The 72,089-nt window shown below is 36.7% G+C and overlaps 3 protein-coding genes across 4 annotated transcripts in view; 1 reads left to right on the top strand and 2 right to left on the bottom strand.

Annotated features, from left to right (window-relative positions):
* The window catches only part of CRLF3 (cytokine receptor like factor 3), a 35,073-nt gene extending 29,853 nt beyond the window's left edge, over positions 1-5,220 (bottom strand). The window contains exon 1 of the mRNA XM_074263630.1: positions 4,989-5,220. Coding sequence (XP_074119731.1) covers positions 4,989-5,123 — 135 coding nt within the window. The 5' untranslated portion in view covers positions 5,124-5,220. The remainder of the gene's footprint in view (positions 1-4,988) is intronic.
* A 9,475-nt stretch (positions 5,221-14,695) lies between these two features.
* On the top strand, positions 14,696-41,282 carry ATAD5 (ATPase family AAA domain containing 5). Of its 2 annotated transcripts, XM_074263628.1 has the most exons (23): positions 14,696-15,114; positions 16,702-18,527; positions 19,131-19,212; positions 21,545-21,709; positions 22,251-22,374; positions 22,703-22,784; positions 24,128-24,309; positions 24,712-24,869; positions 25,309-25,465; positions 25,820-26,158; positions 26,489-26,585; positions 26,794-26,873; positions 27,275-27,417; positions 27,514-27,664; positions 30,241-30,405; positions 30,669-30,793; positions 32,240-32,333; positions 33,543-33,607; positions 35,269-35,449; positions 37,647-37,819; positions 38,320-39,182; positions 39,978-40,139; positions 40,229-41,282. In XM_074263628.1, exons 1-23 carry the CDS (start codon positions 15,040-15,042, stop codon positions 40,305-40,307), a joined length of 5,568 nt encoding a protein of 1,855 aa, XP_074119729.1. In that variant the 5' UTR covers positions 14,696-15,039; the 3' UTR covers positions 40,308-41,282. The 2 variants fall into 2 exon arrangements, with proteins under 2 accessions (XP_074119729.1, XP_074119730.1); XM_074263629.1 differs by lacking the exon at positions 30,241-30,405.
* A 4,495-nt stretch (positions 41,283-45,777) lies between these two features.
* Positions 45,778-57,161, bottom strand: TEFM (transcription elongation factor, mitochondrial). Its single transcript, XM_074263627.1, has 4 exons — positions 57,060-57,161; positions 52,330-52,799; positions 50,156-50,305; positions 45,778-47,206 (listed from the first exon to the last, which is right to left on the bottom strand). The coding sequence occupies exons 1-4, from the start codon at positions 57,094-57,096 to the stop codon at positions 46,772-46,774; spliced, it is 1,092 nt and encodes a 363-aa protein (XP_074119728.1). The 5' UTR covers positions 57,097-57,161; the 3' UTR covers positions 45,778-46,771.
* Positions 57,162-72,089: the final 14,928 nt, after the last annotated feature.

The following is a 72,089-nucleotide window of genomic DNA, read 5'->3' as shown; positions in this document are numbered from 1 at the left end:
AAGACCTGAAAATATTTATAGACAAAAGAGTTGTCAATGAGGAGGAAGGATCAGAAGATAAATCTGGACAAATTGCTGGAGAATTGCTAGATCAAAAATGGTCTGTTTCCCACCTGTTCCCCTACCATCTATTATCATAAAGAATTAGAAACCATGAGTCAGAGAGGGTGACTTGGACCAAAACCACACCATGAGTAAACAGAAAAGCCGTGATTCAAATGCCAAATCCGATATTCTTCCCACTGGAGTGCAGTCTCCCTTACAAAAAGGTATGAGTAAGAATGATGCCTTTGTAAGATTCAAAGTGCCTGTTTCTAATTATAGTCTTCATTTTAACTGTGCTGACCTTGGAAGGCTACTTTAGTAATCTTCTATATATGTATTTGGAAATCCTTGTTATAGGTTTCTATCCATATTTTCAAATTTTATTTATCTACATAGCTAAGGCTGCCTGTCCTCTTCTACCATCAATTAATAAATTCATCAAGACTGTTAAATAGTAAAATACAGCCTTATCTCCATAAATATTTTCTTCAACCTGAAGATCAAAATTAGGATTATGGCCTTACTCTTACACAGTGCTTGGCAATCATCATCCTAGCTTTATTTATAATTCTTTGGAGGTAAAGGTAGAGATATTTGGGCTACAAAACTCAAGTCAAGATCCTCATTAACTCTTAACTACAGACATATATCAATTCCCAACCAAATACCTAATACTACATTTTGTTAATAATAAACTTGGAATAAGAAGACTTGAGTTGAAATCTTTCCTTAGATATTTTCTCAATTATGTGAACTTGGGCAAAACAGATCAAACCTCATCTTCCTCCTCTGTAAAATGGGAATAATAGCATTTATCTCCAAGGGTAATTGTAAGGATCAAATGAGATGTCATATATAAAGCACTTTGCAAACTTTAGTGTTAGATAAGTATTAGCTATTATTTTACATAAACACTTAAAAAAAAAACAAAAAAACACAGCCAGGATTGAAACAGAATATTTGAATGTGGCCCAAAGGAGGCACCCCTCCCCTGGCATTCTCCTGACTCCATATCCAACCTGCATAATGTCCTTTAATTTGAAAAAAAATAATTGTTGAAATCTAGTTTACAAAGATTTATTAAAGGAGATGAAAATAATTATACTAATAACTCCACAGGGTTGTTGTAAAGAAAATCACTTTATAAACCATAAAGCAATATATAAACGTGAATTACTATTGCGATTAATATTTTAAAATATCTAATATCTAAAAGAGGTCACTTTTTATGCTACTTATATATTTGTGCAAATATGGTGAACTGAAAGACAAAATAGTAATTTAATGCAAAATGAGATTGCTACTAACATTACTAGTTGAACCTATGATATATGCGCTTTGTAATCACATACTGCACACAACTAAACCTGCAGGCCTGTAGTATCAAAATGTTCAACCTTACCTTGGAATTCTCTTGTTCATGAATTGTACTGCATACACACCATAAACATCAAAGCATACTACACTGGATTTTGCATAATCTTCAAAAATGGAGTAACAGAAAGAAGGGCAATAGGAGGTAAAGGGAGCAATTGTAGCACTCTTTCCCTTGATGAGTGAATTTTTCCTGTCCCAGTTTCTCTATTATAGAATTTAGAATTCTGTAGTGCAGCTTGTCCTATGTCTGACTCAATCTTGCTATTAAGAAATGTGTTCTTCTGTCCTTTGGGAATGACTGTCCAAAGAGAACTTAGCTAAACTTGCAAGAAATTTCACAACATTAATAAGAAAAATATTTTTTAAAAGATTATGTGGTGATCTGTTGTGATGGACATGGCTGTTTTCAACAATGAGGTAATTCAGGTCAATTCCAATAGATTTGTCATGGAGAGAACCATCTGAATCCAGAAAGAAGACTATGGGGCTTGACTGTGGATGACAGCACAGTATTTTCACCTGTTTTTGTTATTTGTTTGCTTGCTTTTTTTTTTTTTCTTTTTGATCTGATTTTTCTTGTATAGCATGATAAATATGGAAATATTTATAGAAGAATCACACATTTTTAACATATATTGGATTGCTTGCTGTCTAGGGAAAGAGGGAACGGAGGAAGAAAAATTTGGAACAAGTTTTTGCAAGAGTGAATGTTAAAAACTATTTTTGCATATATTTGGGGAAATAAAAGTTATTATTATTTTTTAAAATTTGTTAAAATTGAGAGAAATTAAAGACACAGAAGTAAAAAAAAAAAAATCCATAAGTGGTAAATTTCCACATGTCAAAATGATTAAAGTGTATGTTATAACATATAATGAGCTGTAATTATACAGTTCCTTTCATATACTGATTCACTTTTTTGGATAATTATCCAATTTCAACATACATATTGATGCTTTTAATTCAAAGCATGGAAGACTTAATTAATAAGGACAGACTATATCATGAAAATTTATAGAGAAAATGTTTTGCAATTCACATAAACAGTCTTAGAAGACTAGGTCATAGTGCTTTAGATCACACACAAGTGTAAAAACCAACACTACAAGTTTAAAAATAGCTCTAAAAAACTTTAAGGAAGTAAACATTTCATGTCCTTGTATAACTGGTTAATTCTTCCTTTGAATGATCTCCAAAGAGAATAGGAGAGTTCATTTATTTTGTATTTTCATCATATCACCAAGGATTTGACCAAGCATTTCAGTAAGCTAAGAATTTCTCTTAACAATTTCAATTTCATTTAGGTAAGGAGAGTGGTAAAAATGATACAGTTTCTTGAAAACAAACTCATTTCTGGCCTTTACAGACACTCCTACTCACTACACAGAACTTCCTTTTCTCTGGGCAGGGCACCAAAGTAACCACAAGTGAAGAAGCTTATATATGTCGACAATTTTGTTTATTTTTGACAGACATGCAAAATGTTTTATTCTTTCTAAACTTTCATTTACAGAAACAACTCTACAAAAAATCACGGTCTCATACTTGAGAAATTGCATATGATTTACTAAAATGTTTTTAAAAGATGAAAGGAAAAACTTTACTAAGAAAAAATAAAATTATTTATCGAAAGAAATTATCGTCCAAGCAAATTGGAGAAGAGTTCTTTCTTTCCTTTTACCTCAAGCATAATTGTTGACAATGATGCCATAAATTTCCATTTTGGATCATTGTCATAAAAATGATTGAACCCTAAAAATGACTCAGCCATTGATAAAAAGCAATAAATACTTTCTTTGATAACATTTTTATAGTACAAACTCCCATTGAAATGAAAGTGACAGAGGGTTGATTCTTCTAAGTATAAATTACCAACATTCAAAATACACCCTTAATTTGCTTTGGGGACAGAAATTGTTTTAACTAGCACTAGTCGAACACACAGGGCTCTTTCATGAAAGGGAAAGTACAGCATTAGTCAGTCCACAAAAGAGGCCAAGTCGTCACAAATCTAACTGGAAGTATGTTCTAATTGTACAACCAAGAAGACAGGGTATTAGATCTTTATGAAATATTTCTAAATACAATACAAGGCTTGAGTTATAAAGAAAAAATTTATCGCCTCTAAATTTGGGAGCAAGATGAAAAAGCCTGTATGAAAATAACTCAATACATTTAAAAAAGAATTACATTAAATTACTTTTGAAAAGTTATATCCACATGAAATAATTACTACAATAAGTACTTTAATATTTAACTCAGTTTTTAATGGAATAAGATTGACCATACTCAGATAAAAGAAAATAACCATGATAGACTAGGTCAAAGGGCAAAAATTAAAATTTTTTAAAAAGGGACTTTCCCATGAAAACAAAAGCAAGACTGTAACCGTCATATTGTAAATACTTTGAGATTCTTGTTTCAAAGACTTTTATTATGGCGAGGATATCTATGGAGAGACACCAGAATTCCCTTTTGAGCTTGGCCATTGCTATACTTAGGTAGCAAACCCTCTTGCTGGGTCACCTTTTCTTTTCTTTCTTTCTTTCTTTCTTTTTTTTTTTTTAATAGTTTTTATTTACCAGATATATGCATGGTAATTTCACAACACTGACAATTGCCTAACTTTTTGTTCTAATTTTCCCCTCCTTCCCCCCCCCCCATCCAGGATGACAGGTTGTGGGTCACCTTTTCTAAAGTAAAAATAATACACGGCCTATGCCTGCGCTACAAAATTGGTCAAGATAAGGAAGACACAACATAGGAGAACACAACACAATATACACTACCAGTACTAAATTTACATTTCTTATAAGTGTGAGAAAGTTTATAGTTAAAAAAAAAAGTAATCTTTTATATAAACACACAAATAATCACAGTAGGTCACCAACTGCAGCGATGTTAGGAAATAAGAGATAAGTATTCATTCACTCAGAAAAAGTCCCTTCATTAAAAGCTTTGTTCACCCCGTTAAGAGGACTATCTGGCCTGAGATGTTTTCCTTGACAATTTCAGTCGGATAAATTGCATAGATTTCACGCATTCTTTGTACTCCTTCATCCATTAGCAATGAACCACAGAAAATGATTATAGAAAGTTATGTACAGAATTTCAGCCCCCGAAGGGGACTCAGAGGCCTGGCCAGTCCTTAATTAGTCCTCAACAGCGAGGAGGGCTAAGGCACGAAGGGAGTCACACGGGACCCCTACCCAACCCCCACCCTTTTCCTTACACTCTCGGCTCTTCAACCCCTCCCCTGTTTCTTCTCCCAGGTCAAACTTTGCTCCCAATTCTCCCTATTGGCCCCTCCCCCAGTCTGGGGGAGACCACGCCCCCCAGTGTTCCTAAGAGAAGTTCGGACCCTCAGCAGCTTCTCCCGGGCCCTTCCCGGGAGCATACTCACACCCCTACACAAGCCTCCGACAGGCTCCGCCCCAGCACCCCTCTACTCACACGTCCTCTTGCAGACCCCGCCCCTCGCCCCTCAGGCTCCGCCCCTCCCCTCGCGCCCCCTCACGCGCCCTCCCCCTCTCGGACCCGTCTCGGGCTCGGGTTCGGACTCGGACCTGCCTCCGCGCCGCCTGCAGCCCCTGCAGCCGCTGGCCCAGCTCGCGCCGGTAGCTCTGCGCCGCCTCGATGCTCTCCCGGGCCTCCTGAAGCAGCAGCTCCAGATCGGGCTCGGGCTCCATCCTCCCTCTCATCCAGCCGCCGCCGCTCCGGCCCCTAGCCCGGCTTCGGCCCGGCCTCTTCGGAGGCGGAAGTGTCAGACCTCCTCCCTCGCTGGGCTTTCGAGCAAACTTTATTGACAGCCGGGATTGGGTGCACGGAGCAGCCGCGAGGGGAGGCCACGCCCTACGCCCCGCTGACCAATCGGGGATGCCTGGGAAGCACCCGCTCAGCTCCGCCTCCAGAGAGGAGGGACCAGTGGTGCTCTTATCCAGCGAGAGGGAAACTGAGGCCTGGGGAGAGCCTGGGTCCCGCGCAGGACACTTTTAGGAACCTGTAGACCGGGAACTATGCAAAGCGCTCCCTAGAGCAGCCAGAGGCGAGTCCGGTTATCTTTATGTACCACAACTTATTCCTCCATTCTCCAAATGATGGACATCCACTCATTTTCCAATTCTGTGCTGCCACATTGCGGGGGGGGGGGGGGGGAGGAAAGGGGGGGAGAGAGGGGGGTCCTTTTCCCCTCTTTATGATTTCCTTGGAATACAGACCCAGTAATGGCACTGCTGGATCACAAAGGGTGTGCACAGTTTGATAACCCTTTGGGCAGAGTTCCAAATTGCTCTCCAGAATGGTTGGATCTTTTTACAACTCCACCAACAATGCATCAGTGTCCCAATTTTCCCTCCCACATTTATCATTATCATTTCCTGTCATCTTAGCCAATGTGAGAGGTGTGGAGTGAGAGGTGTGAGAATTGTAAATTCAGTACTGGTAATAACAGTGTTGTTTTAATGACTGCCTTGGATGAATAATGTAACATCTCTGAGATGTAAAACAGAGTTTGTTTTTTTTAAGCTTTTATTTTCAAAATAAATGTATAGTTTTCAATATTCACCCTTGCAAAACCTTGCGTTCCCAATTTTTTCTCCCTCCCTTCCCCCATTCCCTTTCTTAGATAGCAAGTAATCCAATATATGTTAAACATATGCAATGCTTCTATAGATATTTCCACGATTATCATGCTGCACAAGAAAAATCAGATCAAAAAGGGCCCAATAGAAATACTGCTCAAAGGCACAGTTTGATAGTCCTTCTGGCACAGTTCTATATTGCTCTCCAGAATGGCCGGATTCTATCACAGCTCCATCAACAATATATTAGTGTCCCAGTTTTCCCACATCCCCTCCAACATTCATCATTATATTTTCCTCTTATCTTAGCCAATCTGAGAGGTGTGGAGTGGTACCTAAGAGTTGTTTTAATTTGCATTTTTCTAATCAATAGTGATTTAGAGAATTTTTTCATATTACTATAGATGGCTTTAATTTCGTCATCTGAAAATTGTTCATATCCTTTGACCATTTATCAATTGGGGAATGACTTATGTTCTTATAAATTTGACACAGTTCTTTTTTTATTATTAATTTTATAATTATACATTTTTGACAGTATATATGCATGAGTAATTTTTAATAACATTATACCTTGTATTCATTTTTGCAGATTTTCCCCTCCCTCCCTTTACTCCCTCCCCTAGATGACAGTCAATCTCATACATTTTACATGTGTTATAGTATAACCTAGATACAATATATGTGTGTAAATCCAATTTTCTTGTTGCACGTTAAGGATTAGATTCCGAAGGTATAAGTAACCTGGGTGGATAGACAGTAGTGCAAATATTTTACATTCAATTCCCAATGTTCCTTCACTGGGTGTAGTTGTTTCTGTCCATCATTGATCAGCTGGAAGTGAGTTGGATCTTCTTTATGTTGAAGATATCCACTTCCATCAGGATACATCTTCATACAGTATTGTTGTTGAAGTGTATAGTGATCTTCTGGTTCTGCTCACTTCACTCAGCATCAGTTCATGTAAGTCTCTCCAAGGCTTTCTGAATTCATCCTGCTGGTCCTTTCTTACAGAACAATAATATTCCATAACCTTCATATACCATAATTTACCCAACCATTCTCCAATTGATGGACATCCATTCATCTTCCAGTTTCTAGCCACTATGAAAAGGGCTGCCACAAACATTTTGGCACATACAGGTCCCTTTCCACTCTTTAGTATTTCTTTGGGGACACAGTTCTTTATATATTTTAGAAAAGAGATGTGGTATATGATTGTGATGCAATACTATTGTGTTAAAAAGATGATTTCAGAAAAATCTAAAAAGAATTACATGAACTGAGGCAAAGTGAAGTGAGCAGTATCAGAAATTGTGCACAGTATCAAGATGTATAATGATGAACTATAAATGATTTAGCTATACACAGATCCAAAGCAATTCCAAAGGACTCCTATGAAAAATGCTATCTACCTGCAGAGAAAGAATTGGTGAAATCTGAATGCCAATTAAAGAATACTTTTTAAATTTTTCTTGTTTTTATTATTTTTGTGTTGCTTTTCACCACATAACTGATATGAAAATATGATCTGGATGACTGCACATGCATGACCTATAACAAATTGTTTGCCTTTTCAATGAGGGGGAAAGAAAGGAAATAGGGAAAGAATTTTAAAAAAAATTTTAAAAACAAATATTAAAAACTGTTTTTATATGTATTATAGGGGAAAGACATTAAGTACATTTTAAACGACCTTAAAATGACTTTACTTAATTCAATTTCTTTCCAATATTTCAATTTTTTTTCTGTACTGATTCTCATTATCTTAAAAGGTAATACTATTTATCATCTTCTATCTACATAATATTTTTCATACAAGTTTATGTTCTTTAAGTGGTATTAATGTTGCCTTCCATTTCTTTCCATTCGGTAAAAAGAGCAAAGGTTTTAACTGCCTAGATATTTTCTATTCTCTTGGTTTCTCTATTGTGGTGTTTGATTTACATTGTTTAAGCTTCTCTAGGAAATTCTATAATGTCTATTATTTTATCTATTTGTCTTTTAATCACATCAATAGCTTATTTAAAAGGATCAAATTGGAGTTAACCTAACTATAGCCCTATATCTCTTCTGCTTTTTGTAGCTAAACACCTCAAAAAGGCTGTCTACAATAAATGCCTCCACTTTCTCTTTTCACTTTCTTAACTCCTTACAATTCAGCTTTCAACTTTATCATTCCCCTAAAAGTGTTCTTTCCAAAGTTATTAATGATTTCTTAGTTGCCCAAACCAACAACTTTCTCCGTCCTCAATCTGCTTAACTCCTCTGCTGCCTTTGAAATGGGTGATCACCCTTTTTGTCTCAATCTTTCAGCTGCAACCTTTCTTGCATCTCCAACTGTTTTTTAAACATCCCAAATTAGAGGTCTAGTAGACATCTTAAACTCTACCTGTCCAAAACAGAACTCATTACCTTTCCCCTTAACACCTTTCCCCACCATCTTTATTACAGTGTTGAACAATACCATTCTCCCAGTCCCTCAAGCTCATAAGGTAGGAGTCATCTTCAACTTATTATCTCACTCCCAAGGTAGTGCCAAGACCAGTTGATTTCATCTTTGAAACATCTCTTATATATACTGATTACTCTCTTCTTATATAGCTATCACTCTAGTACAAGCCCTCATCACCTCACTCCAAGAATTATTTCAATAGCCTGCCGATGCTTTCTCTACTTTCTCCCCACTACAACCCATCCTCCATTCAACCACTGTAATGATTTCCCTTAATCTAAGGTCAGATCATGTCATTCCCCTACTCAATAAAGTTGAGTGGCTCCAAGATGGAATACAAAAATTTCTACTATTACTTCCCAACAGATATTCTTAGATCCAATGACACTGTTCCACAAACAAGACTCCTAATTCTTGGTTCCAGGCATTATCTCTGACTTTACCCCATGCCTGAAATGCTCTCCTTTCTCTACTCTGGCTACCTACTATCTGGGTTTTTTTTAGGTCCTATCTAAAACTCCATCTTTTAATAGAAATCTTTCCTAATTACTCTTAATCTAGTGCCTCCCTTCTGTTAATTATTTATTAGATATCCTGTGTATATTAGTTTCTTTGCATACGTTTTCATGTATTTTCTCCTATGGAGTAGGGATTCATCCTGCTGGTCATTTCTTACAGAATAATAATATTCCATAATCTTCATTATACCATAATTTACCCAACCATTCTCCAATTGATGGACATCCATTCATCTTCCAATTTCTAGCCACTACGAAAAGGGCTGCTACAAGCATTTTGGCACACACCAGTCCCTTTCCCCTCTTTAGTATTTCTTTGGGGATTGTCTTTTCTCTTTTTGGATCCCCAGTTTTTATAATAGCTCTTGGAATATAACAGTTACTTGATAAATGTTTAATGATTAGTTGATTTAAATACCCACATCTTCTGAGTTCTTTATTCTAAATTGGCATTGCTTTTTATCACTATACTAACAATTCAGAAATAATTTCCACACTGGCAACTGGTCATCTGTAATCATTGTAATTTTCTTTGTCTATTGTCTGATTTTTATCTTTTATGAGAGAAATAGAAGGTAGAAAGATTTGAGTAGGCTGGAAAAGTAGGAGAGAAAATGGCTGAAAAGCCAAGAAGCTGCCCTGAAGCTACACTTAATTCCAAACTAGGAGTTTTATTTCTTCTATACCAAAAAGCAATAGCAGCACATATTCTCCCTTTTCCCAATCCCTGCAATTTGATTTGCAATTCCAGTCCTGAGAAACTACATTTGTAAGACTTCTATACTTCCCAAATCTAGTACCGCAATGTGGTATCATTCAAATATGGAGGTTCCTGGATTTGATCATCTGGCAAATTTGTAATGCCCTTTAATCTTCCTTTAGGTGACTGAAATGTGCTGATATAGCAGCATGGTTAGGGCTGATCAAGTAGAGTCTCAAACTTCTTTTTCTTGTTTTGCTAACTTATAAGACTATACTGATAAGCTGCCTCAGGAAACAATCATAAGAACTCACAACCTTTACTTTCAAAACTTTGGGAAGATGTAGTTTGGGAAATGAGTGATAAGAGTACTGTTCTTGATTCTTATCTCTTAGTTATCTCGAATTCAATTTTGAGTATATGTACTTTTGTGTTGCTGTGAGAACATATAATTAATTTTGACTGTTTAGAGGTAAGAAGAAAAATTCTATCACTCTTCCAGAGTGATATAACAGCTAATGAATTCAGTTTCAAAGAACCTGGGCATGATAGTTGGGTACTGGGGGGAGGGGGTAGGCAAGCATTCCCTTCTGAGGCAATCCACTACATGTTTGGATAATTGTTAGTGTAATATAGATTGTGAAGAGCTTACGGCCTGCTTAGGGCCAGCCACATGTGTGACTCAGCATTTGGGTGTGTTAAGGTTACAAAATGATGAATGAACTTGGAATTTTGGTATGACATGGTAAAACCTGAAGAATCCCTTAGTCTTCTCTCTGCCCCATAATAATAGCACAGACAGAGTACTTCATGAGTTAAAAGAAGAGAAAGCTTCCAGTTCAATCCTCTGCTTTAATTATGCCATATAGCAAATAGAGTACTGTTTCTAAACACCCCAAGAATAGTTTGGAGGGACAAGATGTTCTCTTTTCTCACATCTCCTGAACATTTTCCTATGGAATATGATCTCATCTAGGCCAGTTTGTATCTGGGCCCTAGCTAACTTTTCTTTCATTTTTTTTAGACAAGGGGATTAAATGACTCATCTAGGATCACACAGCCAATAAATATCTGCTTGCCTGCCTTTTCTAATTTATGTTTACTTTCCTGAGTAGCATCTAGTTTTCTAGGTTTGGAGGAGACCTTGTGGAATCGAATTTACTCAGGAGCAAGAAAAGTTTCTAATTAGTTTCAGAAAAGTCAGTCATTGACAAATTGGAGAACCCAAGTCCCCTGAGCAGCTTGCTTAAAGACATGAGCTTTGAAGGAGATGATGTAGAACTAAGGTGAATATAATATGCTACACAGCAGTTCTGCAAAGTTCATATTTAGATGGCTTTAATGAGTCTAAGTCTCTTAGCCAAGAATAACAGTAATCATTGTGGCTTGTTTATTTTTATGTAATTTTTGGTTTAGTCAATTAGCAAATATTAATTTTCTCTTCTGCCTATTTTCTTCCCTGCTAATGAAAACAGAACTCTTCTAACTCATAAGCATAGTTAAGCAAAACAAATGATCATATGGGCCTTATGCAAAATTGATCAGTTATTAACTTACTTCATCTCAAGCATAATATATTTTGTCCAACACTTTAACTGTTGGAATATTGGTTTCAAATATATTTCTTGTAAACAACATATTATTATATTCTGCTTTCTAATCCATTTTTCTATTCTCTTCTACTTTATGAGTGAATTCATCTCATTCACATTGACAATTAGAATTATTAATTGTGTATTTTCTTCTATCCTATTCTTTTATACATTTCTAATTGTTTCCCATACACCCTACTCCTATGGAGAAGGTGAAAAGAAAGGAGTATGTTCAGCAGAATAACCTAGGTTTAGGAGTGTGCTTCTGTTCTCCTGCTCCAATTCTCTTTCCTTCACATAGGTCACAATCAAAAGTTCTTATTATTTTTTTTCTTTTCTTTTTCTTTTTGCTGAGGCAATTGGGGTTAAGTGATTTTTCCAGGATTACACAGTTAGGAAGTGTTAAGTATCTGAGACCAGATTTGAACTCAGGTTGCCCTGACTTCAGGGACGGTGCTCTATCCACTGCACCACTTAGCTGCCCCTCTTTTTTTCTTTTCAATCCTACTTACCCATCCTAGTTTTTGTTTTATTTAGGATTAATCCTTTCCTTAAAACTCTCTTTATTCTTCCTTTTCTTTTCTCTCCTTTCTCTCCTGTTATCCTGTTGAGTGAAAAGTATTTCTGTATTCAACTGTGTGTATTCTTCCCTCTTTTAACTAGTTCAGATAAGAGTGAGGGTCAAGTGTTACTCTCTTCCTCCAAACATTCCCTCCTTATTTGTATAGTCTTCTTCTCTGGCATCCTGATTATAAAATAATTTTCCTTTTCTGTTTTCTCTCTGCCCTCCCCTCCTTGCTCTGCCTCTACCATATATTTCTTATCCTTTCACTTTCTTCTAAGGTCATCAAAATATAACAAAATCTCTTCCAGGCTACCTCTCTTCTAACAATCCATGATCCTTAATGATAATAGAGTTCTGATGGGACACATGAATCATCTTCTTACAGTAAAGTGTTTAGTGATTGTTAACTCATGTTTATCTTTCTATATTTTTCTTGACTTCTGTATTTGTATTTTTCCTATACAATTTGATTATTTCATCAAGAATGCTTAGAAAGGCCTCTATTTCATTTTCATCCCCATAGCATTGTTTTGTTAGGTAAGTTAGTCTTGTTTGTAAATCTTTACCTTTTCCCTTCTAGAACAACAAATTCCAAGCTCTTCACTCTCTTATAGTGGTAGCTACAAAATTATCCACAATCTTATATGGCTCCTCCATAGTTGAATTATTTCTTTCTGATTGCTTGCAGTAAATTTTTTTAATATGGAAATTCTAGCTTTTGCATATAATGTTCCTTACATTTTTCATTTTTGGTGTTTTTTTCATAAGGTGACCAGAGATTCCATTTTCACTTTGTCCTCTTCATCAAAGAGATCCTGAAATTTGATCTCTAGGCTCTTTTCTTTTTCTTTAGGGTTTCAGGTTTCAATGACTCTTAAATTATCTCTCATCAATCTGTTTTCCTTTGAGCTGAGAGGTCTTACATTTTTCCTGTTTTTTCAATCTTTTGACTTTGTTTTGGCATTTCTTGTTTCATGGTGTTGTAAATTTCTAATTGGTCATTCTAATTTTCATTTATTGCTTAAGATTTTGCACCTCTTGTGTGAAGTTGTTCATTCCCCTTTCCAATCTTTGTTTTTTTTTCCTCCTCATACTCCCTCATTCTTATTCCACTTATAAAAACATTTAAAAAACTTAATATATTTGTTTCATATTCCTCATGAATGATAGTTGAACTTGTGCCTAACTGTGTTTTCCTTTGAGGCTTTTCTTGTAGATGTTCTAGAGTCATTATCTTCTTTTGGATTTATGCCATGAGCCTTTTGGCCAGCATATCTTTTTATGGTAAGATTCTTTTATTGTTCAATCATTCTTTCAGCTACTTTCTTACTTCAGACTTTGTTAGGACCAATCTCGTAATTCTAGAAGAAATTTCTGGGCTGAGTTTGTGAGCTCTTGCGGGCTGACTTTTTTGGAGTATTGAGTTTGGGTTGCTCTAGTATGTCAGGGGCAGCTCAGGCTGGGGATCTGAATGCTCTGGAGTGCTCCTCTTCCCCGGTAAGAACTTGGCAAGTTTCATTACCTGTGTTTAGGATTTGTTTTGTGAAGGAACTGTTACGCAGCTCACTGAGCTTTCTGCTGTTTTTCCATTTTCTCTTTTTTCATTGTGGGGAATAAAGTCAGGGTCAGTAATATTATGGTCCCCTTAAGATCATAGAAAATTTTTTTTTTTTAATGCAGAGATGAAAACAAGAAAGTGCTCTTCAGATGGAAGTCCAAGCAGGACAGTTCTGAAAATAACTTGTGGAATTTATTATATATCCAAAAAAAAAAAAAAAAAAAAAGCAAATTTATGGAATGGAGATTTGTTTCATGAAGAATCTTTTTTCTTTTTTCCCCAGAGAAAGAACTATGAAGAGTGAATGTGGATAGTATACTCTTTTCACTTTTTTGCCTTGCTCATGGATTTTTCTTTCACAACATGACAAAGATGGACATATGTTTAAAACGATTGTACCTATATAACCTACATCGGATTGTTTGAGCTCTTGGGGAGAGAACAGGTAACGGAGGGAGGTGAAAATTTGGAACTCAAAATTTTACAAAAATGAATGTTGAAAATGATCTTATATGTAAGCAGGAAGTTTAAATACTATTAAGTGAATATTTTAAAAAACTTTTAAAAGAGATTCTTTTTTCGGTTCTCTTCATGCATAAAGGAAAATGCCCTATTTTTTGTTGCGTATATTCAGAATTTTAAAGAGTAATGATTTGACCGCTTTCAGGGGGATCGTGAGCTGACTTTCCCAGAAGGCAGTCGCCTCCCCGCTTTAGAGCAGCTCTCCCAGGTCTTTCGCTCTGAGCACCCGCAGCTTCAGACATGGAGCGTTCCCCCAATTCAGTCTTGATCTTAGGGGAGAGAAAAAGAAAATGACGTGGGGCTCAGAGACGGGAACCTGACAGACGTTTTCGGCCGTCTGCCGGACGCTTTCTACGGGACTGGTGGGCTTGTCACAACCCAGGCGAAGAGTAAAGCACTTGGGAAGCGTCCCGGGACGCACCGCGGACTGTCCCAACCCCCTGAGGGCACCCAGAGGGGACCCGGAGAGGGAGCCCGGCCGCAGCCTCCTTTCGCGTCTTCTGGCACCCGTCTGGGTCTCCGGGCCGACGTCCTGCAGCGAGCCTGGCGGGCAAGGGGTCAGCGCCTTCGGAGGGCCCCGGGGAGGTGCCCTTCTGGTCTCAGTTTCGATGTATTGGACCAGATGGCTCCCTTGGCCGGAGCAGCCCCTGCGCGGGTGCGGGAGATTAGGGACCCAGACAGAAGTGGATTGACAGCGGGTATTCGCGGCGCATGGCTTTAGGCCCTCGCGAGCCGCCGTCCGTTCCCGTCCAGGACGTTGCGTCGTAGCCCCGCCCCCGCTTCCGGCGCTCCCGGACGGCGCGAAAACCCAATTGACAAGAATCTCTGCCCGCCGAACTCGGGTCTCTCTCGCCGCTTGCACCCTCCCCCCCGCCCAGCCCCGACCCCAGCGCAGCCCCGGCGCCCAGTCTTCGAGGGTCGCCCGCCGGCGGGGGGAGGGGGAGACGCCCGCGCTGCGCCTTGGCCCGGGGGGGTCTCGCGCCCGCGCCCTTTCTGCGGGGTCTCTTCCCGCGCCCCGCGCTGCCCCGGGCCCGGCCCGATCTGTCATGGCCCCCACGTCCGCTCGCTCCGGGCCCGGTCCTACCAGCTCCTGAGGGCTTGGCAGCCCGGGAGCCGAGCCGGGGGCCATGGTCGGGGTGCTGGCCATGGCGACTGCGGCGGCGGCTCCGCCCCGAGCGCCCGGGAAGGACTTGGACATTCAGGTGAGCTTTGCCCCCTGTCCGGGGCCTGGAGCTCACCGTCTCCTCTTGGTGGAGGGTGGGAGGGGGGAGGAGAAGCTCGATTTGCTGCCCCAAGGCGGCGCATGGGAAGCCGGAGGTGGGCAGGGTACGAGATACAATCTTCTGGGGGGAGGTTCTGCCCTTCCCCCCCCCCTGCACACAGTGAGTGCTTACTACATGCTCGAGGGCCTCCATGCCCACCTTCAGTTTCCCTACTGTGAGGGTCCCCGAGGTACCCCCCCATAGTAAGAAGCTTCTCCCCTCTGGTGTTCGGACCCCCACCCTGGGCGATCTTGATGCTGTTGGGCGCTGGCCAAGAGCTTTTCTGGGCTGTCCACCCAACCTCCTCTCTGAGTAGCCTGCAAGCGAGTTATCGGCCCCTCCCCCCTCAGACCCCTCCTGTGTAGAGTCCGGCTGTAGGGGTGAGACGTGGAGGGTGCCCGACTGGGCTCCAGGGGAGGGAGTCGCCCAGGCGTGGGGAGTGGGGATTCTGATGGGAAACCGGAGGAGCGGCTCTACCTCTTTCCCCTTGAACTGTCACCCTCCTTGGAGTTCCCTGGGAAATACTTGTTTTTCTTTCTGGTCCACATGCGTGAGTTCCCAGATATCAGCTTCAATTAAAAATGAGAGAGAGCCGAGGCGCCGAGTTTCTGCCCGTCTTTTGAACACTCAGCTAGCGATTACGACATAGAAGAGAGGAGATGTTATGAAAGGCATTTTTTGATCTTGGTTTTGCTTTTACTTAAAAACTTGCAAAAAAAAAATTGAGATAAATACCTGAAACTTGGTGAAACACATCTTTAAAAATGCCCCATGAAATGAATACAAGGGATAATATTATAAAAATATATATATAATAAAAAATTAAAAAAAAATGCCCCATGAAACAAAAGTCACAAAGGCACTGTTGCTTGTGATGCCTAGCTTGTGTTAAATGTGATAACTAGATCAGGAATTTATGCTAGGAGCGAAAAGGTGTGTTACTTCAGATCCTGCTTACAAACTACTGTATTGCAGGCTAATTGTGCATATCTCAAAGTCCGATTCTTTTTGTTCAACAAAATAACTGTATGGACATGTATACATATATTGTATTTAACTTATACTTTAACATATGTAACATGTATTGGTCAACCTGCTATCTGGGGGAGTGGGGAAGGAGGGGAAAAATTGGAACGAAAGGTTTTGCAATTGTCAATGTTGTAAAATTACCCATAAATATATCTTGTAAATAAAAAGCTACTTAAAAACAAAACAAAACCAAAAAAACTACTGAGTTGGAAGAAGGTTGGCCACTGCTTTAAAACTCAACAATTTAAAAGAATGAAGTTGGGGCAGATGTTTCCCCCCCAAAACAGTCCATAAGTTCTATAAGTTTCTTCTAAGTATTTCTAACATTTTCTTATTTTCACATATAATTTCCTTATTTGTTATACATAAATTAGTGATTTTTATCTCAGAAATCTTTTTTTTTTATTTGTTTATTTAGGTAAAGCATAAGTAAGACTTATTTTTTTAAATCTTATTTTTCCCCAATTACATGTTTTTTCTTTTCTTTTAAACTTAAAGCCGTGCAAGAAGCAAAGGAAAGAAGATGACGGAGTTTCTTGTAAAACCATTACTGAATATATGTCACCAATGAGGAAGACTGGGGACAAAGTTTTCTCTCCACCAAAATCTAATAACATCTTGGATTATTTTAAAAGGACTTCACCCATAAACGAAAACCCTTCTTTGCATAAAGAGTATAAAATACAGTCCTCTAAACCACTGGAAGTTGATGATAGCAAAGAATGGAAAACACTTTTCAACAGTTCCTCCAAGTCAGAGTCTAAGTCAAAGGGAAAGAGAACTAATTTATCTCAACAACTGAATGAGATTAAAAAATTGGAAAATGAGCCCATAATAATTGATAGTGATGACAGCAAAGAGGACATGAGCTTAAATCATGTTTTTGTGAATAATGATAGTGATTCTTCTGCTCTTCTTACCCAGAAAAATGTAGAGCCCTTCTCAGAAGGCAAAAAGCAATCAGGCACAATATCTTCTCAAAAAGACACAAAGAAAGTAAGCGCTGAACAAAATGCTACAAAAAATGACTGCAAAAAATTAAGGAAAAGGAAGCACAGAGAAGATAAAGGCCCACAATCCAAAAAGGAGCCCCAGGACAATAAAGGAACAGGAACACAAATTGATGAAGTTGTAGATCTTGTAAGTGATTCCATCCCTGGAGTTCATATGCCTGAGAGAGCACAGGTTAATGATAATACAATAACTGTATCCTATGAAGAATTTTTAAGGAGTCAGGAAATAATCACATTGGATCACATACGTGGATCAAAAATATCAGCTAGTAATCATTCTGATACTGCTGATGAAGTCGATAAAAGTGGGAACACTAGTGATCTTGAAAACAGTGAAAATTCTCAGCAGCTGCCCCTTAAAACAGTGACTGTTCTTGCACAAATTCATGCTATGCCACCAAAACCTATTTCAAGGATAAAGAGTAAAAGGACTTTGAAAATACCATCAATTTTCTTGAAATGTAAGGAAAGTGAAATTGGAAATAATCTTCTAGAGCCTGAAAACGAACAAACGGTTCAGAAAAGAAAATCCAATGTAGTTATAGCAGAGGAAGAATTAGAGTTAGCTGTGTTAGATGCTGGAGGCCCTGAAGCCATAAAGCCAAAATGTACTGTGGAAGAAAGACAGCAATTCATGAATGCTTTTAGGCAGCCTGCATTTGATGCTGTAAAAAGTGGAGTCAAAAAATCCTCAGAAAGACACAAAGATGCTCAGGAAAAGGATGCTTCCTTGAAAGAGGAAAGGGGTAAAGATAAGTCAGTTAAAATAACAGAATGTTCTAAAATGCAGATAGATTCAAATAAAGACAATTCACAGCTTTGTGATTTAAAAAAAAGCACAGCCAAAGGAAAAAAGAAGAAGCTTCAGAAAAAAGATAAAGGAGTATTGGTAACTGAGGATGCTATTAAGAAAGAAAATACTTCATGTGATGTAAATATTAAGCAAAATTCAAATAGCATCAGAAGAAGTTTGAGACAACAGAAAACAGAAGCTTTTAAAAACACTCTCTCCCTTAGCCTTACAAATTCTTCTTCTGAAGATATTTCAAATGATCATCCTTTACATGTTTCTACTCCCAAAGCCAGTAGTAAATCATCAAGAAAAATCACTACACCAGATGACAGCTTGGTAAATGATTTCACTCCAAAATCTTCTCGAAAATCTTCCCGAAAATGCATGGTAATGATTGGAGAGCCTGACTCTGAAGTTGACAGTCCTGGAAAGGTTTCTACTCACACATCTTTGGAACAGCATGGCTTATATATGGCAGAATTAATAACAGTACCCTTTGATTCAAAGAGCCCAATTAGGTAAAAGCTTGTCTTTCCCTGAACGTCTTAGAGTGTTTTGTATACTAGAGAATAGCTGTAGCTAATATTAAATTATTTTTGTTTTTTTCTCCCTTGAACCTAATTTGCTAATCAAACCGAAAGAGAAGGGAACTTAAAATAACTTTTATTGAATAAATTTTATTTATATATTATGTGTCATTATGTAGGATACAAGAGCTAAGCTCTAGTGTTTTAGAATTACTATCCTTTAAATATGAGTTTTATGCATTTAAGATCTATATTAGAAATAAAATGTAAAGACTTATTTATTGAATGGGTTAGTTACATCATACCTTCACTAAATAGAAGAAAGTGACCTTAAGGTCAGACTTAACTTCAAAACTCATTTAGTGTTTTTTAAAGTCCTGATTTTGAAATCTTTAAACAAGAGTTTAACTCATCCTGATTTACTTGAATTTAATTCTTCCTCTGTGTAGAAAACTTGAAAATGATTAGTCGCCTTTTGTTTTTCTATTTCGTACTTCAATCAATCTCTAGTGAGCTTATTTCTGTATTAGATGTTGAGGTTTTCACATAATATGATGATGAATAAAATATTTCTTGACACAATTCCTTTTTCAGGATGAAATTTACCAGAATACGTTCACCCTCTAAATCCAAGAAAAATGAAACAGATGAAGATTTCACTCCCAAAAGTAGAAAGGTAATTAAATATGAGAGAACTTAGTAAATCTGTTTATTGTTTTTAAAAAACTGCCCCCAGCAGAAATAAATTGAAAGAAAATCAGTGTATATTTTATAGACTTATATTAGGTATCATTCTGAAACATATTTCTTTAGTTTTCTCAAGACACCTTATGTGACAGTAAAATCCCTTAATAATAGGTCTGAAATGGTCAAAGATTGTCTCTGAGATAATTGTCTAGTCACCTTTTCTATATTTAGCTTATGTATAGTCACTGATTCAGAAATTTATTATTATCTCAGGAAAAATAATTTGAATTATTTTGAATAGATTGAGGAAGTAGATTTAGGGAGCCCCCAACTGACTCTCCCTCTCCCATGTACCTCTGTAATTTACAGTCTGAGGGATTCTGTTGCTTTGGGTAGAGGTGTCCAACACCCTGCCTGCCCACTGCACTCTCAACTCTGTGCCAATCAGATTTAAATGTAATTGAGAAATACCTAACAAAATCAAAATACAACACACTTAGATAATATTATATTTTAAAATTAAGTCAATGTAGAGCCCCTACAGATCCCAACATAAGGATCCATAGACCCCATTTTTATTGGAGCTTGACAACATTGATCTAGATTTTAGAGCTACCACCGAGTCCAGGGTTACACAGTTATTATGGGTCCCAGATGCTGCTTGTACCCAGGGTTTCCTGACTTTGGGCTAATTCTTCATCTTGTGCTCTCTGTCAGCTCACAAATTTGGGGGCCTTCTCATACTCTTAGGCAATTTGGTCATTTTTATAGGACCTAGAAACACATCCCTTTGTATTCAGAACATTTTAGTCCTGGGGCATTTTCATTCTGAAAAATATTTAATCTGGTATATAATGGGGGGAAGCCTATAGGAATCAATCTTGATTATTTCTGCCAGCTCTCTTTCCCATTTTAAAGTTGGCACCTAAGGGTGAGAAATGAGTAGTTGATCTTGGGTCTCACAGATCCCATTCCCTGAGGCTGCCTTCCAATGTGCCCTCTGTAGAGCAGCAACCCTCCTCAGCTCCACTGTCTTTGACACAGGGAAATCCAAGCCAGTAGGACTTCGAATATGGGCTAACTAGGCATCTGGCAGATACTTAATATCCTTTCATCTTCTGCTTTTTTTCTGTAACTTGGTCTCTATTTATCCTTTCCTTCCCATTCTTACTGTCACCCCTCTAAGAGTTCAGAATATTTTGAGGGTCTACCTCTTCTTTCCTTTCCAGTCTGTCTTTCATGCTGCTGCAGCCTTCATAAATACTCTTTAAATATCCCTTTCATGAGTTTTCATATCCCTCCTTGCTTTAAAAGTTTTGAGTCAATATCATGAGACTGCCCAGTTTAGCAGTTAAGGCCTATGATCTAATAATCCAGTTCTATATAAAAATCTCTTTTCTCATTCTCCCTTAATTATCTTGTGGGCTTTCCTACCTTGTACCATTCTGTCCTAAAATATCCCCCATTCTCCCTCTCTCACCTCCATCTACTTAAATTCTATCCATCTTAATAGACTTACCTCTTATCTTGTGCCTATCTAATCCAAATCTACCTAAGCCAGAGGAGAGAATTCCTTCTCTCTTTTTGCTTTTTCTTTCTCCTCAGTTCTAAACTATAGCACTTTCCATCAATTAGCACTTATAATTCACTACCTCATCTTGCTTTTTTAATGTGTAAATGTTTTTTCTTTAGTATTCAGAAAGTCAGATATTTTTCCTTTTCTTTTTCTTATACATTCTCTTTGCCTTATAAGAGCCCTTACTTTCCTTCAAGACTCAGTCTTCCTAATTTCTTCAGCTATAATCCTTCTTCCTTCTAAAATTACCTTGTATTGTGTATATATTTGCATAGTATAAATTGTTTCCCTCAGTGAAAGTAAGCTCCTTGAGAACAGGTTCTGTTCCACGTTTGTCTTTCTATCCCTAGTGCCTGACACATAGTAGGCAATTTAATAAATGCTTGGTAATTAATTGTACTTAATATTCGTAATTTGTACTTTCCCTTATTTTGGTGGTCCAAATCAGAGAATAGATAACCTTAAGATAATGAGAAACATCCTCTTATTTATAGTGAATTTCATATTCTGGTTAGAACTCAGAAACTATATTTGCAATATTACACTATTTGCATCCAAACAAATTCAAGCCCAATATAATTAGATCCAAAACTTGATAAAAGTTCCTTGTTAAAAATTCATAAATCTTTCTTTCTGCCTTCTCTATCCATATTCAAAGTAGTAAGCTGGCAAGTTCTTTAGTGAATGTTCTATAAGAATTATTTACCCAATGTTATAGAATATTGCTTTGGATTTTTATTACTAGGCAAGCAATGTTTCTAAAAACATATCAAAAGCAAAGCAGTTGATTGAAAAAGCCAAGGCCATCCAGCAGAGCAGGTCAAAGATGAGTGAAGAGGGGTCTGCCCCTCTGCGGCGATCATCCAGACAGCAGGTTCTTACTGAAAGGAAAAAGTTATCAGAGATAGACGTAAGTGTGCTCCAGAGACTTACTGACATAAACATGCATATGACATTCATTCACATTGCAAGAGTGGGAAATAACATCTTTGCATGATAGGAGATGATGGCACTGCATCTAATGATCTAAATGCTCAGATTCTTAACTTGTGGGTCATGACCCCATATGGGGTTTCGTAATTGAATGTGGGGGTCATGAAATTATGATTTGTCATCAGTAAATGTTTGATTTGCATATCTGTTTTATTTAGCTACATATCTGAAATCATGTGAAAATTTCTTGGGTGAAAAGCAGTTAATGAGTGGGAAAAGTTTAAGAAGCTCTGATCTAAGGTGCAGCCACATTACACAGAAATCTGTGGTACAAACAAAACTTCAAATGCTACCTTTTATCCAGGCCTAATCTCAAAGGAAGGGGGAAGAGAAGAGTTTGGTCAATTGAGTTTTATTGTAATTATCTCAATCAACTTTTAGATTCTGAATATAAATTTTACGCAAGTCATTACATGTAATTGGTTAAAAAGTCTTTAATCTCTTTTATTTCATTTTAGGATTCAGTTATAATTATAGATTCAAATCTTCCCTCCCAGAGTGCAGAGAACAAACAGAAGGAAATTCAGTGTTTGAATGATGTACTGGGGAAAAAAATTAACAAAAATGCTAAGAATTTAAGTGGTATGTTGCTTTCAAAAGAATATTTATATTAAAAGTTTTTGGTTTTGTTGTTAATGCCTTTTAGAAATGGATACTTTCTCCCCTTTAATATTTATTCCCCTTCATATTTAATATAATTCTAAGAAAAGTTGTCCATTGGTGGACCTTTAAAAGCAGAAGCATGATGAAGTCTAATTAAATAACCACATACCTTTCACCTGACGTTACTTAGTGTGTTATGATAGTTTATTCCTAATAAAGGGAAGAGAGAGGAACTAATTTTGAAAGCATTTGGGTATGAATAAGGATAGAAAACTTGAATGCTAATCTGTGTATTTGTTCTTTCCAGGAAAAATAAAAGTGGCTCCTCTATTCCTGGCCAAAAAACCTCAGAAAACAACTGAACCTATTGTGATTTTTGATGACAACAGGTCAGTCTCATGCAAGTTAAAGACCTTAAAAAAAAAAAAATTGTACAGAGTATTTTTAAAATATTTGTGGTGTTTGGGATTCAAACATGTGAATTGTGTAGTGATCCATTTATAGATTAATTAATGGGAAAGTGTAAAAGTGTTTTATTTGCTTTTAGCTAATTAGATATATGCTGCACATGTAAATTGTTATCAGGTTTGCAGTAATAACTTCTGGTTAAAGAATTTACCATTAATTTCTGATTCTCCTGTTTTCCCTGACTGTGAAGAGATCTAAGGCATTGAGAGAGAGGAAAAACCCAATAATAATCCTTATATGGTGGGCAGTTTCTTGGAACCTCTTAATCATCCATAGTCCAAGACTATGGTAAAGATCTATGGTTTGATATCCTTATGTTCCTTCCTGCTTATGGTTTCCCCATTTGGGGGGAGGGGGTTAGTTAAGCTTGGCCAACCTAATAGTTTTTTACAGGGTGTTTTGAAAACTACAGTAGAAAATTCTGAAATATTTATATTTGTTTCTCAGAATTACCTTAATTTAATTTTTTACTTTTATTAACTGAGGAGGGACTGAGGCAATTGGGGTTAAATGACTTGCCCAGTATCAAACAGATAGGAAATATTAAATGTCTTAGGCCAGATTTGAACCCAGATCCTCCTATTTTAGGGCTGGTGCTCTATCCACTTTGCTATCTAACTGCCCAATTACCTTAATTTTAGTTTAAATTCCTAAATATTTCCTTATTTTCTATGAATTTTTTTTTTTTTTTTTTTTTTTTTTTTTTTTTTTTTAGCTATGGGTATTTGTATGCAGCGCCATCTGCATCCCCAGTGGAAAATCAGCATCTAGTCTCTGGCAGCTGCTTTCTATCCTCTTTATCTTCACTTTATCTGTCTATTCTATATTACTCTGTGGTCTTAATGACTTGCACACCTGCAGAATGAAGGAGGAAAGCAGAAGCTGGTCATTCTTTTAGCCTCTTTTCTTATAGCTGACTACTCAAGAAGAAGGATTTTTATGGCTGTTATGGGCAGGCAAACAGAGGGAACACAAGCTTTGATCAGAACTGCACAAATTCCAGCCACTAAGAATCTGAAGAGGAATCCTACTGACCTATTAGGGTACATAATCATGCATCATGTCCTGTTAATTTTAAAAATTCACAGTTGTTTATCCTAGTAACAGAAAAATGCTTGATGGTATCTCACTTTTCAGGAGATTTGGTTTTGCAGTTTTTGAAATTAACAAGAAAAATAGAACCTTTTGCACATTGATTTCACTCTTAGATAATTATTTTCCAAGGCGGATTTTTCCTTTATTAAGTTATTAATTTTGTTCAAAGTCAAGATGCATCTGAAAACTCTCAGGATGATGAACAATTTAAAGCAAAGCGTGAATTTCTCATGAGTGGCTTGCCAGATTCATTGAAGCGCCATATTGCAAAGAAAGCAGCTTCCCTAGAAGCCTACTCTGTGATAAGTTCCTGTTTTCAGACGGTTGTTCATATACAGCAACGGGACAATTGTAAGTCTCTGTTTATTGGAATGGATCTTTCTATTCTGCATAAGAATCTAGTTTTAAGCAGTATCAAATTGCATGTCCAATTTTACTTCTTTTATTTGCTATAAGATTATGATTTCATTATAACTATCTGTGGCAATTTCACAGGAAATTTTAAAGTACATTAATCAACACAGACAGCCTGGTGGAAAAATAGAGAATTTATGTGAAAGTCATACATTTTGACCTTTTGACTCACCTATCTGTGTGACCTTGACAAATTCTTTCAATTCCTGTTGGCTATGTATGTTTACTATATTAATTGTTCTCAAGTCTTTTCATATGTGTACAATAATTACTCAACACATATTCATTTGGCAAATATGAAATGAAAGTATAAGCCTCTGGTTTCTGCCTTTCCTTTAGGGAACCGTTTGTGGAGCTTGACACCCCCATCATCCTCTTTCTTAACTGATCTTAAAGACCCGAGTACCAGCATAACCGATGTGACCAAACGCATCATTGCCCTTGGTGAATTCTCAGCACTGAATTACAGACTCAACACCAAGAATTCTGCAGTTGTGGTTGGTGTCATAGAACCTTGTTACCCTTAGTAGCCTGTTTCCATTATCTCAGGACTTCTACTTTTCTAGTATAGTATAAGCTCCTTAAAAGCAGGGACTATTTTGTTTTTGACACATATCTACCACTATTCAAGTAGGAGGTAATTATGTATTTGAATTTATTTTCAAATTTAGTACTTTTTTAATGGAATTTAAACATCTGTAATAATACTATGGGAAATTACCCCCTCGTTAGAAGACAAAACACGAATAATATGAACATAAAATTAAAACTAAAACTTGCCACAAATTCAGCAGAAAACTAAATGCATCATTATTTGCTTCTCTCAAGGGGAGTATTTGTTTATGGGGGGGTGGAACTATATTAGTATTGATGTATATTGATTAATAAAAATCATTAAAATGGAGCTTTCATTAAATATTTCACATTTTATTGCAGCTGGGAACAAGAAAAGATTTTACAGAAGAAATAAGGAATATTTTGCTGGAGGAAATTAGGTGGTCTAATCCTCAATTTCCTTTAAAAAGATTTTTTACACAGTTTTTAAAAAAGCGAACTGAGCATGTGGCACTTTTTGGATGTCAAAGTAAACAAGGTTAGTGACCTCTTATAACTCCTGTGATTTATATTGAACTTGCATTTTTCAAAGAACATCTCTGGGAATGACTGAAAAGAGTTGTATTTAAATAAAAGATTTGGGCTATCTGTCTGAAGCAGGGATTGCACCTATGTTGGGCAAGCACATACGAAAGGCCTAAATAGTGCTGCTGGGGTCTGATAGACCATTTATACAAAAAAGAATGAAGTTCTAAAGGCAGATTTCAGGGCACAACATCTCAGGCTTCCCTTTGCCAGTTGCTGTCACAGATTTATTGAATGTTTTTAAAATAATAAAGTTGTTGTTTTATCAATCATTAAAGATATGTGTTGTTTTTTAACCCTTATGTAGGACCTTTACAAATAAAATCCATTGACAGTCGAAGGGAAACCAAGAGAAAAAGAGGAGAGAGTGAAAACCACAAATCAAAGAAAAGAAAACCAAGTGAATGTGATCAGGACCTAACAAGGGAGGACTTACCTGAGGGACCCTTCCCTAGCAGAAGAGGAGGTACCGGCTCCCTGGAAGGAATGAGGGAGTCTGGCCAAGGACAGTGTCCCAGGACCTCCAGGAAAAGGCAGGAGGCTCTGGGAAGCATGCCACATAAAGAGGAAGTGAGCCCAGCCCAGGATTCTGATGTGATCATAGATGTGGATAAGAAATTTCCATCAGAGGGAACATCCAGCTCTGGTAATATACCCTAGTGATTTGGAACCTTTTGGTCTCTTTTGTAGTTGCCAAAAATATCTCCTCACTTATATACTCTTTCCTGCCCCTTCTGCTTAAAAATTCTTTGGGTTATTTGCTATATTTTATACTTAACATTTTCTCCCAATTTTGGGGATGTCATTAAACTGTAACTTTTTCTAAGTAATTAACATTTTTGTTGTTGTTGTTTTGCTGCAGCATTTGTTGTTGCTTGATTTTGAAATGTATCCATAGGATTTGAAGTTTTTAATTTGCCTCTCATTTTGAAACAAAAATATTTCACCCAGTAAATGCATAATGTTTTGCTTTTAGATTCTGGAGTTGAGGACATGCTCTGGACAGAAAAATATCAACCTCAGGCCTCTAGTGAACTTATAGACAATGAATTAGCGATTCAGAAGTTACACAGGTTGGTAAAATTTCATCTGAGATCAATTATAATATAGAAAGTTATTGGATAGTTTTAGTTATTTATTTTAAAATGTCTTGCCATGATTTTCACCAACATTTTGAGTTTCCTGGAAGACTTAAAATAATGCATTTTTCACATTCATCCTATATATATTCTGATATTTAAATCTGAATTATTTTTATTAATTCATATTTTCTTATCACAGTTGGTTGAAAGATTGGAAAAGAAGAGCTGAATTGGAAGAAAAAGGAAATCAGAAAGTCAGAAGTGATGACAAAGAACAAGGTATGAATGAAGGCTTTTCCTACAATTGCTTTTTTCTACTTTCATGACTTCATGACTCCTTTTGGGGGCAGAAATATCCGAGGAGTGGTTGGCCATTTCCTCACTTAACAGATGAGGACCAACAGAGTTAAGTGATTTGCCCAGGTCACATGTTTGTAAGTATCTGAAGCCAGGTTTGAACCTGGGAGGATGATTCTTGCTGATCTCAGGCACTGAGCTCATCCCTTAGCTGTTCTTTAGGTTAGCAATTAATTCATTTAGATTTATAATTAGCATTTCAGGATTTTATTGGTGGAAAGTCCCTGCCTATATACAGTAAATATAGATTTGACTATCAAGTCTGATGATGAGTGATAATTTTACCAATCATCTTACATATATACATTTGTTCATATTTTTAGATCTCTCATTTAGCATGGACTTTAAGGACACTTCTGATGATGAAGAAGAGAATTCTCTTTGTAATACTGTTCTTATCACGGGGCCACCAGGAGTGGGGAAGACTGCTGCAGTATACGCCTGTGCTCAAGAGCTTGGCTTTAAGGTTCATTTCAAATATTTGAAAGTCTCAGTGTAAAAGTTATCTTAGATTTTCAAATTCTCATTTCCCTCTTCTTAAAATTTCATTTTTTAAAAACAGATTTTTGAAGTTAATGCTTCTTCGCAACGCAGTGGTAGACAAATTCTCTCCCAACTCAAAGAAGCTACTCAGTCTCATCAAGTCGACAAGCAAGGTGTAAATTCACATAAGCCTTGTTTCTTTAACAACTACAGCGTAGGTAGATCACCAAGTAAGTCAATGGTCTATTTTCAAGCACTTACATGTAGTATTTCAAAGTAAAAATTTTTTTAAAATCTTGTCAGAACACTAGCAAGGTACAGCCAGGAAGTAATGCTGTATATACATGGTGTTCCTGAAGAGCACCAGGGATGGGGACAAGAGTGAGACAGGTAGGGTGAGACAGGAATGGAAAAAGGTAGAAGAGTGCTGTTAACTTCAAGGAAGATAAAATGTCATTAGAGAGAAATAGCAAGTACACTCCTAAACAATTAAAATGGAATTAAACTAGGAGGAAGAAGATGAGTGTGAATTGAAGTGATTAGACATGGTATCTTGAAAAAGATAATAGGACTTGACTTTAATGGTTTAAAGAATGAGAAGACTTTAATTTTGACCAGCAGAGTTGGAAGAAGATGAGAATAACTGGCAAGGACACTGCTATGAGCTGGAAGGAACAAGAACATAGTATATGCCTAAACTGGCCAATGTGCAATGTACATAATTGGAGAACCTCAGGAAATATGGTTTTCTGGTATAGAATAGCACCAGATTATTAAAAAGCTTGGAAATCATGAACAAAAATGTTTGGATTTTTAGAGACAGCATCAGTGGGAATATTGAAACAGGGATTTTCATGGTGAAGGCTGTGTTTTATCAAAGTTGTCCTCTTTATACAAGGTGGAGAGCCTGATAATTATAGTACTCTAGGATTGTGGGCAGTGAAGGCTTAGATGAGAATGGTAGCAATGGGGAGGTCTGGCAAACTGAACAGATTTTAAAGGGAAGGAATAATTGAATGTTAAGTTTAGAATATGTAGAAGAAGGAAGAATGAAGAATTAGCCTTTATTTGTACAGTGTCAGCATAGTCCAGAGGATAGAGTGGTGGCTTTGCAATCTAGAAATCTAATAGGATTCGATTCCCTTCTCTAACGGGCAAGTTATTTAAACTTTTTGAGCCATGGTTTCCTCATCTCTAAAGGATATACTTGAGGAAACCATGGCTTAGAAATAATATCTCTAATACCTACCTTACCAGGTTATTGTAAGGCTTAATTAACATAATACATCAAATGCTTTATAAATTTTCAAGGAAGGAGAAAATTTGGAATGGAAATAAAATAAAATTGAATTTTTAAAAGTCCATATTGGAAATATTTAGAAGTCTTCAACTCAACTTTAGGGGAGGAAGATGAAGGAAAGGGAGGGAGAAAAATAATGGAGCACAAAGTTTTGCAAGGGAGAATTTAGAAAACTATCTTTGCATGTATTTTGGCAATAGGGGATGGTGATGGGGGGAAGCTATTACTTAAAAAAAAAAGGGGAGGCCAGCCCAGGTGTGATGTTGAAACAGTGATAATGGATGAGCTCAGCTTTAGGGTGAATATAGAGAAGTTAAAGAGAATTAAAGATAGATGCAAAGGATAAAGAGTCCATATTCGAGATGATGGAGAATCAGGAATTGTTAGATCCCAGAAGCCACGGGAAAGGGGAATTTTGTAGAATTCTGTGGGTAGGAAAAGCCTCAGGTGGAGTTATTGGGTTGGAGAAGAATCTCTGAGAATAGATCGCATAGAAGTCTGATTTCAGAAGGAGGTGGCTAGCAAGGAGCAGTGGAAAACCAGCATTGAGAAGTTGGGTAGCAGTGTGGTGGGGGTAACAAGTCAAAGATGAATCCCTATTCTCCAAGAGCTTATGCCAATGGGCATGTAATGACCAGCAGCCTCTCTTTACTTTTAGGAAGTCAGAAACTGGCTTGACCCAGGCTCCTAAGATTCTAGTCAATAGAAAGGATTTCTTTTAAGATAAAGATCTCGGCATTTTTGAATGCTGAAGGTGAAAGGAAATGGGCCTGTGGAGAAGGGGAGGTGAAAGCTGAAAGAGACAGACTTTAGGATCCAGAACACTAGGGGGCATGTCCCCTTTCAAAACAAGGCTTCTGAGGAGCAACTTTCTGGAGAGGAAGGGGAAGATGGACAGTGACATATTCAAGTGAAGAAGGTGATATTGGAGGGACCTCCCACTAGCTTCCTGCAGAATGATGGTGGCCTTAAATATGCTAGGAAGTTCTCGAGAGGTGAATTTACAAGAGCCATTAGAAGCATGCCAGGCCCGGCAGTAGCTGGACAGTGTGATTCGGCAGCAAATGGAATTCCAGAAGGTTTAGAGAAAAGTATCAAGTTCAAGCACTGGTTTTTATTTTGTGTTTCAAAGTTTCAAAGTACAAAACTAATCTTCATTAAAGAATGAATAAGTCATTTTTTAAAAATTATATCTTTTTATTTACAAAATATATGTATGGGTAATTTTTCAGCATTGATAAGTCATTTTCTAAATGATTCATTTCCTTCTGTAGTCTAGTTTTCTTTAATCTTGGAAATTAAGTGCATTCATAAACTTTATTTAAATAGTGTCCTTTGTTCTGTTCTGATCCCATTCCACTCCTCCCTGCCCAAGTGACAATTTAGATAGACTGGGATTGAAATAATTTTATCTATTGTGGGTTTGAAATGGAATGTAGACAACCTAAAGTTTAATTTAAGAAGTATTCATTTTAAATAAGATTAAATTAATATTTGTTTTGGTAGAAAAATTAAGTTCACCTAAGAAAATTCTTGCATCACCAAGGAAACCTCCACTTTCACCAAGAGTTGCAAAGAGGGGGCTCCCTCCCAAAACTTTGGCAAATTATTTTAAAGTGTCTTCCAAACAAAGTAATGATGAAGTGATGAAACACCAGAAGAATAATAAAGGTAAAAATTCATAATATAAAATACAAGTTAAAGGAATGTATCTTCAACACATTAAAAAGAGATTATAAAATATATTCTTTAAATTCCTAGGAGTTACTTATTAAACCCTAGTCTGTAGATTCTATTTCTAGGCATTTTGATTAACTTCTTTCTGTTTTTATTAGTTTATTCAATAAAAACATGAATTCTGTTGACAATTCTCTGTCAAAGATAGTAATAATGTTAGTGGATTTTCTTGATATGCTTATATCCCATCTTTGTAGAAATTATTTCTTCTGAAGAGAAACAAGACACTCAAACAAAATCAACAAACATCTCCAGCTCAAATGTCAAGGAATTAGAGGAATCCAACCGGAAAAATGCCACATCTCTCATTCTTTTTGAGGAGGTAAGAGTGTGCATTACTGATACCACAAAAAGAAATATTGGTGCCTTTGTTTTGTGTTTAAAAATCTTAAAAGTGCACATTTACATTACAGATGGTATCTAAATATAAAAAAATGATAAATTTATCAAATACAAACTGAAATTATATTTTTTTAAAGCAAATGAAAATGTCAAAACCTAAGGAAATAAATTTTTTGAAGAAGGAGCATACTCAAATGAAAGTATCTCCTGTCTTTCAAGACCAAACCTTGTGTTCCTCTCCCCCAAAAAAAGACCCCCAAATCCATTTATACTCATTTCTTCCATTTCTCAATCCCTTGCCTTCTGGCTTCTGAGACCAGTACTCAATTAAAGTTAGTCCCTCTATAATTACTACTTATCTCATCATTGCTAAATCCAGTGGCCTTTTCTGCTTCCTTTTCTTGTCCTCCTTTGCTTCTGTAGTATTTGATCCTGTGGACTTCTGTTCTTACACGTTCTCTCACTCTCTTCTCTTCCATTATCTTAGCCATCATTTGGTGCCTTCCTTCTAGATACTAAGGCTCCTAACTTCAGCCATCCCATACCACTACCTCCTATCTTGGGGCCCCCATCTCATCAGCTGCCATGTCTGGTTGGCTTGCCCTCCACTGCTCCTCTTGTCCATGCCCTTATTTGCATTCTCATGGTCATGACCATCACCCAGGTCTGGGGCCATCACCTCTGCTCACCAGTCTCCTTTGACCCCATTCACCTCTCCCACAAATGATGGTCTGACCCTGTCATCCTCCTGTTAAAAGTGGGGAGTGCCTCCAATAAAATACAAGTGCCTCTGTCCTCTCAACTCTTTCAAAGCCTCATTCTACTTTACTCGCCCCGTTAGTTGTTCCTGCTTTCCAGTTTGGCATTTTTTAACCGTGGCCTTTGCAGAACCCAGCACATTTTACTTTATTGTCTTTATTATCTGCTTGCAGTTTTTGCCTCCAGTCAAATGTAATTTACTTGAGAGTAAGGACCATTGTCACTTTGTTCCCCAGCACTGAATATAGTGTTTGTCATTTAATGAATATTTGTGGAGTTGGAATAACATCAATCTGTACTCAGTGGTGTATTTTTGGGGAAAGACAGTTGGGGTTGACTTGACCAGAGGGACATGGCTAATGAGTGTGTGAGGCTGGATTTGAAGTCAGGTCTCCTGACTAGAGACTTGGAGCTCCACTCACCAGGCTGCCCTTAATGCTAGAAAGTATTCTGAATGAGCCTTAACTTTTCACTTAGAAGGTTTTGTGTTTTCTTAGTTTAACATAGAGTAATTCACTTACACTTTTATTAAATGACTTATAAAAAACCTTTTACAGTTTAGGCCAGTAGAGATTATCTAATCCAACTCAGGTATGTGACTATTTATAAAATAACTTTCATCCCCTTGTCCCTGGACTTGACATTCACAGCGGCGTGTGTTTCCTAGGTCGATGTGATATTTGATGAAGATGCTGGATTTCTAAATGCAATCAAGACCTTCATGGCAACAACCAAAAGGCCTGTGATTCTTACTACAACTGGTAGGTAAAACAGATGAGCAAAATGTGTTAATACTGAGTTAACATTTTCTCCCCCCTCAGTTAAGAAATCCATCTTGAAGTTAATTGCTTAGGATGATTTTTTTCCTTTATTATATTCATAGATCTGCATCTGGTGTTTTTTTCTGCTATATCTCTAAAGGTATTGGGTAAAAAATCTCATAAGGAGGAGTGGAGCATTGAAATAAAACTGGAAAGAGCCTGTGATTAGGAACAAGAAGACCTTGGTCTGCTTAGTTATTACCAATATGCCTGAGTTAGTGCTACGTGTACTGCCCAACTTACTTCTGTTGAGAGCATCCAATGAGAAATGTATGCGAAGTTTTTTGTAAACTTTAAAGCATATAGAGAAAGCCAGTTTTATTAGTAGTTGCCAGTGATTTAACGAGTAGGTTAGTAAAGAGTCTTTCGTTTCCTGAAAAGACTCTATTTTACTGACAACAGTACATTCTGAAAGGACCAGTGCTTGGGCTACTGTTTTAGAACTCAGACATATGTGGACAAGGAGCCTCACTACCTGTTTCTATCCTTTGTCCTACTTCTGCCCTGGGAGGCCAAGCAGCACCAAGCTAATTTCCTTTGTATTAACTATTGGAATGAAGATAGTTCTTGTTCCTCCCCCCTCCCACACTGACCCAAGAATTCTCTGCTCTAGAGTAAACCCCTCCCCTTCCTTCAGCACACTTAAATGTGGCAAGACCTCAAGTCCCTATTGGTCACTTCCAGCTTATCAGTTGCCTTCCTAAAAATACATCACCCCAGAGTAAACACAGTAGTTTAGAGAGGGTCTGGAATACCAGCATAGCAGTTGGACACGAGGCCTCTCTTCATGCACTCACTTTTGGTTGCCTGAATATATTATTTATTGACATTGTGCTTGTAATCCCCAGAAATCCCTAGGTCTTTTTTAACTGGACTGTCCATTCATGTCTCTCACATAATATTTTTGTGAAGTTGAATTTTTTAATCTAGATATAATACTTGAAATTTAATAAGAACAAATAGCTATTATTAGCAATTTAGCAATTTCAGCTTAATATTCCAGCCCTGACGACCTTTTTTTGGGGATGGGATTCCAACTTATTGGATGTTTCATCCAGCTCTGGGTCTTCTGCACATCTGACAAACTCACTATTTATAACTGTATCCAATTTATTGATAACTCTTAATTTTAGAACTTTCTTTTTGCAGATCCAACATTTAGTTTAACATTTGATGGCTGCTTTGAGGAAATCAACTTTAAAACTCCCTCCTTGGTATGTGTTTTATTTTTTAAATCATAAAAAGTACATGATAGTCAATATGGCATTTTGTATATAGTAAGAAATCAGAAAATGTTAGAACTGGAAACTGATAGTGGCAATTATCTGGTCCAACAAAAAGCCAAAGATCCTTTTAGTTGTGTGAATTTAAAAAGATGCCAGCATTTCTATAAACTTCAGGACACTTCTGTAATGTTTTGCCTTCTGTGTGTACTTCCAAAAGCTTGTGGGTTAAAGGAAATTGTGCCTGTTATTTGTGTAAGGGCTTCCTATTTTATTAGAGCATTAACCTGAAAGCTTTAGATAATGTGGTCATGGGGATGAGGAGGACCTGGCCCATCCAGATACTTGGTTAGTTTATAAATTGTTCTTTTTATCTGGTAACGTGTTTTAAAATAGATTCAAAAGGATGATTTGTACCAAAAGATCTATGACCAGATATAGAAATTAGATTTCTTAAAAATTTTAAACTTCCTGACAATAAACAAAAACATTCATTCCTAACAAAAAGTTTTTTAGAAGAAATTCCATGATCATGATTCTATGAAATTACCCTACTTAGAGCTTTTAGTATATAAAATTAACTGAGCCTTGTAAAATTTGTGAAATGCAAATTCATTAACTTTTACTATGAGCTGTAATTAGGGTTGAAAGGATTTTCTTAAATAATTTTGTATAGTTTTGAATAAATTTAAACTGAAACTTAATTTATATATTTAAGAGTTTTTTCTTTTAGGAAATTTGTGACTAGGGTTCCGATTTATGTTAACTCCTACAAATAATGATGAAATTTTCCTTGCTTCTGCAATGTGTGGCCATATGCTTTTGCTTTTTTTTTTTTTTTTTTTTTTTTTTTAACACATTTTATTGATATCTTTTGTTTTTTATGTCACCTGCATCTCTTAATGTCTACTACCTACCCTCTCCTTCCCATAGAATTATCCTTGTAACAAAAAAGAGTGTTGAAAAAACAATTTAGTAAAACTAACCAAGATATCCAAAAAAATCTAGCATTATTTGGATTGTTTCATACCCTTGATTTCCCACCTTTGCAAAGGAGTGTGTGGGGAAGCAGGGATGCACTTTTTCAGATTTATTCTGAACAGCCAATAAAATGTAGAACAGGAGAGTATTGTATCTAAAACTGCAATCTCTTCTCATGTAGAGCTTTAACAAATTCACCTTGTAACTTTTTTTCTTTCTTTTTTTTTTGAGGCTGGGGTTAAGTGACTTGCCCAGGGTCACACAGCTAGGAAGTGTTAAGTGTCTGAGACCAGATTTGAACTCAGGTCCTCCTGAATTCAAGGCTGGTCCTCTATCCACTGCACCACCTAGCTGCCCCCACCTTGTAACTTTCAAGGCTGAACTGTTTGTGTGTGATTCTTTTTGGCCTTGATTCTGTTCTCAGAGAGCTGCTTTCTCATATCTCTTTTTTGGTGTGTCATATCTTTTTAATTATAAAAATACATTCCTGAATATTTACTTCTAAAGCAATTTCTTTACTTGCAAGAACTTTAGAAATATTTTGAATTTTAGGAAAACTCATAAATTTAATTTTATTCTGATAGCAAGCATTTATGATGTTGTTATAATTTTTTAAAAGAAATTATTTAATTGAAAAATACTTTTCTATGTGTTTCTTTTACATTTTATAGTTCAATGTTGCCAGCTACCTACAGACACTCTGTTTGGCAGAAAATTTAAGAACTGACTTAAAAGACTTTGTTACCTTGCTGACTGTTAATAATTGTGATATCAGAAGAAGCATTCTCTACTTACAATTCTGGGTTAGAAGTGGAGGTGGATTCTTAAAAGAAAAACCATTATCACTTCATGGTGAGTTGATCTGTTTTAAAAAATGTGTCCAACTGTAACTATGGATATTATCAGCAGTTAATAATATGATCCGTCTCAGTTATCATTTATCATCTCCTTTGTTATCTAAGATAAATTGAATTAGTAATCATTGATTAAGTACTTACTATGTAAAAAGTACTAGGCTAGATTTATCTGATGTAGTAGATGTGTTACTAAAAAGTTTTATTTTAAGTTGATTTAAAAAAAACCAAATCATTTTGTTTCTCCTTCCTTCTACTTGCCTCCATTAATTATTGTTATGGTGTTGCTATTTACATTTCTTATAGATATTTAGATGACATTGATTCCTGATGCTCAGCTTTCAATTTAAACATGGGTTCCCAAGCTTCTTTTTGAATAAATGAGTCTATTTAAAGTATACAATTTGAAGGCATCTCTCTTGAAGTGTTTTAAATTTTTTTTAATTGATATCCTTTAGTTATATATCATTTACATTTCTCCTTGTACTTCCTCCTCCCAAAAAGCCATCTCTTATAACAAAGAGAAAAAAGACAAATAAAAATCAACCAAGTTATCATAAGTGTATGCATTATATCACACTCATAGCATTATATTATATTTATTATATTATATCATTATATCACTACCTTTGCCAAGAAGCAGAATGAGTGAGGGACCTTCTCATATCTCTTCTTTGGGCCTACACTTGGTCATTAAGATGAAATTTTGGAGATGGTAATATTCCCTCTTTATTTTTAATAAATTCAGATTTTTTTTTCTTAAAAGGAGATACCTCTATATCGTAAGTTGATTAATATTATTAAATATTCATCATAGGTGAACAGGATAAAACCTAAGGGGAAACTTCAGAGTAAAATTAATTAATAATCAAATATTACTTACCTAAGAGGCATAATTAGAAGATAAGTAAGAGCTGGTCCCTGCCCTTGATTCTAACAGCTACTGGGGAAGTTAGGCTTTTCATAGGTGAGACTGATAGAAGCAACTGTAAAATAAAAGTGATTATGTATAGTCTAAACTATGAATAGAAACCCTGGACAGAGCTGGCATTCAGTAAGAAAGGCTTCTTAGCAGAAAGACAAATCTTGAACCAAGTTTCCAGGACATGATGGAAACGGCTGACCAAGGAAGAGATTATTATATGGTTTATATTTTGCATTATGTTAAAGTAGAATGAGATGACTAAATAAAAATTACAGGTAGGAACATCACTCATATTGAATCAAACTAATAAGTTATGTAGTCTGTTTTGTCATTTTGTCATGCTACACCAAAGGACAGTCTGTAGAAAAATTGTGATTGGAAAACCAATACTAGTAGTTAGGACTATTCATTAGGTTGTCCAGAAATGATTTCAAAGACTTAATGAACCTGTTTATATTTTCAGACTGTTCAGTTTCTCTTGGTAATAAATTCCACAAGTTCACTCCTCTGTAAGATAATATTTCGTTATATTTGACTTTAAAACTGCTTTTATCAGGGTACAATACCCATAATAAGTCATTATTATAATGTATAAAGATTTCTGAAGCACTTTTCCTTCTAATTGTGGGATGAAAATAGAGTGCATTTTATGATTCCCATTTTGTAGATGAGAAAACTAAGACACATAACCTTTTAAGCCAGGAATTGAAACTCAGGTCCCCTGATTCAAAATCCATTATTTTTTTCTCTTTAGGAATTCTTCACTTTTCTTGTGTTCTGGATTCCTTGGGCGCAGTGTCTGGGAAACCTTTCTCAGAATAACATTAAATGTATAAAATAAAATATATTGAATTATAAAGGAAACCAGTTATATTGAAATGCAGTGATCTTAACCTCAGATTAAGACATCTTCCTTTACTCCTGGTTGCATTTTAGAATCTGGCGGACAATCTTTATCTGTACACTAGATGACTTTAAAACTCCTCTCCTCCTTCACCCCTTCATTTTTCCAGGATAGTTGCAGTAATAATAAAGAGTTTAACTAATGGAATTCAAATAAAGTTAGTCTTTTCAGAAATAATGTTTACTATGGCAAAAACTTTTTAAAACATTAATATATAGCAGGCCTGCCGGCAGAGGAATTATGTATGTATGTGTAGGTCAGTAGAATGTGGCCAAGAGTGACTTTACTCTGAAGTTACGGTTTGCTGTCATGCAACTCTTGAGGGGAAATGATATTAATAGATTCTTTTAAACTTTAACTCCCTAGGAGAGAATGCCAGACTTCTTTGCTCTCGAGATGGTGCTCATCTTAAAAACCGTCCCCACGCTCCTCAACGGGATCCTGCTGACCTTCCGAAGTGTGACACTGGCTTTGCAGAAAGTCTGCTTGGCATAAACAATATAGTCCTTCCATCTGAAGATTTGTTTTCCTTTATAAAGGTATTATAAAATCAGAATATTAGCTTGAGTTCTTTCTCTTCTCCTTCCCTCCTCCTGACCCATAGTTTAAATGTGCCTGAACTATTAAGTCTTAGATTTTTCTTTGCTATAGAATACTGACTTTATAGCTATGGCCATATTAAAAGCTTCCCCTTAAGTCAAATATTTTTCTAGGCTTGGACCTCAGAGCTAGAATGTTTAGAATAAAATTGCTGTGATGTTTCTGATGAAAAGTCATTTCAAACCTCACTTTGACATAGATTGGCTCATTACTGTGAAGTTCATGGAGCAATGTTCATTCTTCATTCACCAGATAAGAACCAGACAAAAATTAGGCCCAAGCTACAGTTCTTTGTTGGCGTGCAAAGGAATATATGGCAGAAAGAAGTTGTCAAGCATTAGGAAGGTGGATTAACAGCACACCTGCTATTAGTAGGAAATTTGGAAATTGTAAATGTCGTGATTATGTAAACATTTGTTAACATACACTTGTTTTTCAGCATAAACTCACAACACAGGAAGAATGGAATAAACTCATTCAGCTCCTCACCGAATTCCAAAAACAGAATGTTGATTTTTTATATAGTAATCTTGAATTCATTCTGCCATTGCCAGTTCACATCTTTCCAGAGTCAAAAGATCTTTGTATTTTGCCTGAAACTTCATATGCTCCCCCAGCAAGGAAGAATGAGAATCACCTGAATGCTGAGCGTTCTGAAGAAGACCCTTCTTTGGTAAAGGCCAAGAAAGTGAAGCGTCAGAAGAAGATGATCACATTGGACGACAGCGACTTGTTTGACACTTCTTTGAATTATTCTGATGAAGGTATTAGTTTGCCTTCAGCTGTTCCACTCTCAAACTCAGAAGAGAGTAGCTCTGCCCTCAAATCGAGTGCAAAAGGGAAGAGTAAGAAAACCTTGGAATCTGATGTGATGTTTGTGTCTCTTCCTCCTGAAACTCTCGGACAACAAAAATGTCCTCTTGCTTCTCACTGTTTAAATTCACTGACTGAATTTATGGATGATATGTCTTTCTTAGATTCCCTTTTACCTAATCAAAGGGAACAAAAAGAGTTTGGTAAAAACGAAGACTTTAACTGGACAAATGGCAGGGTCAAGAATGGCCTTTGTGATGAGTTTAGACAAGAGCCTTGTGATGGCCGGACTTGCCAAGGCTTGGAGGAGCTGAAGGCAGTTGTGGAAGCACTCAGTTTTACTAAGTGCTCTTCCACTATTTCAAAAGTTTTGGAAACCTCTTTGGACTCTTGCAAGAAGTTAGGAAAAGATCCAACCAGGGACTTCACTTTGTGCATTTCGGAACAAAGAAATAATGTGTACTTCAGTCACTCTGCTGCAGATGTAGAGTAAGTCTGTTTTCCTTTTTTTAGATGAATTTTGGTTTATATGGTTTGTCCCCTTTGTTTCCCAGTATATTCCTTCCTGGTGTTTCTTTGGAGAGGGCATAATAATAGAGGCACAATAAGAATCCAATTTCTTTTTGAGTGTAACAGAATTATGGGAAGAAATTAACCCCTTGGATTGAATTTTTCCAATCTTTGAATACTGGAAATACATAGGTCATTATGACATTTATTGTGAATTCATTATTGCACTGCAGAAGATGAAGTTTTCTATGCTAATTTGGGCCATGTACAGTAAATGATACTAATTACATTTTGATATTTCACTGATTTTCCTAAGTTCTTCTTGATGTACAGTAAAAAGACTATATTTTATATTTGTGAGCAAGTATTTAAAATAACCAAAAAGATTATTATAAATTATATCTTTAGTTGCGATAGCTCTTCTTTAGGCTGATATTTTTGTTGCCTGAAGCTGAGGCAGATAAGAGTCCGGGTTGAATAGGTAGAATCAGGCCCAGATAGAGAGGAACCTCAAGTGTTAGGTAGATGTGTGATCTTTTTAATACAACAGTCCCTTAAGAGCCATTGAAAATTTTTGAGCAGAGGAATGACATGTTGAAAGCAATAGTTGGAAGTAGTTCATTTTTGCAGTAGGTTAAGATGAAAGAGAAATCAGCTTGTGTAAGTGTACAGTTCCATTTTTATTGGAGATATATGTATATCCAATAAAAATGGATATATCCAATAAAAATATATATATATAAAAAGATTAATTATTTCCTTTTTAACTTACAGCAAAGCACAGAAGAGGTTGGCAGTCATAAAATCTGTATTTTCTGGTAAATCTCTTTTAAACCTGGGGAGCAGCAGGCAGGCCAGCCTCGCTGAATATTTACCGACCCTCCGATGCATCTGTAGGATGGAGAAGTTAAAAGAACAAGAAAAGAATAAGAGAAGGTGAAAGCTCTGAGTAACATTTCTGTGATGTTTTCATTAGATGAAAAGAAATATTACCAAACTATTTATTATTCTTTCTCTTTTGACAGATTCCTGCACTATTTTGAAGGAATTCATCTCGACATACCCAAAGACACTGTGAGCAGTTTGGCAGCTGACTTCCCCTAGTTTTCTATGCTAATGGTGCCATGTACAGTAAAAAGATACTTGTTACATTTGAATATTTCATAGATTTTTCTGTGTCATTAAATTTCTTCATGATGTACAGTAAAAATAGACTTTGTATATTTTATATTTGTGTGCAAGTATTTAAAAATAACCAAAAGTCCAGCTTACACATTGTATATTTGGTTGTGATACCTCTTCTATAAGCTGATATTTTTGTGTTCTTCTCTTGTCTAGTTTGACTCTTTTATTTTTTTTAAACTTTGTTTTTCTGTGAAAAGAATAAGTTATTTCTCCTGGAAATAACTAGAGTGTAGATTTAATGGATATATGTCTAGAGATATTTGTGTTTCAAATTATTCTCAAACATTTTCTCCCTTACTGCCTCCCTGTTTCAGTGACATGATCAAGACTTTTTTTAATTTAATAATGAACTTCAGAATCAGAAGAATTTCTTCCAAAATAGATTTTGCAAAATTCACTCCCAGGTTGTTTGACTTTGTTGTTCAAAACACTTATGTTGCTAATTTAAAACTTTTAGAATCATTTATGACAAATTTTGAAGAGAATTTAATTTTAAGAGTCAAAGAAAACGACTTTAATGAAGTTTTTCCTATTGTTTTGACATTTAGCAATATTCTACCATTGGATTATCTAGACAGTGGAGTTTTATAAATATTTTTCTACTATCATCGTATGTGTTGCTTTATTTTGTTAACCTACAAGTTGCTTTGTACATTTTTCTATCTTTTTCTACCTTTGATGTGTTATATTTCATAAAGATTTTAACAATTTCAGATCACTGAACTTTTATATATCTTCATGATTAATTGAATTTGGTCATATTTGGATGAATTACCCTTGATCAGTCTTTCTCTATCTTGAGAAGACTGAATTCCTGTATTTTTCCACATAACTGTTAAGGTGTTTTCTTTTAAGATTTTGCTTTCTGATTAAAGAGAGAAAATGTAATTAAATGATTTAAAATATGGTCAAGTTTTACTTGAAATTACTTTGCAAATGGTTTAACCATCTCTATTTTTAAATGGATCGTGAATTAGAATTACCTTCCCAATTTCCCCCTTAAATAAAAATGCCTTTATTAATCACTACTATGTGCCAGCCCTTTGATTTAGGCATTTCAGATAACTAAACGGGTTATACGGTTATAAAATTAATATTCAGAGACACTTTGTTAGATTACTTATGATTATAAATAAGTGTAATTCAAAGACGCATTGGAAAATTTTTATCAACAAAGGGAACATAAAGAAATTATCTATGACTGCAGTATTGTAACTGGGAAAAAAACACTAAAAAGCAGCTAAAATCTGAGTAATTGAAAAACCGTTGGTAATCCTAAAAAACAGTAATGAAACAAAATTACTATTAATTGAATAGTTGAGCTCTCTTTAACGTAGTAGTGTAAATCTTTGATTATTGTACTCATTTTCTGATCTTTTCTTCAGTGTCTTAAATATCTAAGTATCAAGTTAGTATATTGGCCTAATTAATGGCCACAAGAAAGCTTAGTTGGTACTTAGAAAAGAACTACTAATAATTTTGGGAGGCACAAGTCACTTTTAAACTTTGAATTAATAAACCAGGACAAGTAAATGACATCTGCTGGAATAGTGTCTTTTGAGACTGTAAATGAGCTTTCTCTGTACCTATGATTTTTTTAGTGTAGGGTATTAGCAGTGAAGAACAGCTTCTCCTCAAAGGAGCTTAGCACTTTACTTGAAACTTATAGTAGAAGGCTGCTTAAAGCTTCCACGAGTCATGGACCTAGACAGGATCATACATTCAACATGGATCAGACAAAGGACTTGAATCCTGGGCTCCTAGGAACAAGGGCAATCTATTTTTCTATGATTTCTCTGGTAGTTAAGAATAAGTATTTTCCCCCCAAATATTTCTCAAGACAATAAAAGGCTATAGGAAGACCAATAGTAAATTCTAGTAAAATTAGAGAACGTACTTTATGATCTAATAAAATAATAGAAATTAATAGCATTTTTTTTAACACAATTTTCTTAGGTTCCATTACATCACTGGTTATGTTATGTCATCTGGAAAACAGCATTGTCATCAGTATCTTGTGAAAGAATCGTATGTGATTGATACTTTTACCGATGAATAGCTTGGTTCCTAATACTCCATTCAAGTCATAGTCCCATAAATTGTTGTGATGTGGAAATGAGCTTGGGTTGTGAAGAGACGTGCCAGGAGAGTACAAGATCTGGCAATTCTATAAAAACTGTTAGCTTAAAGTACGTATGGCTTTAGCGGCATAGGTAATTTCAGAAAGGCTCATATCTACAAATGTGGCCCTTAAACCGTAGATCCATTTATTTATTTATTTATTGCTGGGGGTTTGGAGGAGAGAATGGGAATAGCAATTCAGGAGAATTATTAAGAAAATCTGGAGGAGGAGGCAAGGTATACCTTGGTAGAAGGAATAGCCATATCAGTGAAACAAAGAAAATAGGGCAAAAAGATACATTTAAACTGGCTTGGACAATTTTAATATCGAGAAAAACAATGTAGCTTTTTAAACTTTGATTAGTAAAGTATGCCAAAGAACTGTGGTTCTCAGCTTCTTTGAAAAAGTTTTTCAGTGGTAGCTAGGTGGGGCAGTGGCTAGAGCACTGGCCCTGAAGTCAGAAAGACCTGAATTCAAATATGACCCCAGACAGTCTTAACACTTACTAGCTGTGTGTCCCTGGGCAAGTCACTTAACCCCAACTGCCTGAGGGAGGGGGGGAAGTTTTTCAGGCAAGCATTTATTTTCTCTCTCCCTCCCATAGAAGAGCAAAATAGCACCTTAGAATATATGAATAGTCAAGCAATTGACCATATCCCAAATATGTGTGTCCCATTCTACATCTGATTTTTTGACTTTTATGTTACAGTTCAAATAAATCGACTAGGAAAATCGATTTGACTTCCAAGTTGAGTGATCTCAGCTTTTTGTACCATCAGTAAAAAATAAACTATATATCCCCAAATGTGAATTTCTTATACAAATCCTATATCATTGTGCCATTTAGTACTATTTTGCTAAAAAGTCCTTCACTCATAGAAAATAAAATTAATGCAGGGATGCTTGAAATTAGGTAACTCTGGAGTTATATTTTCAATTACCAGTACTTAGATGAATCTGTAAGTTTATCAATGAAGGTATTATGTGGTTCAAAAAAACTTTGTACCTTTTTATATATCTTTAAAAAAAATGTTTTAGTGGTGCAGGTTTTTTTTTTAATATCGTCACTTCCCAATGATTCCTGCTTCCTTCACAATCCTATAGAACTCTCGCTTCTAACAAATATAGTTAAACCTCATTCCATATCTGTTGACTGGTTGGGACATGCTTTGCCAGTTAGTCTCCAGAAATCATATTTGGTCTCACTACACTTACCAGAGTTCTGAAATCTTTATTTGATACTTTTAAAATGTTTTTGCTTACTCTATGGCCTTGGAGATGAATGAATAATAAAAAAAATTATGTTAAAGCTTCCTTTGCAAAGTACTATGTTTAATGTCTGGTATACAAATAGAAAAGCTAATTCCTGCTCTCAAAGTGCTTATATTCTGATAGGGAGAAGCAAAATGTAAAGAAGGCTTCTGTTTCAGTGCAGATGGAAAAGATCAATGGTCCCGAGGATGGAGCTGCAGCAAGGTGATGAGCCAGGCAGACCAAAGCCTGGTTGTGGAGCTGGAAAGCAATCCAGGTTGGCAAATGTATAAGGAGGAAATAATATGCCATGTCATTTTTTTAAAAATATTTGGATTGATAAAACCTTACTTTGCAGTGTCAAGGATTTTAATGGTGAGAAGTCTTTTCTGGGTCTTCAGTAAACATGACTGAGGCTAAAGGGCCTTATCTCCACAGGAGGGGCAATACTTACTGCAAGACAAACCGAGACAGGGGATGAATCTTTAGAGCTTGGAGTTCTGAGCTGCAATGGGCCATATTAAATTTGCATTAGCCAGTAAATGCATATTACTGGCACATAGTAGGTGCTAGATAACTATTTTTTGATTATTTCCTTGACAGTGTAGGAAGGTATATGTACCAGCTTGACTAAAGAAGTGGGGTAAACCAGCAGAGCAAAACCCCTGTACTTTCAGCAGTGGGATTGGAGTTGAGTAGTCCCTGAACTTCCAGTCTAGAGGACTCAGGTTTAGGAAACATAATTATATTCCTGGTGGATTCTGTAGAGTTGGAACACAATAATTTCTTTTTTTTTTTTCTTTTTATTTTATAATTATAAATTTTTTTAACAGTATATATGGATGAGTAATTTTTTTTTTATAACATTATCCCTTGTATTCATTTTTCCAAATTTTCCCCTCCCTCCCCTAGAAGACAGGCAGTCCCATACATTTTACATGTGTTACAGTATAGCCTAGATACAATATATGTGTGTAAATCCAATTTTCTTGTTGCACGTTAAGTATTAGATTCCGAAGGTATAAGTAACCTGGGTAGATAGACAGTAGTGCTAACAATTTACATTCAATTCCCAGTGTTCCTTCTCTGGGTGTAGTTGTTTCTGTCCATCATTGATCAACTGGAAGTGAGTTGGATCTTCTTTATGTTGAAGATATCCACTTCCATCGGAATACATCGGAACACAATAATTTCAAAAATATGTAAAACAACTACAAGTGGCTCATTAATATGCTATTGTTAGAACAATAAGAGCTGTCAGCTTCATGACAACAGAAGCTGTTCCTTCCCAGGGATTCCAGTAGTAGGACTATACTGGAAGCTACTATCAGTCAGAGTTTTTTAAATGGTTATAAATTTAGATTAATACTAACTTTTGTTTTCACATCAGCCACATTTTCTACCGCACCCCTTTCTCCACTCTTCAGTCCTCCAGATAGCCTCCTATAAAAGGTATTTTGGGGATTGGAACTTGATCTATGGTTTTACTGAGATTGGAAACTCCCAGGTAAGGAAATTCCCTCTACCAGTGTATATCAGAACCTTCCCTGAAACGCAGTTTTAGAATACCTAAGGTAATGTCAAACTCAAAATAGAAACAGCCAGCCATACCTAAGGATCCCTATGACCTAGAAAACCACATTTTAATGTCATCTATATTTTATTGCATTTTTGTTTCATTAAATATGTCCCAGTTACATTTTAATCTTGTTCTGAGACACTCCAGAGTACTGTGAGCAGGCTGTTTGGCACTTCTGGCCCAGAATAAAGAGAGATGAACTGGTTTGATGAGGAGCTAAACAGCCCAAAGGAGGAGATTAAATTCAGGTCTTTACATCAAGTACAGCTTCCTGTTAACCACAGCAGGGAGCCTAATTTCCTGTCACAGAAGCCACGGAGGAAAGTCAAGTATAAGACCAGAAAAGGAGGAAGGGAAGCAGGTTGTAAAGGTTTTTTTAAAAATAAAAAAGCTTAAAAAGGCAAAAAGAAGACAAATAATTAAAACACAATAATGATTAGAGAGCAACAGTTTTTATTATTTCAATATTTTCTGGAGCCTCACAAACATTAAAAATCCATAATGGGAATATACTTCATTTGTCGATCTGTAGTGTAATAGTACCTATGGCACAGCTTTCAAGGAGAGTGAATAGACTATTCTGATATCACTTTTTTAGATGATTACTAAAAAAAATAGAAGCCATCCAGGTATCTAAAAATTCCAACATCAACTAATCAGATTCCCTCAGTCTTTGACATGAAAAATCAAAAGATGGATAATTTGTGCAGTCTTAGAAGTGCTGCCGAGAATTGAGAATGTTCCTATGGAAAGGACTTTAGAGATGATCTAGTCTCACCCATTCTAATTTTACAAATGAGCATTTTGAGGGTCAGTGTGGAGTAGGGGAAAAACACTAGATTTGTGGGACTCGGCTGATCTGCGATTAGGTATCACCTCACCTGCTTAGACTTCAGCTCCCTGAGTTGCAAGCTGAGGGACAGGCTTAGAGAACCTCCCATGCCTTTTTCTTCTCCCAATATAGCTAGACCTGGGTCCTACCCTAAGTCCAGAGATGCTGCTCTGAATTGCTCAAGATCACCCAGCTGGCAGAAATGGGTCTCTGTCCCGGGCAGCCTCAGAACTTGCTTCTGCCCGAAAGCCTTCCTGGCTGGAGGTCAGCTCTAGCTGCAGAGAAGTAAAGAAGGTATGTGCTGGGCTGCTGGAGGACTGCTGGGGGGGAAGGTGGGGAATCCCAAGGCCTCTCCAAGAAGCGGTTAGGGGGCCAAGTCAGAAGGCCATCAACATAAAGCCAAAAGGTTAAAACTAGAGGCCATTGAGTCCAGCCCCCTTGTTTCATAGCAAGGGAAGCTGAGGGTACCTGCCCAGCTTCGCACAGGGAGAGTGTACAGGGCAGAATTTGAAGAGATTCTGGACTCCAAGTTCAGTACCGTGAGCAAGTCATTTTAAAAGCCTCTGCAGTGCTCCATCTTGCATGCAGGAAAAGCTTTATTAGTGAGGATTGAACACTAAGAGTTCATAAAAAGCCACTGCCTGAAGGAGAGAATCCCACAACTCTTCCTTCCTTTCTCCTCCATTGGTCTCCATTAGGTTTCTATAGCGCACCACACTTTCAGAGGGAAAGGACACACGGGACTCTGCTTTCAACGTAGAGTCTGAGAGAAACTGCTGCACCACAGCCATGCCACTAGTCCTCATAGTCCCAAGCATCAAATCAAAGTGTTTCCCCACCACATTCCGGCTCATGCTCAACACCCGATGGTGGCCATCATGAGCGAACGTTTTATTTAACAAGGAATACAGCATGGCCTCCACAATGTGGAAGTGTAATGTAACTGGAAACAGAGTTGTCTGCTGAAGAGAAAATGTTCTTTTTTCCAAAACATAGAAATCCGCTTCAGGAATTTCTGAAACTATTGAAGAAATCTAAAAGCAAGGAAGAGTCACAGAGAAGTCAACAATTATTGGTGAGTCACTTTTTCCCCTCAATACAGCATTATTTCCTAACAACATCTTGACTTTAGGAACTGTATATATATTTGATATAGAAAGACTAGATTATCCATCAGTGCTGTTTTAGTCTGTATTCTTTTTTAAAACTGGATTTTTATTCAGAATTAGATCTAGAAATGGTACATTTATAATCAGCCTAAATTTTTATAAGTGGATTTATAAAAGAAAAACACCATAGGAGCTACAAGTCTGGATCACCCTAGTTCTAACCCTGTCACTAACTAGCTCAAGAAAATATGGGCAAATCCCTGAGTTCTAGTCACCCCATGTCAACTGAACAAGATAATCATGGTTCTTGTGCCAGTCTAAAATGGCTATTTATCAGATGTTAATATATCAATATTTGTTGATTTCGATTTTCTTTCTTTTTCTCTTAGTGTTTTTAATTTTAATATTCTTTTTTTTTTTTTTTTTAATTCTGCTTTCTGAATTCTATTTTTTTTTTTTTTTTTTGGCTGAGGCAATAGGGGTTAAATGGACTTGTCTAGAGTCACACAGCCAGGAAGAGTTAATTGTCTGAGGCCACATTTGAACTCAGGTCCTCCTGATTTCAGGGCTGATGCTCTATCCACTATACCAAGTAGTTGCCCCTTGCTTTCAGAATTCTTTCCCTCCCTCTCATTCCTTGGTTACCTACCGAGAAGGCAAAAGGTGTTAGCAATTATAGATATGAAATCATGCAAAACATTTCCACGTGTTGTAAAAAAAAAAAAAAAAAAAAAAAAAAAAAAAGTAGGAAAAAATAAAGTGAAAACAATGCTTCAATCTGCACTTAGAATGATCAGTTTTTCTCATTGTCTCAAGACAATGTGTTGATCAGAATAGCTAAATCCTTCACAGTTGATTATCATTATAACATTGCTGTAACTGAGAGCAATGTTATGCTCACTTCATTTTGCATCAATTCATATAAATCTTCCCAGGTTTTTCCAGAATTATTCTCTTTATCAATTCTTACAACATAATAAATAGTATTCTCTCACATTTAAATACCACAATTGATTTAGCCAATCCCCAATTGATGAGCATCCCCTCAGTTTCCAATTCTTTGCCATCACAAAAAGTGCTACCATAAATATTTTTGTACAAAAAGATCCTTTTCCTTCTTTGCTCTCTGCAATACAGACTTTACAGTATATGTACACAGTATTGTTGGGTCAAAGGATATGCAGTTTTATAGTTCTTTGCCCATCATTCCAAATTCTTCTTCAGAATGGTTAGACATATTCATAGCTCCACTTACAGTGACTTAGTATTCGTATTTTTCTACATCCCCTCTAGCATTTATCAATTTCCTATCTTAATAAACAATCTAGTGTGAGGTGGTATTTCAGAGTTGTTTTAATTTGCCTCTTTAATAATGATTTAAGAGCTTTTTTCGTGTAATTGTTAATAGCTTCTTCTTCTGAAAACTGACTATTCCTAATCTTTGACCATTTGTTATTTGGGGAATGAATCATATTTTTATAAATTCGATTTAGTTTCCTATACATTTGATAAATGAGACCTTTATTAGCAAAACCTGCTGTAAAATTTTTTCCTCAGTTTTCTACCTTCTTTTTAATCTTGGCTACACTGGTTTTGTTTGTACAAAAAATGTTATTTATTTATTTTTGTTTATTTTCTCACTTAATAGTATTTTGTTTTTTCAATTACATGTAAAGATAGTTTTTAACATTCATTTATTTTATTATTATTATTTTTTTTATTATAGCTTTTTATTTACAAAACATATGCATGGGTAATTTTTCAACACTGACCCTTGCAAAACCTTCTGTTTCAACTTTTCCCCTTCTTCCCCCAACCCTTTCCCCTAGATAGCAGGTAATCCAATACATGTTGAACATGTTAAAATATATAACATTTTTGTAAGACTTTGTCTTCCAAAATTTTTGTCCCTCCTTCCTTCCCCATACCCTCCCTCAAGATAGTAAGCAATCTGATGATATGTTATACATTTTAAAAAACTTTTTGATTGAATGTAATCAAAATGATCTACTTCCTTTGATCCTCTCTATCTCATTTGAAATAGAGAATGATGCACCCTTATTCACAGATCTAAAAGGTAAAATTTTTTCCATGCTTTCCTAATTTCTTTTCTTTTTCTTTTTTTTTTAAATAAGAAAGATGGGACAAAACTCAGGATACTTGTGTCCTAATCCTAGTTTTGCCAGCTCCTAATTTACAGGCAAAGTCACTTGCTTCTAATGGTGACATGAAGAAATCACCACAAAGTGATTAGTAAGACTTATCTTGTCCACCTCCTCCAATCAGCAGGTACATTAAAGAAAAACATGGAGGTCCTTTCAAAAGTAAAGACATAGATAACATACCTGATTTGAAGTTTGGAAGATTTAGGAACATATCCCACCTCTGACTAACTGTGTGACCATAGCCAAATCAATTTACCTAAAATGGGATTTATTTTTCTCATCTGTAAAACAGAAATGACAGAATCTGCAGCTACTACCATCATCAGGATGCTGTGAGTTTAGACTAAATAATGTACATAAAGAGTACAATATACTTTAAAATCTTGTGTAAATATCGATTATCACAATATAAGATGGTGAGGATATTTTTAAAAATTTACAATTCTGTAATTTAGTAGTACTTTTTCCTGTGCCCACTTATAAAAACTTTAGTCCTTATTGAATTGTAAAATTGCTATTTCTAGAGTCAACTATGAATAGATTCCATCAATATTTTTTATGTTTCCAATGACATTTAGGTGAAGACAAACAAAAAAAATTGATGGAATCTAAGGACTGTACCATACTACGTTCTGTCCTATTCCTCCCTATATTATGAAGCCATAGCAAAGACAGCTTTGGGAGCTAAACTCTGGGAAAGTCAACTTACCGTTTCCAGATACACAGATGGTGTATTTGTTTCTTTCATCAACTTAAATTTATTTTTTTGTTGCCATCCAAGAACTGTTAGTCTCTTATCAAGATGAGCCCAGGCAATTTTTTCTTTGCCAAAAACAATAGACACAATACTATCAGCTTCCTAAAACAAATAAAAAATATGATTCAACTGCTAATATCCTTGAGGATTGTACATATTGTAAAAGATTCCCTTTATACAGATGTCATACCTGGATTACGTTCTAAATGTCTAGTCTTTTGTTACTCACAAATAATACAGTTAATATGCCAAGTATAAAAAGAAGCCATCACAACATTTTTAAGGCCTGAAAAGCACTCCAATGATCTTTAGAATACAGTCATGCCTTGCCTTCAGAGATGCACAACGGAAAGACACAAGACTGACATCCTTTCATTTCACTGTAGTAAGCCTTGGAATCGTATTCAGAAATAAAGGATGGGAACTAATTTTTCAATCCGTAGGAAGTAAAAGAACTAAATCTTGCTTTGGAAACAATACAAAAGTCCTACTGAGGAACGGAAGATATTTTAAAATTGTGATGTAAAAGAAAAGCTGCCTTTCTCATTTTTTTCTAACAGGTCTTGGGTGCTGATAGAATTAGTGGGTCCTGGCCTCTTTTAAGATCAGAACCTCTTTAATATCAAAACATTTCAAATGCCTACAAGTGATAGCAGATATCCTCACCTCTAAGGAACCAATTACTGAGAAGACGTAGAGAAACTAAAAGAAACCCTTATAAATTTATATTTTATTATCACAACTATATTTATGTATATTTGAAAACCATATACAAAAATGTGTAAGACATTGAGTCTACAGAAAGTCCATGGGCTTATTTTAGAAAGTCAGGCTGTTAGCCTGTTTTTGTTTGTTAGCAATATAGATAAACACAAGTCTTAATTTGCACAGACCTGCAGACCCTCTGCAGTAATAGCATAGCCATCAAGTTGGACACCACTGGGATAAATAATTCTTTAATGGTTTCTCTTTCAATGACTGTTCAGTGTCTTGCCTGCTAGATCAAGCTCAACTCCTGGACCTTCCCTATCCCACGCCCATTCTCTGGGAGGATAAAAGAGGGTGGCACTCGAGAGATAGAGACTCTCTACTCTGGACCAGAGATGGTGGCAACTGTCTGGAGACAAGGGCTCTCTACAGGAAGAAGAATCTGTCTGAGAGATTTGAGTTGACACAGCAGATCTCCTCCCAGAGAGCAATCGGCAATCTCTGGAGACAACAGAACCTAACACTTCCCAACCTGGTTCCAGCCTGCACCATTCTTCTGCCTTCATGCTCCTTTTCAGCGACAACCGTTCATCTCCTTTCTATCTCTGTGGTTTTGCCCAGGCTGTGGTTTATGTCTTCCTCACCTCTGCCTTTTAGAATCCCTAGCTATCAGCTAAAGCAACATCTCCTATAGGAAATTTGTTTTGATCTCTACACTTGCTAGTGGCCTCTCTCCTACGAATTACACTTTATGTATTTTATGTTTAATTTCTATACACAAGTTAACTTTGCACAAGTCATATCCTCTCTAGGCCTGTTTTTCTATCTGTAATACAAAGGGTTTAGTTTCTAAACTCTTTTTTGGCTTTAAATCTATGACCCTATGTTATATTTACTCTATTAGAATATAAACTTATTAAGGGCAGGAGGTTTCTTTTTTTTTTTTTTTTTTTCCTTTTATCCTTTAGCATTATTCAGTGCTCTGAAATATGGCCGTAATAAACTTTAGTTACTTAGTTTCTCAACACCCCTCTCATATACCTTGTCGCTTTGTTCCAGTCACATCCTTTGAATCCTCTATTTGCCATCCTTTAAACAAGCTATTTTTATTTCTCACTCCCTTTCCAAATCTTGTCCATGCTTCAAGATCGAGGAAGCTTTCCCTGATTAAATAAGCTCACGGTTCTGTCTTCACTTCCTGGCTCATTAATGACACTTAGTTTTTTAGTAGTCAGCATATATTGCTAATGAATAGTTTAATAGTTTATGGGTATATATTAAATGCTTATGTATAAATCTTGTATCTCCAAATAGATCAAAAGCTCTTGAGGAAAGGGACAAATTATTTATTTATTTATTTTTAATCACCCACCACATTGACATGGAAAAATTAAGACAGATTTTAAGAAACAGCATACCTGAAGCTTCTTTCTTTCTATTACTGGTTTAACAACCTTTCCTAATGACCGATTTTCTGGCATTATTTTCTCTTTTTTTTTCCTTTTTGATTCTGGCAGTAGAATTGAGTTACACACTTTCACTGTAATTTTAAACTGAAACAAAGGCACTTCCAATAAGCTTTTCAGGTCTTGAAAAGGTCCATGCTTTTCCCTGTGTTCTACAATGTTGACAGACTTCCTTCCTCGAAGAAATGCAAAAGTGGCAAGTTCATTCACAGATGCAGTATTGAGCACTTGCAAAATAGCTGATTTCTGTTCAGAAGAGTAGAGGTCTTCCAACTTTTTCCCAGTGTCCCTTAAGTTCTCATCTGATGAGGCTGAAGCAAAGTCTATTTTCTTCATTGGTGTTATGGATTTTCTCTGACAGCAGGAGAACAAAGGCTGGTACAGAGATGGATACTTTGCAACCTGAAAATATTTCCACTTTCCTAAAATGGGAAAAAATAATTGGAATCATAGGATCATATATTTAAAGCTAAAAGTATTAAGAGTATCAAATCCAGGAGTTCTTAACCCAGAGCCCGTGAATTTAGTTGTGATTTTAAAAAATATATATTTTGAATCATACTTCAAAATAACTCATTTCTTTTGTAATCTCATTTATTTTATTAAACATGACTCTGAGATTTCACCAGATTGCCATAGGGGTCCCTGACACACACAGAAAGGTCAAAAATTGGCCTCTTATTTTACGAATGATTAAAGACAAAACTGATTCACAGAGAAGTTCAGGAATTTGCCCAAAGTCGCCTAGTAATAACATTATAAATGGCAGGGCCAGACTTTGAGCCCTCTTAATCCAGATCTAGCACTCTTCCCACCAGATACTACTGTGGTGTGTAGTCCCCTGCCACAAGTTCCTCTCTCCTTTCTCACTAGGTGTAGGCCCTAAATCTTATTTCCTATCTAGTCATATGTTTATTTATGTGTGCATGGTAGGGAGGAGAATCTATTCAATTAAATCTGAATCCCTCTAAAGAGCTTTATCCTCAATGCAAAACAACCTTGGATTGGCCAAGTCTGCAAAAAGGACCTACAGAGACAGTGGAGCCAAGAGAGTGGATTAGTGGCACCCCTCCTCCCCCACCTTCCCCTCTAAATGACTAGAAACAATACCTCAAATCAAATTTTGGAACAGCAAAGCTAACAAAAGTTAGAGCAAGACATTTTTCAGACATTTTCAAGACAGTTTAAGAAAACTTTGTATAAATATGTATACATATATTGGGTTTAACATATACTGGATTACTTGCCATCTAGGGAAGGAGGGGAATTTGGAACACAAGATTTTGCAAGAATCTGTGTTGAAAAATGATCTATGCATATGTTTTGAAAATTAAAAGCTTTAATAAAAAAAATTAAAATTTTTTAAGAGTCTATGCATTGGGGTGGTAGTGGCAATAGAGGCAGCAGCAGTTGCTTTCCAAGTTCTTTCCAAATTCCAAGTTCCCAGAGATGATGAATGGACCAGATAACTGGTCAGAAAGAAAATACTGCAGACCCTCTGCTAGTACTGGGTGAAGCCAGTGCTGATTGGCAATCTATTGCCCATATGCAATTCTGGATCACAAATCCAGGCCAAAAAAAAAGTTGACACAAGAGAGCAGGGGCCCTAGTCACCATTCCAAAGCAATAAGGATCACTGGAACTTCTGATTACAGGCAATAAGAGGCCTTTCCTGCACAAAAACCAGAGTTCAAACCATATCATTCCCTGATCATACCACCCTCTAAGTACCAAAAACTTATAGATTTCTAGAACAAGCTGTGAAAACACCAGTATGAGAAAACATGGCTTGGTTCAATGTCTCCCTGCCCCAAAGTGATCAGAGCCCAACTTTAACATAAAGTTAAAAGTAAAAAAAAAAAAATTAGTCTGGAAAAATAAGCAAACAGGGGGCAGCTAGGTGGCACAGTGGATAGAGCATCAGCCTTGAATTCAGGAGGACCAGAGTTCAAATCTAGTCTCAGACACTTAACACTTCCTAGCTGTGTGACCCTGGGCAAGTCACTTAAACCCAGCCTCAGAAAAAAAAAAAAAAAAGAAAAGAAAGAAAGAAAGAAAGAAAAGAAAAATAAGCAAACAATAAAAAAAAAGAATCTGACTACAAAAAGCTATTATGGTGGCAAGGAAGACCAAAACACAAACTCAGAAGACTATCAATGTGAAAACAGCTACATAAAAAGCTTCAAAGAAAAAATACTAATTGGAAACAAACCCAACAAGGATTCCAAGAAGAGTTAAAGAAAAAAATAATAAAGCAAAGGAAAAATTGGGAAATGAATCAAGAATAATGCAAGAAAATTATGAAAAGAAAATTAACTATTTGGTAAAAGGTCCCCCCTTCTCCGAAATACTGAAGAAAGTAGCTTAAAATGCAGAATTGGCCAAATAGAAAAAGAGATATAAAAATTCACTTAAAGAAAAAAACCTCCTTAGAAAGCAGAACTTGCCAAATAGACAAAGAGTTATAAAAACTCACTAAAGAAAGTAATTCCTTAAAAATTAGAAATGGGCAAATGCAAGCTAATGATGAGACATCAGGAATAAAACAATAAAACAAAATCAAAAGAAAGTAAAAACAGAAAAAAAAAAAAAAAATGTGACATCTCATCAGAAAAACAACCAATCTGGAAAACAGATCCAAGAGAGAAAAAATTAAGAATAATTGAACTGCCTAAAAGACATGATCAAAGAAAAAGACTAGATATCATATTTCAAGAAATTATCAAGGAAAATTCCCTTGATGTTTTAGAACTAAAGAGTAAACTAGAAATGGAAGAATCTACCAATTACCTCCTGAAAGAGATCCCAAAATAAAAATTCCCAGAAATATAGCCAAATTTTTGAGCTGCCAGGTGAAAGAGAAAATATTTATCTGCCAGAAAGAAACAATTCAAATATCACAGAGCAACAGTCAAGATCACACAAGATTTAGGGGCTTTCATGTTCATCATATTCTAGAAGGCAAAGGAACGAGGATTACAACCAAGAATTACCTACTTTGCAAAACTGAGTATAATCCTTTAGAGGAAAAAATACTTAAAGAAATGGAAGACTTTCAGGCATTGCTGATTAAAAAAAAAAGACCAGAGCTGAAAAGAAAATTCAAACACAAGACTCAAGAAAAGCACTGAAAAGTAAATACAAAAGAATAATCATAAGGTCAATAAAATTAACTGTTTACATTCCTATTTGGGAAGATGACATAGGAACTTGCAAGTACTTTATCATTATTAGATCAGTCAACAAGAGTTTAAACATTAAAAGGGATAGTCAGGGAAACTACATGATGCTAAAAGATACCATATATAATGAAGAAATATAAAAAATTTTAACAGCAAATGCCTCTTGATAAAGTCCTCGTTTTTTAAATATGTGTGTGTGTGTATGCTGTGTCCAGAACTGAGTCGAATTTATAAAAATCAGAGCCATTCCCCAAATGATAAATGGTCCAATAAACAGGAAGTTTCAGAAAAAATCAAAAGTTATCAAGTCATATGAATAAAAAATTTAAACCACTATTGAATAAAGAAATACAAATTAAAACGTCTCTGAGGTACCTCTTCATAATTATTGCTGGAGGGGAGGAGAGGAAAATAGTACAGGAAGGTTAGAGGGAACTCCCCCGCCATTTTGGATTTGTAACCAAAAGACTCTACAACTTAATACCCACACCGCTTCTACGTCTGTATCCAAAGAGATGAAAGAAAAATGTACAAGAACATTTCTAGCAGCTCTTTTTTGTGGTAGCAAAGACCTGGAAATGTTAGGGCTGCCCATCCACTGAGCAGCGGCTGAACAAGCTGTGCTTTGTGATCATGACAGAATACTACTTACTCTAAGAAATGAGAGGGCAGGGGACCAGAAAAAGCATGACAAGGCCCCTAGGACCTGGGGCAGAACCAGGGGACCATCGGACCGCCAACAGCAGCCTCGAGTGAGGACCAATTGTGAGAGCCCCAGCGCTGAGCAATAACGCGCTGCAAGACGTTCCCGAGGTCTTAGGAGGAAAAAAATGCCGCCCAGTTCCAGAGAAAGAATTGGTGAAGTCCGAGGGCGAGCATTAGTACAGTTTTCTCACTTTATTTTCCTTGTTTTGCTTTTTAAATATGGCTAACACAAACGTTTTACGTGATTTCATACGTGCAATGGGAATATTGCGGGTCTTCTCAATGGGTGGGAAGGAGGGAAAGAATTTGGAATTCAATATTTATTGGAAAAATAAAGATAAAAATAAATAACAAATAGAAATGTTTGGGGGCGGGGAAGGGAGGGAAAGAGATAGGGGAGAGACGGGAGAAGAGGGGGAGAGGAAAGTCAGGAAAATGGGGGAGGGGAAGGGAATGGTTGGGGGGGGGAGGGAGCCTGCAAACACTCCACGTGGGGAGGGAAAGAGATGGGGAGGAAAGTCAGAAAAATGGGGGAGGGGAAGGGAATGGTGGGGAGCACAAAGGAAAGAAGAGAGAAGGGCGGAGAGGGAGGGGGAAGAAGGAGGCCAGAGGGGATGGAGAAGTGGAAGGAGGGACGGGAGAGGGTTGCCCTGTCGAGGCGAGAGCATTCATCGTCTGGGGGATGGAAGGGGATCCACGCCCCTCTCGCTCTCTAGGCCTGACGGCCGGCGGAGCACACAGTGCCTCAACAGGACGGACACAGCGTCGTCTGCAACGGGCTTAGGTTCTTCTTACCTCCCGGGAACAGGCGCAGGACGCCCGGGAAACTCATGTTGAAATCACCGCGTTTCCTACCACTGGTCCTGACTTCCGGCGGGATGGCGCATTTAAAGGGGGACTTCCGGCTCTAGAGCTCTGCACAAACGTTCCGGCCTGCGGTCCGGGTTCCGGGAGAGGAGCTGGGGAGGACTAGGCACTCTGGTGCACCCTGGCGGCCACTCTTGGGCAGGACAGGGGCGGGGCTTTCTCCCAGATCGGAAGCTACTTTGAGTAAAATGTTGTTTTAAGAACATCTAACCCCGCCATGGGTTTTTGCATGCATGCGTACATATACACCCCACCCCCACACTTACACGCGATACATGCATACACGTGTGTACACATATGTGTACATAAATGCATTGTATTTATTTACAAATTGTATATTTAATATCCAGAACATTACAGGAGTACACTAATACTTACACTACGTTAGATGTGATTCTATTATAAAACCCAAAATAGACACATTAAACATTTTAAAGGGTGAGATGTAGATGAAATATTATTTGAAATGTTTTACAAAAATCAAATAGAGTAAAACATAGACATTATCATTTATTTTAAAATCTAGTCAGCAGGGATCCTTTTGTTAGCAAACAGATCCAATCCCCCCTCAGCTTTCCTCCCCTTTTTCCTTGCGCATGACACCATTCATCTGAAAGGGGATTGGAGCAGTACCTCTAAGGTCCTTCCACACCTGCTAAGCCACCCTCGAGCCAGCTGCTAAAGAGATTTTCCTAAAGGAATCTGACTGTGGCTCTTTCCAATAAACTTCACTGGCTCCCTACTGGTTCTGAGACAAAATGTAATATCACTTTTTTTTTTTTTTTTTTTTTTTTTACTACATTTGATTTATTTTGTTAAATATTTCCCAAAGATACTTGAATCTGGTTGTGAGCGAACTCAGAAGCATCCCGGAATGCATGTGGCTCCGGGACTATATTTGGCAATTCTGCAGAGGTCTGAATGTGATGTAATCTTGAGGAGGATGAGTTTCACGTTGAAGAGGTTTCCAAGGAACATAATGATGGAATCCAGTCCAAGGGCACAGATAGTGGAAAATCAAGACCGTAATGTCCCTCAAGTCTTGCAGCGATCCCCAAACTTTATAAATAGGGGCCGGTTCCCTGTCCCTCAGACTGCTGGAGGGCCAGACGATAGTAAAAACAAAAGCTCCCGCTCTGTCTCCGCCCCGCAGCCCATTTGCCATAACCCGGGGGCCGCATAAACGTCCTCAGCGGGCACATGTGGCCCGCGGGCCGTAGTTTGAGAACCTTTAAACCAAGAGAACAAATGGAAAAAATTGTGTCCAGGAAGAGACGATGAGGACCTGAACTTGTGGGTAGTGTTTGGGTGAATGGAGAGAAAAGGAGGGAGAGTGGAAATGTGGTCTGAAATTGGTAAAGATGTAGAAACTGATTGACTATGAAAAGCAAGGGAAAGTGAAGAGTAATGGTGGGTTTGAGGTTGTGAGAGGCTGCAAGGGTGATAGTGCCTGAAAAAGTGATAGTGGCGTGGGTTTGGGTCTGGGGAGATAATGTCATGGTATCTGCACATCACAGGCCATCCACGTCTGCTCATCTTGTGGGACAGTCTGTGAGGCTTCGTTTTTACAGTTAAATAACTCCTTATCGCCATTTTCCCATGATGAGATCATGTATTTTGAAGAACAAATTCCCTTACAAAATGTTAACAGAACCTAGATTAAATTCCCATCCCTGCTTAGAAATTAGAGGTGACTGATCGTTAGTGGAAAAAGCAGAGAATCCTTGGATTTGATGGCAGGAATCAGTTGCAAATGCCAGATAATCATAATCATATTAAATCCATTGAGCTTGTAACACTGAAACTTTGGGGCTTTTGATTGTCTTATTACTTGAATTTTAGTGATGTGAATATATTTAACTCATTTCTTACCTAACCTTAATCACTAATTTAATCAATCAAACTGAGATGCACTAGAGACTTTGGCCTTTTTCCTAATCACTAATTTAATCAATCAAACTGAGATGCACTAGAGACTTTGGCCTTTTTCCTAAGGTCTCTATCACTATGTTCTCTATTGTTAACACAGACCTGCTAAGTGTGAGGTTCTGCCTTCATTCCTTGAACTCTCAATTGACCAGGATAATTTTTTATTTAATTCATAATGGAATTGAAATTTTCTTCCAAATCGTCAGAGTTGTTATCACTTTGGTTTTTGTTGTTGTTGTTGTTATTGTTGTTGTTGTTGTTTTTGTTATCACTTTGTTAAATACCTAGAGTTAGAGATAGGTAAAAAGGTAGAGTTCAGGATCTGGAGTCAGAAACACCTGAATTCAAATTTGACATTAGACATGTAAAATGGGGATATCCCAGGTTATATCCCAAGGTTATTGTGAGCTTAAAATAAGATAATATTTGTATAGATTTGTAATGACTTTGTATGATTTTACAAACCTTGCCCGGCTATCTAAAAGCTAGCTGTTAGTATTATCATGCTCTTCTACTTCTCTTGTTCTAAGTCTGCTCAGGATCTCTGGTATTTGAATTCAAGATATAGATTTAGTGATTAGTAAAATGTTATTGCATTTTAAGAAATTAAGAAAGAGACAGTTTCAGAGAAATCTTGAAACTGATGTGGAGTTAAATGAGCAGTATCTAGAAGAATTTATAGTTTAATATTAAGATTGTAAAAACAGGCAATTCCAGGAGACTTAAACTTTGAACAATAAAACAATCAGCCACAGTTCCTCAGGATTGATGAAGAATACTGCCCACCTTGTGACAGAGATATGATAAACTACTAGGCAACATAAGAAACAATGTTTGGATGAAGCCAGTGTGTTAATATAATATAATTCCTATCTTCCTTTCTTCTGTTCTTTCCTCCCTCCTCTTTTTTGTCCTTTCTTTATTTTCCTTTCCTTCTCCTAGTTCTCCTCCCTCTCTCCATTCTTCCTTCTCTTTCTCTTTTCCTTTCTTACTTATTTCCTTCCCTTTTTCTAATTTTCTTCCTTCATTTCTTTCCTTCTTTTCCATTTTTCTTTCTTCATTCCTGTCTTCCTATTCTTCTTTCTTTCCTTCATTTTTCTCTTCCTTTTTTCCTTCTTTTCTCTCTTCCTATCTTTCTTCTTTCCTCTCTTCTCTTTTCCCTCCTTTCTCTCTTTTTTCTTTTCCCTTGCTCCTCTTCCTTCTTTTCTTTCTTCCTTGCTTCTTTCTACCTTCTTTCTTCATTTCTTTCCTTCTCTTTTTCCTTTTTTCTTTCTTCATTCCTGCCTTTCTGCCCTTCTTTCTTTCCTTAATTTTCTTTCTTTTTTCCTTCTTTTCTCTTCCTTACTATCTCCTTCTTTTCTTTACTATCTTCTCTTTTTCTCCTTTCTCTCTTTTCCTTCCTTTTCTCTTGATCTTTTTCCTTCTCCTTCCTTCCTTTTTCCTTTCTTTCTCCTTCCTCCCTTCCTTTCTTCCTTTCCTCTTCCCTTCCATCTTCATTTCTCACAACACTATAGTTTTCCATTATATTTATATCTTACAATTTGTCACAGTGTTCTAATTTCACTATTGTAAGATCATGTCCAGCTCTATCCTTCTATGTTCTGAGGTATCTTTTTATCTTAAAATTCTATGAAGTTATTCTATCACTGCTCCCAATCCCAATCCTTTTATTTACACTTGTTCCACTTAGCTTTTTGTCTTATAAAATGTGAACATTCGCCCTAAATTAAGTAGCTGTTCGACATTCATTATTCAACTACTTGGAACTCTTCTACCTCTGTATCTATGACAGTGCCTGTTTCTTAGGAGGCAGCCTACCAGGGAGCAGGATCAGTCCTCCTGACTCTGTACCATGAGTTTTTTTTAAAAGTCTTAGGTGACAGCAATTGTTTTTAAAAAGTTATATTCAGGTCAATTCCAATAACCTTGTGATAGAGAAAGCCATCTACATCCAGAAAGAGGATCATGGGGACTGAATATGGATCACAGCATAGTATTTTCACCTTTTTTGTTGTTTCTTTGCTTGATTTTTTTTCTTTCTCATTTTTTTCCCTTTTTGATCTGATTTTTCTTGTGCAGCTTGATAAGTGAAGGAAAGAACTGCACATGTTTAACCTATATTGGATTACTTGCTGTCTGGAGTGGGAGGAAAGGGAGGGAGAAAAATTTAGAACACAAAGTTTTGCATGGGTGAATGTTGAAAATAAAAAGCTATTATTTAAAAATCTTATACTGAGATGAAGCTGGGTATTACTAAAGTTCATGAATTATGTTTAATGATAATAAAAACCATTCAAGTTCCTTTGTCAGGAATTCAAGAATCACCATAATCTGGCAGCATTTAACTTTTCCAGGTTTGTCTTTTGTTACTCATCTCCCTATTTTAGACAGTTTAGAAAATCCTCCATACCGGAACATGCTCCATATGCTCCCAGCCCATCTTTGTTTAGTATAGACTTTGAATAGCATAGACTATTCTTAAATTTCTAATACTCACCCACATTTCTCCATCTTTGCCCATCTATTAAACTCCAACTCAGAGGTTAACTTTTTCTTTAAAATTTTGTTTCCCTGCATATATTGGTTTATTTGCTGTCTAGGGGAGGGGGCAGAGAGAAGGGAGGGAGAAAAATTTGAAATGCAAGGTTTTGCAAGAGTGAATGTTGAAACTGTTTTGCATATATTTTGAAAATAAAAAGCTATTGTATAAAAAAGATTTTGTTTCCCTCCTCTCCAAAGTATACACTTTTTAAACTAATACACTTAGTTAATATGTAGCATTGTGTGTTACAATAATGCAAGTAAGCTTATTGAAAGCCAGTATTATTTTATTGTTGTCTTTATACTTCTAGAACTAAGCCTAATTGTCTTCTGGGCATGTAGTATAAACTTAAATGTTTGCTAGGAGGCTTATAAAAAGACAAGCAAATAAGCTGTTAATTGAAAGCAGTCTGAAAATATGCCAAAAAAGACACTAATAAGTTCATACTCTTTGATCCAGAGATAGATATAGTTCTCAGGAGTATGGATAAAATTAAAAAAAACACATAGATATCTAAATATTTATAGCAGCAATTTTTATAGTTGTAAAGAACTGGAAAGAAAATACGTGTCCATTGATTGGGAAATAATTAAACAAAGTGTGATATATGAGTAATAGTAACTATCTCATGGTTCTTCACACTTGTATATTGGATATCCTTCTTACTGATCCTTCCCTTTTTGGGAAGGATCTCCTTGTCTATTGCAAAAACCAGAATTTTCCTTGGAGTAGTTGGGGGTTTGCATGAGTAGGCAATGAATGTGAAAATGAAACCCTGATCCCCTGAGGAGAAGTCAGCTGAGTTCCTCAAATGATGAATATATACAACCCAGTGGCTGGGTACAGAGCAGGTGGGATTGAGTACACTGAGCCCATGTGAGGTGCAGTAGCAGTTGCCTCTGACTGTCATTCCAGTTAGAGAAATGGGAAGGTATATGTGAACTGATGCAAAATGAAGCAAGGAGCACCAGGAAATCCATATGCAAAACTATGACAATACAAATGGAAAGAACCAAAAAAATAAGCTGAATTTTGTATAATGATCAAATTTGGTATCAAAGGAGAAAGTACTTAATGCCCCTGCCATCTTTCTTGGCAGGAAAGTGGGATGATGGGAATGGAATATTGTATATTTTTCACTCTCTGAACTTGAAGAGGACCAATGACATCACAATGTTGGGTTCAAGATACAGTATGTTCATTTGTGGCTGATCTGTCCAATAAAAGTTCAAAAGGCTCTACCACACTCAGGCACAAATCATGTTTGAACATTTGAGATGGAGGTATCTCTAGATTTGCGCATCTTATTTTCCCTTTAAGTTACTGTGATTCTACTTTGCTCTTAGATCCCAGCACCTTCTTTGATGTAGCACATTATTCTCAGTGGACCTGGATCAGTGTCTCCTTTGTCTCACAATCAATATCAAAGTTTTTCAGAGATACTTTGAGAGTGCCTTTGTACCGCTTCTTCTGATTTTCATGTGAACATTGTTAGACTTCTCTGTAAATGGAATATTATTGTTCTATAAAAAATGGTGAATAAGCTGATTATAAAAAGGCCTGGAAAGATTTACATGAACTGATATTGAGGGAAACAAGCAGAACCAAGAATACATTGTACACAATAACAGCGTGAATGTGCAATGATCAAGTATGAAAGGTTTGGTTCTTCTCAGTATTTCAGTGATCCAAAGAGATCCCAATAAACTTTGCCTAGAAAGTGCCATCTGTATGCAGAAAAAGGACTATGGAGATTGAATGTCAATCAACACATGCTATGTTTACTTCTTTTTTCTGTTTTTTTCCCTCTCTCATGGTTTTTCCCATTTGATCTGATTTTACTCTCCCAACATAATTCATAAAACAATGTGTATTAAAAATAAATAAACTAGAAAAGGAAAGAAAATTATGAGCATCAATAAAATTTTAAGAAAAAGGATCCACCATGATCATGAGAGATGGCCAAATCACCATTGTTTTATTAATCACTGACTAGCTATAATTGATAAAAATGATTAATAACATAGAAAAAAGAATTCTCTATAAAACAGTTTTTTAGATAAACATACATTTGACATTCCAACAACATGATCAGCCCATCAGAGTTGTGGTCTTGGTAGAAGTGTTTGAATATTTGGCATTTTAGTGCAAGGAAGACCTCATCTTATCTTGCCAGGTGATCTTCAGAATTTTCCCAAGACAATTGAAATGGAAGCAGATCAATTTTCTGGCATGGTGCAGGTTTCACAGGCATATAACTATGAATTCAGTACAATGGCTCCCATAGATATTTGGTAGATAGTCTAATACCTCTTCTCTCTGACACTTTCAAAAACCTCCCAAATATTGAGCTAGCTCTGGCAATTTGTGTGTCAACCTCACCATCTATGTGGACATCCCTGAAAAATATCCTGTCAATGCAAGTGACCTTATCCACAGCAATCACAATTTCTCCACTTGTTGTAACCAATGGTTTCATGTTTGGATAGTAAAGGGGGAATCTGTGTTTTCTTGGTGTTGATTATCATCCAAAATTAGCACAAGCAGTAGAGAATCAATCCATCCTCTTGCATCTCAGAGGTAGCAGTAAGTACAAAAAGTTAAATACAAAAATAACAAAACTCTCTTTCAACTTGATGATATAATAGGATGAAGGCTTTGGTTTGGAGGCATTTGAGTGACACTCTCTCATAGTGAGTAGGCAGTCCAATTAGCAATCTAAGATGCAGATCATTACGGGCATTACCAAAATTGTTGGCTGGGAGACCATTACTAGACCTTTGCTCTAAAGAGGAGAAAGAAAGAAGAAAAGATGCTGCATGTAGGAAAACATTTTTACTCAGCTCTTTTTTTTTGTGGTGACAAAGAACTGGAAACTAAGGCAATGTCCATCTACTGGGAAATGGCTGAACAAGTTGTGACATGTGAATATAATTAAGTGCTACTGTGCTATAATAAATATTGAAAGAGACAATTTCAGAGAAACCTAGGAAGATTTGTGTGATGCGGAGTCAAGAGATTTAAATCAGGACAATTTGTACTATAATGACATTATAAAAGTGAACATCTTTGAAAGACTTAAGAATGTTGATCAATACAATGTTCAAATTTGATTTGAGAGAAATAATGAAGTCTCTCTCTCTGTTTGTCTCTCTCTCTCTCTCTCTCTCTCTCTCTGTCCCTGTTTCTATCTTGTCTCAGTTTCTGTCTCCTCCTTTTCCATCTTCTTCCTCCTCTCTCCCTAAGACAAAAATCTGATATTCTTCCCGTCTCTTCTTCCCCCCTGACTATCTTTCTCTCTCTGGCTCTCTGTCTCTGTCTCTCTGTCTCTGTCTTTCTGTCTCTCTGTCTCTCTGTCTCTGTCTCTCTCTGTCTCTGTCTCTCTCTGTGTTTCTGTCTGTGTCTCTCTGTCTCTCTGTCTCTCTCTCTGTGTTTCTGTCTGTGTCTCTCTGTCTCTCTCTCTCTCTGTGTCTCTCTCTCTGTGTCTCTCTGTCTGTCTGTCTGTCTGTCTGTCTGTCTCTCTCTCTCTCTCTCTCTCTCTCTCTCTCTCTCTCTCTCTCTCTTCCTCTCTCTCTCTCTCTCTCTCTCCTTCTTCTCTGTCTCTGTTTCTCTCCTTTAGTCTCTTCAAGACTTCTTCTTTTCTTCTTTAGAAGTATAGCAATTTTGGTGGTGGACAGTAGGAGGGAGAACGTTTTTCCTTTTATCCCTCCAGGACCAAATAATGATAACTTGTATAGAAGAACAAAGCATGAATGGACATACACTTGCACGTAATCTGGCAATACTTCTAAAACCCAAGTTCAGAGTTAGAAGAGATGGGGAGGGGATTTTGAATTCCCTAAAAAGAAAACCTGATCCTATCTAGAATCTAGCTTTCTAGTCCAAATGGAGAGATTTTCTCAGGCAGTACCCCATGGATAATTCCAAGGTTGAGTTTCCGAGTTGGAAAGAGAAAGAAGATAATTCCCTGCTGCAATATTTTTGGAGAATAAGAATCTTGGAGAACAAAACCCTATAGCTTTTGCACATACTACTTGGAGATCAAAAGCAAAAATTTACTCAAACATTTACAGGGATAGTTTGTCTATCAGTACCCCAACATATGGTCTATCTTCTGGCAGGGGATCCAAAGCACAAGAAAGTAATAGAAGTCTTGTGGATACTGTGTAGGACTTTTAAGGAAAGAGTGACTCACCAGAATGTCAAAGGGTTGTCCTAATATCATGCCTCAGGTCTGCTCCCTTTCTAAGAAAGCTGATGGGTATTTTGAGTAATTTATTTGTTTTCTAGGCTTAATGGGTTCCTATGAATTCTATATATCTTTTGTACTTTCTGTGAATTGAAATAAAAGCTGCCTTATACTTCACATATCAAACCTTAAATGCTTATATAGGACTTTGCCCATATTTAGAGAAATTTAGATTCAAGCTACATAGAGTGTACTTTGTTGGAGCAATTCCAAGTGACACAACTAGTCAAAGAAAGAAACCGACTCTCTTGAGGTAAGCCCCTAAATCAAACCTAATCTATGTGATGTTTTTCTTTTGGTGTAGTATGAGGGACAGTTAGGCAAATTAAATGCCACAGGGAATAAGAGGGCTGTGCCTGGAGTCAGGAAGACTCATCTTGTTGAACTCAAATCTGGTCTCAGACACTGACTATGTGACCTTGACCAAGTCACTTTACCCTGTTTGCCTCAGTTTTCTCATCTGTAATATGAATTGGAAAATGAACTGCCTGTGAAATGATCCAACCATTCTGGAGAGCAATTTGGAGCTATGCCCAAAGAGCTATTAAATTGTGCATACCCTTTGATTCAACAGTGCCATTACTGAGTCTGTATCCCAAAAAAATCATAAAGAAGAGAAAAGGACCCACATGTGCAAAAATGTTTCAAAGTAGCAACTCTTTTATGGTGACAAAGAATTGGAAAATGAGTAGATACCCATCCATTGGGGGATAGCTGAATAAGTTATGGTATATGAAAGTAATGGAATATTATTATTCTATAAAAATGAGAAACAAACTGATTTTAGCAAGGTCTGGAAAGATTTACATGAACTGATGCTGAAAGAAACAAGCATACTCGGGAATACATTGTACACAGCAAGATTGTGTGATGATCAACTATGAAAGTGTTGGCTCTTTTCAGCAGTTTATAATCCAAGGCAATCTCAGTAAATACTGGATGGAAAACACCATCTGCATGCAGAGAGAGAACTATAGAGATTTAATGTAAATCCTCACATGCTATGTTCAATTTTTTTTCTTCTGTTTTTTTTTTTCCTTGTGGTTTTCCCTTCTGTTCTGATTTTTCTTTTCCAACGTGAGTCCTAAGGAAATGTATTTTTTTTAAATGAATGTACATGTATAACAAAATTTTAAGTGAGAAAAAATTAAAACAAACAAAAAAGGAATATGAATTGCTAAGAAAACCCCTTAAATCAGACATGTCTGAAAAACAACTGAGAACAGTAGCTGCTTGAGAATAGAATGAACTGCCAAGAAAACTCCAAAAGTCACAGATGTCTGGAAAAAATGTGGAGAACTACTGTTACTTGAGAACAAGAACAGTTTCTCTCTCTCTCTCTCTCTCTCTCTCTCTCTCTCTCTCTCTCTCTCTCTCTCTCTCTCTCTCTCTGTTTTTTGTTTTTGTGGTGTGTGTATGTTTGTGTGGGCCAATCCTGGGTTAAGTGACTTGCTCACACAGCTAGAAAGTCTCTTAAGTCGAGGTCAAATTTGAACTCAGGTTTTTCTGAATTCAAGTCCAAGGCTCTAACCACTACACTATCTAGCTACCCTAATAGTGAATGTTTTTGCATCCCTATCAGCTACCAAAGTACCTTTCAGATTAGTAGATATCTCCAGTTTTTTAATTCAACTGAATTGAGCTAATTATCCTCACTGGTTAGAGCACTGAGTTCTTGAACCTTTTATGATTATGAAACGATCCACTTAGCTTTACACAGAGCGAAAAGAATTGCTGGCTGATCATATGGAGAACTGGATGGTTCAGCAAAGTTGGCTCAGGCCACCAAGACAAGCATCCAGAGCTGGTATTGATACACAAAAATAGATTTTCTTTCTTTTTCTTTCCTTCTTTCCTTCTTCCTTTTTCTTTCCTTCTTTCCTTCCTTTCCTTCCTTTCCTTTCCTTCCTTCCTTCCTTCCTTCCTTCCTTCCTTCCTTCCTCCCTCCCTCCCTCCCTCCCTCCCTCCCTTCTTCTTCTTTCTTTCTTTCTTTCTTTCTTTCTTTCTTTCTTTCTTTCTTTCTTTCTTTCTTTCTTTCTTTCTTTCTTTCTTTCTTCCTTTCTTTCTTTCTTTCTTCCTTTCTTTCTTTCTTTCTTTCATTTTTGTTTTTTGTTTTTGTTTTGTTTTGTTTTGCTTTTTACCACCAGGGATCTCTATCTTCTCTTCCTTCCCTTATACCTCTTATGAAGTTTCCTAGCTCAAAACTCAACTTTTGGGACTGAATTCAGGTTTTTACAGCCTGAAGCAATCCCAAAAGTAAGGAACTGGGGCAAAGAGGACAAAGATCAGAGGCAGAGCCTTATTTATTGGGTGAGAGGGCAACCGTCATGGGGTACGATTTCCAGACTGAAAATGCACAGGGAAAATGCACAAAGCTGAAATTCTGCACTCAGAACTTTAAGACATTACCTTAGAATTTTGATACCTCTTAAGATGCAAAGAAATAACTCAGTAGAAGAGATGGTTAGAGCTATTTTATTGTGCATTTATCCCTCCAAGTGAACACGTTGCAGATGATTTCTTGATGGACCACTTTTATAAAGGGGAATGTGGAAAGGAGAGGAAAGGCATTGAAGTCAGAGGACCTGGGATTAAATTCATTCCCTGTCACTACCTGTATGACAAGATACTTTCAGTATATGAGGCTTGGATCTCTAATTTGTAAAAAAAAAAAAAAAAAAGAATGAGTTGGACTCAATCAATTCCAAACTTCCTTCCATATCTACATTAATGATCCTATGTCTGTCTGTCTGATTGGAAAAGGAGCATCAGAGAATGATGAAGGGCTGGGTCAAGTCTTCTCTGGAGAGCTGATTATCGAATGTTCAGGTTGAGCAAAAACACTTCAGAAAGCAGCAAAAACTATAAATCAAGTCTTTATTGATTATCCAGACTCAAATAAGTGAAAGAGGAAATGTTAATAATGTTGATTAAAGATAAAAATAAAATATGCCTCTTGTTAAACATTTACTAGCATATCCCATTCATTGGCTTCCTCTGAGACAAATTTTACTTCATGAATTTAGTATCCCAGGCAGAGGAAAAATGATTGTCTCCCTGGTTTGTCCAGCCCTTCTCATACCTCAGGGTTTCTTTCTCATCTATTTCTCAAGAAATTTATTTCTGTCCACTTCCTCTCCTAAACATAGGAGATGAATCATCTTTGTGTCCTGAGCAGTGAACTATCCCAGTGCCCTTTGATCCCCATTTGAGCCTTTCCCACTGATGCTTGACTCTTTCTTGACTAGTTTCTGTGGTTCTCTCCTTACCCCCTACAGTTACAGACCCCCTTCATTCCCAGCATTATTCTTGGCACATTTCCTCAAACTGTCTTAACATCACTAAGTGGAAGAATGGAAGAGACTTTCAGCTAGCTCCCAGAATGATGTTCCAAGCTAGGCACTGACCTCCAGTACAGATCAGATACAGTTCAGATACTATTTGTTAGGTTAAAAATAATAGTAGCACTTTTTTTTTAATTTCCCTAACAAACACTGCTTGGTTTTCAAAACATTACCATGCACAGGATTTCATTGGATTCTCATAACAACTTGTGAGAGAAGGGGCTTTGACTCTGTTTTACTGGTAAGGAAATTAAAAGTCAGAGAAAGTTCAAAGACTTGCCCGAGATTTCACAGGTAATTAGATTGTCTCTTCCCAAGATGCTGTCAGAGCAAAAGAATCAAAACTAAAAGAGTAAGAACAAGGTCTTTTGATCTTACCCATCAACAGAGCAGCAGCCAATCCAAAAGATTCCTGCTCACCATGTGGTTAGCAGACTGGAACCAAGAATGTCTACACATGCTCCAAAGTTCACCTGGAAATCACAATTGTTGAACATACTTAGAAAGACTGGACTCATTGGTTAATTCCCTGTTGTACTCTCAGTTCTACTCCAGAATGAGATGGAAGCAGTTGCTACAAATTAAAAAAAAAAAAAAAAAAAAAAAAAAAAGAAAGGAGAACTAAGTTCAATCAATATAAATAGAATTCAGCTTATTTCTTTTTATTATTTTAATTTGTTCTAGTCATTGAGCCTACTGTTTTCCTGATTTTGCTTACATCACTTTGTATCATGTCAAATAAGTCTGACTCTTCTCGTGCATCTCTTCTTCATATTCCTTGTTTCTTATAACACACAAATCTTCAATAGCATTTAATAGAACTGAAGAATTCCAAAAGCAATTTGTTTAGTCATTCTCCATTTTGATGGATATCTAATTTATTTCCAGTTTTTTATTTATTATGAGAAGTGCTGATACAAATGTTTTAATATAATACAGGACCTTTATTTTTATCATTGACCTACTTGGGATATATACCCAGCAAGTCCCATTCACACTGTCCTACTTGTTTTTCTCCACACATCATTCTAAAGGTATGGATCCTGTAGTACTTTCTTAGAATAATTCTAGTTTTCTTTCCAGAAATATTGGACCAATTCACGGCTCCACCAATCTTCTTCTTACCTTCAGAATGATACACAAGGTATGTTAGAGGATCAATTTGAAATAATCAACAGAGAAAAGGCATTAGAATTTAAGGGGCTAGGAAAGACCTCCTGTAGAAGGTGGGATTTAACTGAGACTTGAAGGAAGCCTAGGAAACCAGGAGGCAGAAAGAGGGAAGGAGTTCCATGCAGTGGGGCAAGGCCCAGATAGAGTATCTTGCTTTACAAACAGCCAGGAGATGAGTGTTGCTGGATTACAGAGTGCATGGTAAGGCATAAAAGATAGGAGATTGGAGGTCAGGAGAGAAAATTTTTGTTTTTGTTTAAGTGTGTCCAACTTTTCATGGCCCCATTGGGGTTTTCTTGACAAAGATCCTGGGGTGGTTTGCCATTTCCTTCTCCAGTTCATTTTACTGAAGAGGAATCTGAGGCAAACAGGGTGAAGTGACTTGTTCAGGGTGACACAGCTAGTAAAATTTGAACTCAGAAAAATCAGTCTTCCTGACATATAGCCCTGGTCCTCTATCCACTTCATCACCTAGCTAACTGCCTTCAGAAAGGAATAAGAGCTACTTAATAAATAGATCTGAGAATCATCTGCATAGAAATGATAGTAGAATCATTGAGAGCTGATAAGAACAGCGAGTAAAATAGTGTAAAGGGAAAAGGACAGTCTTCCTATGCTCCTGAACCTAATGGATATGATCTGGATAAAGGTATATATAGAAAGATTCTGAGAAGTCACATCAAAATGGAGTAGTGTTAGAAAAACCTAGAGAGAAGAGAGTATTAGGAAGAAAAAGGTGATCAATACAACCAAAGATTGCAGAGTAAGAAAATCAAGGCTGAGAAAAACTCATTAACTTGGCAAGTAAGAAGACATCTACCTATCTATATTTATAGATACATAGATAGAGAGATCTCTCTACATATAGTATAACAGAAAAGTCACATCCGTGAAAGTGGGACTCTCCATTATGGTTTTTCAAGTTCAATATGTATCTTTCAAAGTTGTCCTGCTTGCATATTCGGTTCTCTCCTATGCATTCTTAAAAATACTTCAATGATGCTCTATGCTTTCTTTTCTTTTTTCTTCCTTTTTTTTTTTTTTTTTTTTTTTTTTTTTTTTTTTTTGGCAACTGTCCTTGGTTCCTCTTTCCCTCTCACCCCCCCATTTGTTTGTATATAGCTATTTTCAAGTTGTCTCCTCTTTAGAATGTTAATTCCTTGAGAACAGAGACTGTCTTTTACTCTCCTTTGTACTCAGAGCACTCAGAACAGTGCCTAGCCCATAGTGGATGCTTATAAATATTTATTAATAGATTGATAATTAAAGCACAAGTCCAACCATATCACCCCCATATTCAATAATCTCCATATTTATTTAGTGACTCCCTATCACCCCCAGGAATCTCAAAGTCCTTCCAAGTTTGGTCCCTTCATATCTTTCTCTTTTCTTACATCTTTATGCTTCCCCAGACACTGTATGATCTGGGCATACTAACTTCCTTGTTGTTCCCTCAACAAGATGCCCCATTTCCCAACTTTGGACTTTTTCATTCTATTCTGAGAACTCTCTGCTTCCTCATCTCCACTTCCTAGCTTCCCTAACTTCTTTTAAGTCCCTGCTAAAATTCTATCTTCTATAGGAAGTTTTTCCTCCTCTATTTATAGGAAGCATTTCCCCTCTGTTAATTATCTTCATTTTTTCCAGTCTACATTTTGTTTGTACATAACTGCTTGCATATTGCCTCCCCCATTAGACTGTGAGCTCCTTGAGATCTGAGA

Source organism: Sminthopsis crassicaudata, chromosome 4 (genome assembly GCF_048593235.1).
Source record: "Sminthopsis crassicaudata isolate SCR6 chromosome 4, ASM4859323v1, whole genome shotgun sequence".
NCBI lineage: Eukaryota > Metazoa > Chordata > Mammalia > Dasyuromorphia > Dasyuridae > Sminthopsis > Sminthopsis crassicaudata.
Note: the sequence above shows the minus strand (reverse complement) of the source record. Positions and strands in the feature narration are given on the sequence as shown.

Bases quoted from the DNA above. Each gene is read 5' to 3' on its own strand.
- ATAD5 (XM_074263628.1), top strand. From the start codon at position 15,040: ATGGTCGGGGTGCTGGCCATGGCGACTGCGGCGGCGGCTCCGCCCCGA. The intron at 15,115-16,701 runs GTGAGCTTTGCC...TTAAACTTAAAG, and splicing joins GGAAGGACTTGGACATTCAG to CCGTGCAAGAAGCAAAGGAA. The intron at 19,213-21,544 runs GTAATTAAATAT...TTTTATTACTAG, and splicing joins TCACTCCCAAAAGTAGAAAG to GCAAGCAATGTTTCTAAAAA.
- TEFM (XM_074263627.1), bottom strand. From the start codon at position 57,096: ATGAGTTTCCCGGGCGTCCTGCGCCTGTTCCCGGGAG. The intron at 52,800-57,059 runs GTAAGAAGAACC...TTCCCATTTTAG, and splicing joins CCTGCGCCTGTTCCCGGGAG to GAAAGTGGAAATATTTTCAG. The intron at 47,207-50,155 runs GTAAGTTGACTT...CCTTGCTTTTAG, and splicing joins CATCTGTGTATCTGGAAACG to ATTTCTTCAATAGTTTCAGA.